The sequence below is a fragment of the Centroberyx gerrardi genome, chromosome 3 (genome assembly GCF_048128805.1).
Source record: "Centroberyx gerrardi isolate f3 chromosome 3, fCenGer3.hap1.cur.20231027, whole genome shotgun sequence".
NCBI classification, from domain to species: domain Eukaryota; kingdom Metazoa; phylum Chordata; class Actinopteri; order Beryciformes; family Berycidae; genus Centroberyx; species Centroberyx gerrardi.
Genome location: NC_135999.1, coordinates 29387294 through 29457679, shown reverse-complemented (window position 1 = coordinate 29457679; position 70386 = coordinate 29387294). Strand labels below are relative to the sequence as shown.

Here is a 70386-nt window from a genome sequence, read left to right as displayed (position 1 = left end):
TTTTTTTGAAAAGCCTTTTAAAATATTTGTCTCATGAACCGTAAGTCAGAACGATACAGAATTTGTCACGTATATTAATTGGGTATGCCTATACTTAGCTGGCGAAAAGCTAAGGGATCGGTCTAAAAATGACCAAGTTATTAACCTAAAAAGTATTAACATAAAGTTCAGCTGACTGTAAAACCATGACATAGTAATCAATCCACTTGACATTTTACAGGTTGGTCAGAAACATCATATTAAAGATGTCTGCCAAGCCACATGTTGATAGATTTAAAGAAAATACGGCCATTTGAACTTCTGTTGTGTGGTGATAATTACAAAGACTCTAATACCCACAATGCCCTGCAGGGCAATCAGGGAACTCGGTGCATTCTTTGTCGTGCTGTAGTAACCTGTTCATTGCTGCTAGTAGCTATATTTTTATTTCCTCCTCTCTGATTTCCCAGTCATTAGGACCGGACACGAGCAATAACAAGAACCATGGTGACCAAGAAAATCCGGACGGAGTACATGAAGAAATTCAGGGACCCGAAATGGGAGACGTTCTCCAAGTGTTACGAGGACTCGCTGAAATATCGTCTGACCCGGCGGGTGATGGAGCATTCCCACAAGCCCTGGATCTGGGAAGGCTGGGACAGCGGGTCTGACTCCAGCGGATGGTCCACCCCAAGGCTAACCAGGAACAGAGTTGCCCCTTTGTCTGTCCCGCCGCCGGCATCTTTAGACGCCAGGCATCAGAAGTTACTGGAGTTAAAGTCCAACCCCGAGCCGAAGCCTCCTTTTGAGGACGGAGAAACAGAGGTGGAAGCCGGGGAAGCTCCGGTCTTAGATGCTGCACCGTCCACAGGTGAGCAAACTGTCTGTAACCCTTATACAGCTGAATGTGGCTTTACTGATTTCATCTTCCCATAGAGCTTTTTCCCAAGCTTTTTCAGATCAGCGACCCCAAAAAGGGTACGCATTAAACCAAGCACCCACATTTCATCAGACTGCATCGAAAGGAACCCAATCTAAGAGGAGTTTTGTTGTTTGATATTAAATAACAGAAGTGTACAACAGTCTGTACTGTAGGTGGAGAGAGTGAAAACTAAGATTAAAGCAGTCATGCTTATAGAGTCTCTTGTGCTAACTTTTTGGGAAATAATTGAAATTATGTTATTCCTCATTTTGCTGAGACCCCCTGGAGTCATCTCAAGGACCCGTGGAGGTCCCAGCACCCCACTTTGGGAACCATTGTCCCATGGTTTGTCACAGTTGACGGGTTTTTACTTGGTCTTATATTTTCCTTAGCATTGTACAGTAATGTCAAGTTTTATTTGTGCTCCTCTGTGAGCATCGCACTTAACTGCAGGGTTAGACGCTCCAGTCCCTCAGGAGACAAAGTGCTAAAACTGTATGGACTGATGGTTCTGCTGGCCCCGATCACACAGGAGGCTTTTTCTCCTGCTCAAATGAAAGTGCAGCTGTGAGCGTTGCTAGTAACAGAGAAAGCAAGAGCTCAAAGGATGCAATTAGTATTAAATCGTTCTCATTGCTATGCAAGACAAAGTTTGACAGCAACTTGCAAGCTATCTAATTATTGCTAATCTGAAGTAACAAAGGGGATAACGTCGCTGAAAATACAAATGGAGACAAAGCGATTGCTCTACTTGCTCTTGCAGAAGAGGATGAGGAGTTCACTCTGAAACAGAGGATGTTGGTACACGATGTCCTGCTAAGGAGAACAAAGCACAGAGAGTTTTATCATCTGGTCCAAGAGCCTAGATAGTTCCTGTTTCAAGGCTGTTTTCACCTCACAGTGGAGCAGTTCAACTGACCTGTTCAACTTGTGAAACCAAGGATGGTGACATTGACATAATGTGTGGCACGGCTAAAGTTGAGACATGCTCCGCACCACATCCAAAATGCGAGGTGCATAGTTTGGAGAAGTGCGTCTACTGCGACCAAACAATTGAAATAAATGAAAAAAGGTGCAGGTATGTTGAAAAAAGCGTCCTATGTGATCACAGCCATAGGCACCTTGTATTAAAGCCTCCTCCAACTTGCATTTGTTTTCTCACTTTGCACCAGCTACACCAAACTGCAGTGTTGTCTGTTCATTTGCCGAACTTGTCTGTCTCTCTGTCATCCAAAGGAGCTCTCATAGAAAACGGTGTGACTGAAGCCAACCTGGGTTCGGTGAAGGAAGCCCCGACCACCAGCGGACCCTCGGACGACACGGCAACAGAGGACGGGCCAGTTGACAGAGTCTCCTCTGACGAGGAGCCGGTAAAACCGGAACCCAGACGACGTCACCGCCGCCGCGCCCCTCGATCCGAGCCGGGACACCGGGACAGTTCCCATGATGACAACCCAGCGCCGGCCCGCAAGCCGCCGAGAGCCAAGAGCCAGCCGCCGGCCAGCAGCAAGGAGAAGGAGAACCGGAGACCTTCCAGCCGACACGACTGGACCGAGAAGCAGACGGAGGTCAGGAGGACACCTAATGAGGTGAGTGTGTGTGTGCTTGTCGTCACTAAAGGGCTTCAAACAGACACTGTGATAAAAGCCTCTACAAAAACAACAAGAGCAAGTTAAAACAAAGGATTCATTTGGCAGGCTGCAAAAAGGCATTGAGTCTTTCGCAGTAGTCATTCTTGTGCATTCTTGTGTCTTCCATGATGTGTTTGATGTAATATCTAATGGCTGAAGAACAATTCCAAAACAAAGGAGTGCATAGGACGGATAAAGATCCTGGAAAGTGCCAAGTAAGGATGCATCAGATGGTCACTTGGCCATCAAGAACGGATGGGAAGGCCCAAGATTCATCGTGAGAAGGATGCACCAGTCTGTAGCCTGTAGTACAGAGACGGTTGGAATAAAGCCTGTGTGTTTTAGTTGATTGCGTGACAGTCCGATCGATGAACACATGTGGTCAAGTACATCTGGGCTTTCCACATGAGGCAGCTGCATCGCTGTATAAAAGGCAACGTGTGATGTCACCAAGTTTCTCCTTTTTATACCATTTCAAGGCCTCTCACCCTCCCGTACTCACACACAACATCGCCCAAAGTCAATGAGGGCTCAGTCTGCGAGTCCAGAGTCACCTAAACACCTAAAATGTAAAATGCGAAAGCAAGTACAGAATCTGGAGTCCTTCAGCTGATTAGCTCGGCCTTATTCGTGGCTTCATGCGACACCAGAGAAGCAAAGCCATGTCATTCAACACTCTCCCCGGCAAGCATTAATAATAAAACGCTGGTGTGTTTTTCGGAAACGGGTTCCTGTCTCACCGACCTGACTCCTTCCCACCCCACCCCGCCCCTCCTTCTTTTGTTTTTTCCACACAGAGCCACAGATCCGCCGCCTGCGTCCAGACCCGGCGGGAGTCGGACAAGCGGGGCTCGAACCTGGACCGCCGGCGGGCGCGGTCGGCCGACCTGGAGAAGCTGAGGCGGTCGGAGCTGACGGTGGCGGACGACCGCTGGATGACGGAGTACATGCGCTGCTTCTCCGCCCGGCTGAGGTAGAGGCAGCGCCGGAGGGCCGCAGGCAGCACGGCGCTGTCGGCCATTTTGAAACACCATAACCCCCCCCCCCACCCCCACCCCACTCCAGCACCATGTTTCCTTATTGGAGAGTGGATAGCAGAACATCGTGGTGGAGCAGGTGTCGTGGTCGTCAGTTTGTTCAGTAATAAAGTAACAAGACGACTTGGGAACGATGTTGTCTTGTTACCTCAGTGTTGTATATACAGTCAGTCATATTGAAAGGCCACACCCTGTCATATCACCGTGTTTCCCCATTGGAGAGCGGATAATAGATCAGGCATTATGACTGTCAGTTTGTTCAGACGAAGTAATGAGACGACTTGAACGATGTTGTCTTGTTACTTCAGGGTTCTGCAAGAGTGTATCGCTGCTGTCAAGGAAAAATCACCTATAGCTGCAGTTCTGGTGTTTTTCTTGAATCAAAAGTTTATATAGTCATTTATGTGTAGACTAAAGCCCTGCTCACACTGGACTGATATGACCTGGGGACATCCAGTGATTTGTGAAAATTTCAGAGATCGTCTGTGAACTTAATCCAGTGTAAATCTGACGTTTTTCATTTGTAAAGCAAAAAAAAGACTTCAGCCGTGATTTTTTTTTGTGTGCAATTTCTTCTTCTAAACACTTGATTTCTCCCTCTCATGAAAAGTGGAGGAAGTAGCCAAATTTATATGAACGCATTTTTGGAACGTTGTAGTCATGCTTTCCTAAATCAGAACGTGACGAATTGTAATCTTGACCTCATACAGTTGTATCCACGACACTGGTGATTTCAATTAATTTTATTTTGGGGGTTAATTCATTAATTACATGAGATTCCTACATAATATTTAGTAATTAATGAGAAAGTAAACACTCTTTTCTTTACTCTGCAGATGCGTGTTTTTTCCCTGACAACAGCGATCTAGTTTTCAGCCCCAGTTTTGTTATTCAGGCTAGAATTGTTTGAGATGTGAGTGCTTGAAATGGTTTTTCTTTGGCTCCGTGTTTCTGGACAGCTGCATTTGTTGTTTCACAACGAATAGTCAAACTACAGAGTGAATAACTCTTTCTAAGCTTTTTTAAAAGCTAAACTACACTACAGATCTAGATCACTATTTGAATGTATTTTGTTTCCGAGCATGAAGGTCTCAAAACACATTGCTGTGCTTTACGTTTGCTTTTCAGACAGTTAATATTTTCTTTTTGAATTCTATCACAAAGGCAGCTGCACATATTTATAACTTAGATCAAGGTGTCTGAATCAATGAGGTAGTTGGAAGGACCAAACAACGGAATATTTTTGATATTTGAGTATTTTTGGAGCTACAGATTATTCAATCTATTGCCATGGCCTGGGTTTTGATTAGGAGAGGCTTCTGCTAGGTGGCATAGTAAAAAAAAGTATAGAAAGACATGATGTATCAATAAAATCAAGTATTTTCAGTGGGTAAATAATCTAGCTTTATTTTCAACGGTGCAAATAATCTCCTCAGTCTTAATTGTATTCCAGTCAGTGAAGGTGAAAGGGAAACATTTGCATTTTGAAGTTTAGCTTGTGTTTCTTCAGGCTTGGCACATTGTGGAGTCGGATTTCGTGACTCTTAAGGACTAGCAGAAGCCTCCAGCTTCTGATATCCATTAGTTTCAGTGAGGAATACCTGCAATACTAACATGCTGCTTTTCCATTATCTGCAGTGCAAATGCAAAATTTATTTTTCAGACCAGTGTGGCTGGTGAACAAAAATAGACTATAAGTCAAAATACCAAGGTTTCCTTTTAAAGGGGAATTTTGTTAATTTCAACTTTTATGGTGTTATTTGGACAAGTAGACATTTCCCTTAAAGTTTCCAAGACTTTTTACTGTTTTAGTAGTTTTGAGATATGACTTTGTGAGATTAAGAATAATGCAACGCTATAACATTGTTGATTTACGTTGCTTGAAATGGTGGAAAGCTTTCTACTTATCAGAAATCCAGCCTAAAAATCTATTTCCTCTTTAATATTGGTATTGTTATCCAGCGATAAGATGATGGGAAAAAGGAAATGTTTATTTGTTTCAGGTTCAAAAGGTGAGGACTTATTGATAGAGGTGTCACATCCCTTTTTTTTCACATATATATTTCATAATTTAACATATAAATTCATCGCCTAATTGCATTTTCAACAGTGTTGTGTATCAGTCATGGACATTTACATTTTAAACTTCATCTTATTCCATCACATCAGACTCACTTGGCTGTGAAGAAAGTGCACTAGTCCAGGCTTCAGTATTGTAGTAAAGTGGTGGTGCAGGTAACGCTCCTTTCATCACAGTTTGTTTTTGATCTTAAGTTTCACTCGTATCACTGATAATTTCTTAGAATGACTTAATTAATGATTGTATCTGGATCGTGATGTTAATGTCGAATCTTGTGATTTAAATTGAGGGCTATCGTAATGGCGATGACGTGTTGTATTTAATATGTAAATTCTGTGACTATATTTTTTAAATTGAATGCATAGAATTCAATGAGAATGTTTTATTTATTCACATAGGCTTTACTTCTCCACTCAGAATGTGCAAAACTATTTTGGTACTCACCAGTTTGTTTCCACCGTTCACCATGCTGTGAGACGTTTGTTTTCAACACGCAGGTCCAGTCAGGCTCGACACACTCTGGTGTTACTGTCCACACAACACAACATACAGTATATTAGTACCAAGGTTTTGTGTCAATTTGTTGTTGTTGTTTATTAACACATGAAAAGTTTGATCAATAAATTACATATCCACCATTTAAAGATATTATGCTTACTCCAACAAAGTGATTGCTGAAAATTCTGAAGAAAATTTTGTGAGAATTGAATACATGTAATTTTTTGGCTTGAAAAGGCTCAAATTTAAATATCAGTATTGGCACAAAATATCAGCTATTGACAGCTTCAATCTAAAAAACTCTTCAAAAACTCCTATTGAACACTAGTTATTATGGTTTATTATTGAAGCCCTTTATTTACAAAAGCATTAGCCTACCTTTCAGAGGACCATCTTTTTGAAATATTAAGTCTTTCCAGCAAGCAGTTTGTTCTCAAAGTAGATGTAAAGAGTTTCTCTACACATATCCCTCATCTGGAGAACTCATAACTGATGAATTTCATCCAATGAAGTTGTTTCTAAAACAGCTATGAAGCGTTTTGGGTTGAAACGCTTCATATTTAGTATCTCAGAATCTGTTTGTTGGTAAGAAACACAAAATGTGTGTCGTGTCAAACCGGACGCGATGTGTTGAAAATGAGTGTAGACCGTCTCTCAGCTCACCTTGTGCAACACCAGTTATTTATTTTAACACAGAAGTGGCCGTGGCTTTAACAGTCTTCAGCATGTACAATCTAAGCCGATTCCCTGTGTGCCCCGGGGGTCTTAAAGTGTGCTGGTGGTGCGGGTCAGGGTCAGGGTTAGGGTCAGGGTTAAGGTTAGGTCACCCTCTGGAGGCAGAAAGTTGACTTTAAGGAGATTACACTGTCAGCAGCCAACAGTCGAAGGCGAGCTTTCCTTTAAAGTCCCCTGTGGTGTCGTACTGTGGAGGAACATGAAATGGAGTAATTGTGTGCTTTAAAGTGTTAATCTGAGAAATTCTTGTTTTTGTTTTGGCGCATCTACAGAACATGAATGGATAGAACAGTCATTCCCATTCAAATCAATGTTCCAGGACGGTCGGAGCGGCGGCCATTTTTATGTGAACCGTTGAGCTAGCTTCTGTATAAAGAGACTTACAGCAAGTCACTGAGCTGAGAGGTTTTACAGCAAGAACCAAAGCAGCTTCTCTGTCTCCTTGCTGCCATGGATTGCTAACATGCTAATGTTGACTAGAAGAGCTAGAGAGAGAAGTACAGTCTGTGATAAAGCTACGTTAGCCTCGTCGCTAACGTTAGCTTTCAATTGAGTTCTGACAGTTTGCTAGCAGACTCATCTGCTCAGTTCTCAAGCAAGTGTGACAGACTTTATGGCCAGACTTGTGTTGTCACCATAGCAACTAACTGTTAAAATTCTGCCATTTTATGCAGTACTAGCCAAATTATCATGGCAAACAGGAAGGACCGTTCTATCCATTCAAGTTCTGTGGGCTCATCTTTGGTGCTAAGCTGTCACTGCTGTGGTGTTTGGGCCGTGGTCAGATAGGACGCTCTTTTCTCCTGCTCAAACACAAAGCTCAGCTGTGAGCGTCGCTAGCCACAGAGAGAGCAAGAGGGCTCAAGCAGCGTTAGAGCATTCCCCTTAGAGCATTAGCATTAGCCAGCTAACCTGAATTAACAAAGGGGATAACACTGTTGAAAATAAAAATGGACCAGAGAAAGTTAGTGACTGCTCTGCTTGAGCTTGAAGAAGAGGATGAGGAGTCCATTAAAGTTAACATTACTCAACTGGGTATGTTTACTTCCCTTCTAATGTTTGCTAATTGCTGCAAATTTTTGCTAACTGCTGCTAATTTTTTCTCTGGCACTGACTTAATGCGCAGTGTGGCTGAAGATGAAGAACGTTCAACTTGGGGTGCACCAAAACGCGCCGTGGGCAAAACATGAGACGCATAAAAAAGCGTTAAAAAAAAGGTTACAAGGGGTTAAAAAAGCATCCTATATGATCACTGCACTTCCCACAGATCACCTGTCAATCAAACAGTGTGGGCGGAGCTTGGATTTTCTGTTGATGCAGTTTTAGTTTCTCTTTTCTTTGTCTGTTCAGCCATGGTGACTATCGCTGCTCATGCTAACTACCCAGTTCTTCTTCTTCTGTTGATTCCAAACAAACCGGAAATGTAAAACGCATCACTTCCTGTGCGGCAGAGGATTTTTCCCAGGAAAGAGCTACCAGACACCGGCTGTTCAGAACAGAAAGTGGAGAAGATTTATGAACTGAATATAGGTTGGATCACTGTTGTGTTAGAGCAGTCTTAGATAGAGAGTCACAAAATTAACATTTATTTATATGACAGTGTCGCATATTATTACTTTAAAGTACCGTATGATTGTTCTATGAATACTGTGATGAAACATGGAAATGGAGAAATCTTATATTTTAAAATACCGTGAGATATTTAACAGGTCTGCTGCAAAACAAGATCTCCACATTTAGAAGAAATTGTCACCTACTCTTACAAAATGATCAATAGCACAAAATGAAAACAAATTAAGTAACTGGTTTGGTAAAATGAAAACCGTTTTACAGACTGAATCCTTTATATTTTTGAAATATTAAAAGATGAACTGCAGATTTTTTTTTGTTTTTTTTTTCAAAATGGATATACAGAACATGTATACTGAAAATGAACTCTTCACTTGATGTCATGTTATAATGTAAAGGACTGTTAGATGTCACCAAAAAGCTCCTGTGCCTGTTTGAAGGCCTTGTGGAAAATCCCTTTACAGAAAAACAAACACCTGCTCATTCCAGGAAACACCTCAGGTAGAAAGAATGTGACATTAAATGCAACATAAGGTCTGTATTTAGTAGAACTGGCTTGATAATCTGTACGCTAAATGATATTTGCAAATACTTTGTGGTTTGTTTTTCCTTACTTAGGTAGTAGATGGGTCGGGTTTTGAGTGTCAGAAAGTTAGGTTTTACATTGGAATTGGAATTATAGGAAATCCCACCCATCAGATACTGCAAATAGATAAAAATCAAACGCTAAGCATTATTTGCCAACAGTATTTGATCGAAGACTGATATTATGTAATTGTAAGCAAATTAGATATTTAAGGAGTTTGGAAAATGTGCTGTTGGAGAAAGTTTTGTTTGCTTGCGCTGTCTCTTCTAAAGCTTTGAATTATTTCCTAGTGTGGGTTGGTATAAGATACCATGTGGTATGAAATATCTATCATACATTAGAATATTTAATCATGACTGTTTTATTTCCACCAACGTTTACATTTTTGGTCACTGTATTTGTATTTGAAAACATGCACAATCATATATATTTTCATCCACTATAAAGCATTGCTGTGAATAAATCAGATTTGAATAGTTATTCCTTTGTGTCTTATGTTATTTGATATTTCTATCTGTCTGTCTGTCTGTCTATGTACTGTGGATGTAAGACTTTTAATTTTATCAGTTAAGTATTTTTTGGAATACAAAAAACTTACCAAATACAGGTTGTTTACCTGCCAAAATGTCTATTCCAGGTGTGTACAAGTTTTTTTTTTTCCTTTCAAATTACTTGGATGTCATTTGTCCATATTTGCTGCTTCTTGTAACTTTCTGTGTATGTCTCATGTTTGTTGCATGCCCTATTTGTGTATATGTGTGTGTGTTTTCATACTTTGAATTATGAAACACTTTGTACTTTGCGTAAGAATAGTGCTATAGAAATAAAGGTTATTATCACTATTATACATTAGCATGGTGGAGTGGTAAAGTACAGCTCCCAATCCAAATACTTGGCTTGATGCTGCACATTATGCTCAAAACATCACTTATATTACAATTAACTTTATTTATATCTCATAGTGTGGCTTTTGTTTGGCTAGTTCTCACATATTTGGCAGGCACATATTTGGCATTTCTCTAAATGTGCCAGATTTAGCTGAAAAGGCTAGTTTTCATCCGTAGTCCCTGGCCAGATGGCATTAATATCGACCCAAAATTAAAAGCAAACAGCCTATTAAAAACAGAACCAGAGGACAATATTAAGGTAAATACACAAGATGATGTATAGCAGAGTACCTGTGACAGGACAAAGATTTAGCAGATATTAAAACACATTTTTATTGAAAGGTCAGTATTGGCAAACCGATATATCAGTGTAACGCTGCTCCTGGTGTTTCACTGAGCCTGGTCCAGGTTTGTCTGACCAGGACCAGCAGCTCCAGGGAAGCAGAGGAAACTGTTATCGGCCTGAATGTTACATCATCAGCTGTGGGCTCGGTGCCACTTCAGCAGGCATTTGGCTGCTGGAAGGATCCGTGGCTCCGGTCTGCCAAGTCAGCGTCCCACATGGCAGAATGAGTGGAAAAAGTAAAAAAAGAAAAGATTAACTTGAAGTTTATTATTCAATATTCCTGAAATGTAGATAAGCCAGTTGATAAAAGTATTATCCTCGTGTCAAGTAAGGACCTAATTTACCTACGACCCTTTACAAAGTCCCATCATTTGCTTTAAATTTTTACTATTAATCATTCTGTTATTGTCATGGTATTTAATTTTTACTATTGTATGTTTGTTTTACTATTGTATTCTGTTTCTTTTGTTTTATTCTCTAAAGCACCTTGTAAACTCTGTTTAAGAAAGGTGCTATATAAGTAAAGTTTATTATTATTTTATATTATTATTATTATTATTATTATTATTATAGGGAGATGTGGAGTGCTTGTTTGTTGTTGTTGTTGTATATAACCATATTTTTCTGATCTTTGACCTTTGGCACCAGGTGGTGTCACCTTCTGGCACCAAAGATCAGCAAATAGCAGATGGCAACAATTTCAGTATCATGTTTATTACCATTAGATGTCAGGCTTTACGCAGATTTGGGTTTAGTTACTCTTTCAGTTTTGTGAAAATCCAATTAGCGGCGTCTGCAATATTTCGCGTGATGTTCAGACAATTAAACAAACATTGTAGCGCCCCCCTGAGGCCAATCAGTGTGACTTTGAAAATGTCTGTACAGAGCAACGAAACGTGCCATTCCCTGAAGTTTCAGCAAAATCTGAACAGTGGTGTCTGAGATATTGTGCAGGACAGAGGGACTGGGGAAAATATACAGTATTGTCCCTCCCCATATTTCATCATGCGGGACAAAATCACTGAAGTCAACCAAACTCATTCGTTCTGCCTGGCTTGGATACAGGACACCCCCCCCCCCCCCCCCCCCCCACCTCCCTCTCCCTCCTCAGCCTCTCCAGTTAAGGACAAGTGTCTCCCCAGTGACAGGTTGTACTGACCAGGCTCTGCACTGCGTTCAGACGCCACTCTGACTTGCTGACAGGATACAGAAGGCATGCCAGTCTGACAGAATTCACCTTTTGCCTCAGACAAAAGGCCTTCCCAGCATGCAGCTCTCCTAACCCTGCCGTGCTGCACCGTCTATAAATACCCAGCCATGAAATACCCAACCACAGGGGCTGAGAGGGTGTGTGTGTGTGTATGTGTATGAAAGCCAGAGACCCAATGTGAAAATACTTTCTTCTTCAAAATATTCCATCATCCAGACATTTTCAGCCTCTGTTTGAAGCCACTTGGAAATGAAAGTGAGCCAGACTCGGTGCCTTGAGGAACTCCAGGTCTGGCTGTAGCGGTTCAGAGCTTCAGAAAACTCAACACAAGTGATTCTCCACCCAAACAGCCCCGCTCTGACTGAATTAAAGGGTTAACTGTGTGAGATAGGTGTGTTAGGCAACATGGCCTTGGCTTACACAGATACAGATACAAAGATCTGATATTTAAGCCCATTCAAGCCTCTGCAGCCCAGATCAGATCTTCTGTTTAAATAGAGAGAAACTACATTAAGTCTGTTTTTTTCCCTGTTTAGACAGTGATGTGTGATATGTGCCACAAAAAAGAAAAATTTGTTATTTTTTGTTCTGATCTTGTGTAAATGCACCCAGGAAGTAGCTAAAACCGTCTAAGAGACAATTCTTACTTATTTTTTAATATCATAAATACTATATTTACTGATGTTTATTTTAAGTTCATTTTTTAATTATTTTTTTGTTTTTTAATGTCAATTTTTAGTTAAAAGCGTACAGATCAGTCCCTTGCAAAGACATTTTTGTGAAAATGTTTTTTAAAACATTGAATGAAAGTATTATTTGAATTGAGGCAACGTGTACAGTGAATTGTTACAAATCAAATTTACGAGTTTTTTTTTCTTTCAGAGGAGAACTGACAGATCAATAGGACAAGATTAATTGACTGCAGCGGTGTTTGAATGAAACTGCAGCAGGGCGACAGTTTCTCCAGTGAAAGGTGCAGTCTGTCTGTCTGACTCAGTCTCACTCAGCTAAGCTGGTCGTCAGTTCAAGAGGGAAGTGAAGAGGAGAGACAGAAATAGCTGCTGTATGTCCGTCATAACCGTCTGCTGCCTCTGACCAGACGCTTTTACGTCCCCAAATCCTCCACACTGGCTGCATGTGGGATTTGCTAAATATTTGCTTGAGTGCATTTATGGCACTTGTAGGGGGAGAGTTTAAAAGCACAGTTGACACTATCCTTGTATAAAAAGGGCAAATGTGAATAGTAGTCTAGTTGTGGAATTAATTTACGAATAAAGCAAGGCACTGACACTGGAATAAAACTGAATGCCCTCATGGAATTGAAAGCTTTGGTTAAAAGTGTTCACCAAATGGCCGTTGTACTGCATGTATGTTTGTATGTTTGTATGTATGTATGTATGTATGTATGTATGTATGTATGTATGTTTAAATATCATGCTAACACTATGTAGCAGCATGGCTTTGTCTCAGCTGATTCTCCTGGCTGTATAAAAAGAAAATGAAAGAAAATGCATCTCAACTCCAAAGACATGTGCCAGAGACAGTGCAATGGTGAGAAATTATGAGATTTTTAAATACTCACAGCTCACAGCAGGACAGGGATGTTGGTTAGTTATCAAGTGTCAGCGTTTTACTACTTTCAGAGCCTTATATTGAAAGTGTAATGAGATTCTGTAGTTATTTTCTTTCAGGCTAGAAGAAGAACACATTCAACATTTACAAAAACCAAGCTGATACATTTAAAAACATTAAATATAAAACCCATCAATGAACATATCATGTTGTCTTTCTTACTTTCATCATCCATGAGGAACTTGATATTTCATCCCATAGTATGTTGAGCAGCAGAAACATGGATTCCCTTAACAGCAAATATACTGTACAGGAGACCATCAGGGATAAACTTCAGATTTGACTCAGTCCTCCTTTCAAATGTCACCGGAACTGAACATTTTAAAGATGTTTTCCAAAACATCTCCTCCTGGGGCAGCGTGGCCCCGGACCCCCCTCCACCCCCCCTCTACCTCCACCCCCCCTGTTGGTTATGTGTTCCTCACTTTCATGTTATAGAGGCAGCAGCTCCTACAGGCTCTGATTCAGTATCTGCAGTGTTTCAGTGTCCTCTAGTGGTAAAGCTTCAGTATGGCAGATAGCTGCTCCCTGTCTGCTGTCTTGGGAATTTTCACAGCAAAGTACAGAAATAGGGGAGACCAGGGCGCGTTGTCACACTTTTTACTCATTGGCATATTTCTCAGCAGTGTCTTACTACTGAGATACAATACATATTTTTCTAGCTAGATTAAGGTCTTCTCTACAAATGGCATTTTTACATTTTGAATAATTTACTGGAAGCAAAAGTTGTTACTGATGGGTTAGGGTTAGCAACTTACCCCCTGTCAGGGTGTGTTGTCACACATGATGGAGCATGTTGTCACATAGACAAGTGTGCTGTGTTTGTGCACACAATTCAATTTCCTCTTAAGTATATAATAACAATAATAACATGAAAAACATAATCTTGTATTGAAAACACCACACACCAGATAAATTAACCCGTCCCTCACACATTCTGGGATGCCCAGACAAACATAAATTCTGATACAATTTCTAACATTATGATATTAATGTACATGTAGGCTAATATATACACATTTAATTTGAAGTTTTATGATGTAAAATGGTTTCTTAGTCACTTAAAGAAAACAGTAATAATAGTAATCTGCCTCTGTGGCTGTATGTGAGTCTGGTCCAGCAGAGAGGCCACTTGCTACATGAACCAAAGGTTTGTGTGTTCAAGTACCAAAATCATATTTATTCAGAAAAGAATGAATTTAAAGCTATTTCTAACCAAAAAACTATTTGGATAGTTATGACAACACCCCCGAAATCAATGTGACAACATGCCCCACCCAGGCTTTCCTGACCAAGGTCCCTTCCCTGAGCACAGAGCTCCACTAAACCATTCAGTTTAATTATTCAGTATAATTATTCATTCATTCATTCAGTATAATAATTTTGATTCCTTTATAAGAAAAAAATGAGAAGAAAAACACCAAGATTTTCATTATTTACTTTTAGGTATCAAAATTGTTGAAGTGTTTTGACTTAGACTGTTGTATTCAACATAGTTAACCTCTTGTTAAGAAAGTAAACATTTGTGTAATTGGACTTTTGTCTCTAAAATATTTAGTTTCAGAAATAAAGCCACTGAGAAAACTTACCCATGTGACAACTTGCCCCGCTCTCCCCTACAGTTTCATTTCCTCCTCATGCAGTACTGGCCTGTATTGATAATATATACTACTGTACTTCCATGGTACTGGCCTGGATCTCCCAAAGCGACCAACTCCCAAATTTACCCTGAGGCTTTTTGGAAACACAGTCTTTGAATCTCATTGGAGTTTAGTTTGATTTTTTGTTTTGAACTTTGCAATTACAGGACAACCTGGTAATAGAGCTAAAGGAATTACGTTTTTTAGTTGTAGTTTAATTCGCACAAAGAAAATAACAACAAATCGACACAACATGCAGCTAAACAGACGGTGCAGGTGAGGAAAAAAAGCCCAGAGGGTCTTACAGTATCTCACGTAATAAACCATAAAATTAAAACAATATACGATAATAATGATAAAAACAAAACAAAACAAAACAAAACAAAACAAAACAATCACACCAAGATTAAAAGCGAGTGCCCTCAAGGAGGCATACAAAATAAGAGAAAAAGAAAAATCTAATAAACAAACAAACAAAGAAAAATTGAAATGCAAATCAGAACCATTAGTGCATGAACAATAATCACATACAGGGAAAAATTGAGTTTTATTTTGTTAAGGAGGATCTGCGGCTGCAGGAATACTCACTCCTCTAGTCAGTGAATGTGAGACTGAGGTGATTAGTCGGACTAGCCAGATGCCTTCAGAGGTAGCCACACCTGTCCGGTCAAATCCCTCAAGCTGTTAGTGTCAGTGTTGGGGAATCAGGCCAGGTGAGGTGAGTTCACCTTTAACCTGAACTCTGCTGTCAGTAAGACTGCAGGCAGGAAGCTGCTGGAGACAATGAAGCTCACAACACACACAACACACACAACACACACAACACACACAACACGAGGGAAATGACTTCTGTTGAGGAATGTCTTTAAGTGTTAAATCAAAACACTCTACAACCTTCAGTAAATGACTTTTATGAATTGCAAAAATCAATTAATAAAACATCAACAGATTTCAACCATACAAACTGTCATATGGTCTGTTGTGTGTATTGCATATGCATAAAGTGGATATGTAGGGTTCTTTACTGTGTAGGTAAAGTGTTACTTTGGAAATTATCCGTATGCCTCTGCAACAATGCCACCAAAATTAAGTCCTGTACCTTTTTGTTTTGTACTTTTTGTCAGTTTAAGTGATTCTGGTTCTGGATCCGATTGTAATGAGGGTTTCATTCCTCTGGGTTTCATTCCTCTGCTTAAAGAGACACATCACTGAAAATTTAACCTTTCATCAGCTGATTAATTGCTCGTATGCTTGATCAAGACTTTTGTAGTTTAGTTGATTGAATAAGTTGTTTTTGTGTTTTAACCATATTTTGTTATATGTATTAATTAATTCATTCACTCATTCATTCAGTCATTTATATAACAAAGTATGGTAAAAACAACTTATTCAATCAACTAAATTAAAAAACTAAATTAAACTAATGTATTCATTCATTCATTTTCCTTCACCTGTTTATTCCCATTCATAGTATCACAGGGTGTTTTATATATGCATGTTCATACTTTTTAGACTTTTTAAACATTGCTTCTGCTCTTGCATCCCTTTATGATGTAGAATATCTTGTTTTTGTTGTTGTTGGCTTTCTTTACATGACCCTGAACTGTTTTTAACCAGGTTTGTAAGACACTTTTAGTCACATTGTTTTGTCTGGTCAAACTAGATTTGATGACCATTATTCCTTGTATTATAGCATAAAGTGTGCAGTGACTGTAAGGTGGAGATGTCAAATGACCTCACTTACCTTAATCTAAAACACACATTTTTATTGCTGCTTTTGAATAAGTTTTGTGACCGCAGTTTCTTTTTTAAATTCCATTTATAGATTTTTTTATACACCTTTTCAACACTTCTGTTCTTGTGTATCCATTTATAATGTTGGTTTTCTTGTTTCTGTCTTTTTCATGACCCTGAACTGTTTTTAACCACTTGACTTCATTTAGTTTAGTTTAGTTAAGTCAAAATGAGTTTAGTGAAGGTTAGTTAAATTTAGTTGCACATATAGACTAGATAAATCCAGAGAGAGGAGGATTGTGATGGCCTGCATGTTGAGTGAATCAGGCTCCATCTGCTGGTCTAATCCAGTCCAGCTGGTCCTGTCTGCTCCCATTAGAGGAGGCTGCGGCTGGAGAAATTCCACCAAACAGAATCTGGATCAGGATCAGATCTGCAGCTTAGCCTGAGATTAGAGGCCGCTTGACCCAGAGATGCTCTCCCTCACTCTGACTCTGAAGTTGATTTCTTGAAGTGTTTAGGACCAAGACAAGAAACGTGTTGTGGGAGAGGTGAAGATACATTTTTATGCCTTTAAGGCTGCGGTTGGAGTTGGTTGGTAGTTGGTCTGGAGGAGAGAGCTGGTGAGCAGCTGATGAGACAATCAACAGCACCTGATCCCTATCATCCCTCCTGTAAATATGTCCTGGTTTTTGGTAGTTTGATAGACGATCAAGACCAGAATTGAGGGACCAGTGCACTGAAGAACCAGACAGGCTGCTGAAGAATTTGCTTCTAATGTTTCTTATAAGTTGGTATTTGTGGGGTAAAATAAAGACTTTGAGGCACTTTGATTGCACTCGTCGTCCATGTTCCTCTGTCTGTTTTGTCTGGGAAATGACTACAGAGGCGTTTAGCTGCAGATATAAAAATGTATTGAAGGTAGAACTGCTTTGGAGGCAGAAATAATTGTATTGGTTGAGTTAAATCTCAATGGGCGGAGCCAAAGTACCACAGTTTTTAGCTGTTAAACTTGAATGGCAAAGAATGAACTCTGGTCAAAATATAAATACAAATATGAATGGCAATGACTTCTGTTTTTCATTCATGCATTCCCCAGACATTCATGATGTTGGTCAGCAGCTAGCTAACTAGCTTACCTAGATAGCTTAGTAGCCTATGGATAGACTACATTTTCTTAGTAAAGATAGGCTTCATCATTTTAGCCTCCTCCTCTTTTACCATTTGCATTTTCCTCTGGGCTTCAGTCTAACATTATTTATATTTTGACCAGAGTTCCTTTAGCTAACTTGCACTCTTATAAACGGTTAAATCCATTCAGGTTTAACTCAACCAATGAGATTATTTCTGGCTCCAGCAGCTCTGCCTCTGACAAATATTTGTTTAACTAATTGTGCGTTCATGTGCTATTGGATATATCGGAAAAAATAATTTCCTACTTGGAAATTTCACATGAACGCCCTCCTATTCATACTTCAAAAAGATATGTTTTCTATCAGTCAACAGTAAGAAAACACAGACCCATGCACCTTTACTGCAAGTTAGTTACCCAGACTGCTAACATTTGTTCGTCAAATTAGCTTGTTAAGCTGCAGGATGTCTGTGTTTGTTTGCATCTATGGAGTTAGTAAACCACTTTCATGTTTTTCTTGTCAAAATGGCCGGTGAAGTTTATTGGTCTTTGCTTTGCAGTTACAGTTTGTGTTGACTCGTCTTTCATCAGACAACACACTTCACTGATGAGTTCACTCCCTGCCGCCCGATGAACAGACTACACTAACACAGAAATCCATTCAGTCTGTTTAGATGTGAAGCGTTTCAGTCCAAAATGCTGTATAGTATTTTGAAAAACTGCTACTTGATGTTTATTGCTCAAAATAAAAAAACAAAACAAAAACAACACAAAGATAATTACATCCACTAATATGCTACTATTTTGTGAGCAAAGCTCTCAAGACAGCTAATAACCAAAACAATATTCAATCATGGGATTTATCTTCATGCCAGAGATCAATTTTTCAAATGTTGGACATTTTATTTTGGAATGAAAAATCTTGTATATTTGTTAAAGAGCTTTAGTCAAGGCTTCTGAACATATACTATGATCAGTGGTGGCGATAAAAGTTAAAATAAATAAATAAATAACTTACACACTAATAGTTATACGAAGTTCAATACAAAGTACTAGCAACTTTTGGAAAAGTGACGCAAAATGCAGATCGAGTCTCTCAGGTTAAGATCTCCATCAGTCTGTTGGACAGGACTTCTCACAGCAAACCAAACCTGAGTCAAATAACATTCATAGCGTTTGTTTTAACCTACTGGGAGTACGAGAGGGGTGGAGTTTACCACATGAGGACAGTTCAGATTGTGTCAGATATGTTAGCCACAGAAAGTCTACTAAACTGATTACTTTCCTGTGGTTATTTTAACTTTTTTTGGTCTTTATTTATCCAGGGATTTATCCAAGTCGATTGGGCTCTTACTCGTTTCCAGCTCCTCCCTGCTTCACATTCACACATTCACACTGGGAACTGTACATTAGACAACAGAGGAACCTACACACTAAAAAAAAATAAGAAATCAGGGAACTGAGATAGCAAAAAGCATTCTTTAAGACGACATGGTGCAAAATACAGCTCAGAAAATGCTAAATAGTGAAAAATAGATCTTTGCACGATGGGCCATCATCAGTGCAAAGATCTGTTTTTCACCATTTTATATTGTATCATGTACAAGACATTTAAGGCTTGAATAGACATCACATAGGATTGGCTGATGAGTGCAAAATACTATACTACTATATTTTGCACTTTTTGTGCACTATTTTACACCGTGGCTTATTAAAGAACCCTTTGCTATCTTAGCTGCCCCGATTTCTTTTTGAGGCTTTTTATGGCTGAACAAATCAGTGTCGTCTAATGTTGCTGCATGATTCATCTGAACCCACACAGCTGAAGAAACAAACAGCTATTTTGGAAAGACAGGCGCCATATCAAACTATCAAACACTCATTCAGCTGCCCAGTTCAACCTCAGTCTTCTACCACTGAGCAGCTGCACTGGAGCGGTCGATGGTTCAGTGTCTTGCTCAAGGACACCTGGACAGTATTTGTTGAAGGAAGGAAGAGTGTTACTCATTCACTTTCCCCATCCACATTCTCCCAGCCGGTCAGGGGATTCAAACTGGCAACCTTCAGGTCACAAACCTGCCTGTCGAACGTCCAGGCTGCTTCCTTTCTGCTTCTCTTTGTATTCTCCTATGTGGCAAACTCCACCCATCTGGCACCTATTGTAAGCCAAAACAAACCACACCAAGTATTTGCAAACCTCATCTGATCCAGGTTTGTTTTGTACGACTGTTCACTTCAGTTCACAGCTCTGCTCTCCCATCAGACAGTTGATCTTCCTCCACCAGGTCTCCGACAGGCTCTTGATCTTGTCGGGCGTCTTCTTCCTCAGCGTCAGCCTCTGCTGCTGCTGGACGCTACTGTCTGTCTGCTGGATGCTGGCCAAGATGGCCGAATCGAAAGCGTCCTTCAGGTTCTTCTGGGTCAGAGCTGAGCATTCTGCAAAGCCCGCCGCCCCGATCTCCTGCGCCAGCCGCCAGCCCTCCTCGGTGCCCACCGGCTGCTCCTGGCTGCGCGCCAGGCGGATCAGCACCTGGACGTCCTCCTTCAGGTCCAGCTGGGTGCCCACCAGCACCAGGGGCGCGCCGGGGCAGTGCTGCTGGATCTCCGGCACCCACCTGTCGGCCAGGCTGCGGAACGAGGAGGGGCGCACCACGCTGTAGCAGAGGAGGAAGACGTCGGCGTTCTTGTAGCACAGCGGCCGGATGCGGTCCAACTCATCCTTCAAAGAGAGAGGGAGAGAGAGAGAGAGAGAGAGAGAGAGAGAGACAGAGAGAGAGAGACCAAGTTAGAATGGGAGAAAACTACTACCTCAAATACATCCAATGGAAAACACTGAGTGGGTTTTTGTGATTCCACCATACAAAAGATGAAATGTAGATTTAGATTTATTTGTGTTTGAGCAGAAGGAAGATGACACTAAATCTACTTCTCATCTTGTGATGTGAAGTCATGTCCACCAAAACCCATCGTTTATTTTCTGATGAATATCTATACCAGTGTTTCTCAACCCAGTCCTCAAATCGTCCCCTGTCCTGCAACTGTTAGCTCCAACTCTCTTGCACACCGAATTCAATAAGGAGTCATGAGAAAGGACAGGGGGTCACTGAGGACTGGGTTGAGAAACACTGATCTATACTAAAAGGGAGCTATGTAGAGAAGGATGAAGGTGTGTGTTGAATAAGAAATTGGGCAGTTTGCATGTTCGGGTCAGAGAATCAGCCAAAAGAGGGCGATGGAGCCCAGGGAGACAGACGAGACAGAGGGGAAAAACCTCTGAAACACAAACTCAGTTGACTCCTACAGGGGGCGACGTCACTCTGGGATCAGGACTGAGACTAACAGCAACAGACAGGACTTAAACCTAAAGGATTGCACTTCAGGCTGAAGCCGCCCTGCAGGGGGAAACCAGCATAAGCAACACATCTAACTGTGGCACCACTTTAGTTATTGAACACTAGTTATTGACCACTGATGACTTACATTGATCGATCCATCCTCCAGCCCCCATTTCTATTGTTATGGCAAAGCAGAAAGAGAGAGAAGGATGTAAACTTAAAATGTGGCTCAGTGGTCACACCACCAGGGTTGAGGGTTTGATTCCCGCTGGGCACACCATGCTAAAAATACATGCACTCATGGTACAGCTGGCATTATGTTATGGTAAGCAAACTGAACTACTGTATGTAAAATATCCAAAATTTGATGGAGAGGAGATGCTCACCTGGCCGGCCATGTCACACAGCTGCAGCCTCACCGGTTTTCCGTCAACCACAACCATCGCTGAGGAGATAAAAACAGCAGATATGTCACACAGGAATACCCAGAAGTCTCTCCATGTGCTAAAAGTAGCACCATGCATGAACACAATCTGCAAGCAGTGACAAAAAACTACTGGCATCTACTTGACTTACAACTTACAACTCCAGGAAAGTCATATCATTCTAATCAATTCATTTGTGCGTAAAAGCTGCGCGTAAAGGGAACTAACACACACAAAATCAGTTTAACTGTTGTCGGAAATTACCAGCAAAGTTGTCAAACGCTGTCGGAACATATTCCGTCGGGTATCCGTTGGTGGTGTAGCTGACGATGAGGCTCGTCTTGCCCACCGCTCCGTCTCCCACCAGCACGCAGTTCACCTTGCGCTCGGGCACGGAGCCGGACCGCCTGCGCTTCGAACTCAGAAGAAGGTCCCGGTTCTTCCAGCGCCGAGGCGGGATCGGGGGACAGTCGGTGCCACACACCGGGTCCGACACGCGGCGTGGCTTCTGCTTCCCAATGTCCTGAGGAAGCATCGTTCAGCCGCGGAGAGGCAGGAAAGAGTTTTGGTTCTGAATCGGTTCAGAGTCGCAGGAGACTCCCCGCGCTCTCCATCCTGTCAACCCGTGTGTTTCTACTGGTGTGTTTTTTTGTGTGGTTATTACTACAAATTGACCCGCCAGGTGATACTGACACGGGCTGCAGAGGGTTTGAGCGCGCAGGCAGACAGCCGTCGGGTTTCTCCGCTCAGCAGGAGTTCCTGATTGGCATTCTCTACATCTGCTGCGGCCGCGCTCCTAAGAGGCTTACCGCGCGCCATATGAGCTGCGTGCATGCTCCGGGGCTTTCCAAGTGAAATGAACTAAGCTCATTGGAAACTCTTATCTCACGGAGGAAAATATGCTGCCCACTTTGGCCCATTTCCATGTGTGGATGATGATAAAATCCTGAAACTTCCACACTTGTTAATACATTTAGGTTATTATTTGTTGTGTTGAATGGGATCATATAGGACCGCCAGGAGCTGCAGGGGGAAACCAGCATGATAAATACTGTAATTTCACAATTATTTTTAGATATTGCACATTGAACAAATATATGAAAGTGGTTCCATGTTGTGTATCTGTCTACTAACAGTGTAGGCAGGTATCTGCACTAAATAATATCTCAAATCTTCCCAGATGGATTTCCCTGAGACAAAATCTGTTCCTAAGATCGTCAGCACTTATCTGTAGTATTCCCATGATGCCACATGTATTTCCTGCCAATATGGTGCTTTACCATACAGCTCATTGGCTGCTGCTGTCATTTAATTATAATCACCTGTTAATTTATTACAATCACCTGTTATTTTCCCACCAAGATGGCCGTGTGCTGATGGAACAGAATACTATGAATACCTGACAGCACATATGAACATGCAAAACCTCCCTTTGCATGTGTAGGCCTATTTAGCTGTGCAGAATGTAGGCTAACAGAATGCTATGAATAGGGGAGCTTGGCATGGAAAAGTTTGGGAACCCGCTGCTGCAGCCTGATTTGTAGTGAGGATATGAAGATAATATAATAAAAATGGACGGCGTGGCTACTGACTGTTTTGTGTTCTGACTCACTGTTTCTGTGCCATGATAAACATTCAGTCAAACAGGCCATAGTCCACTTCCACTGAACATCCCTCTGCTTCCAGACTGTTTCAGGAGTCAGGACTATATGAAGTAGAGGTGCAGCAGTCGGACGCCCCCTAGTGGTCAGCAGCAGGGGGACGGATGCAGAACTGGATGCAACACATGAATCATCATTTTTCATCAGTCAGCACGTACAGCAGCATCAGTCAGATCCCGCTGCTTCCACACAGTGAGGCCGCCCGCAGCTAAAACAGATTAAAACATCAAAAGAAGAGAGGGGGCTGCAGCGAGCCGCGGAAAAATAATTCTCAAGCATATAAAATGAGTTGACAGGAAAAACACACGAATTCCCCATGTGATAACGTGTTTTCCACATGTGTACTTGTACACGCTTTATCACAAGTAATCATGTTAACATGCATAACAAACATGTCATAGCATGTGGAGAACATGTTTCATTCTTGACACCATGAATATGTTCCAAAACCACACATTTCCCATGTGCAAAGCACTTGTGTCACATATTGACCATGTGACGTGTCATCACGTGGAAATGTTCACATGGGATTATTCCACATGTGAAATTCACGTGTTTTTTTGTGTGTTTTTTTTCATGATCTTCATCAAGCAATAAATCTATAAGTAACCTTACATGTACAATACAGGGTAGTTTATAGGAATACCATATTATAATTCCACGATTAGGTAATTATAAAAGTGAAGGAATTTAATGCTAGGGTTTGACTGATATGGGTTTTAGAGGGCAGATATTTTTGTATTAGAGTTGCTGGTAGCAGATATTTTGTGCCAATATTCAATATCTATAAATTTGACATGTTTTTACCCCAAAAATGGCAAGTATCCATTGAAACCCAGACTGATGAGATTATGTTAGTGTCAGCAGCTCTTTAAGGCATGGAGACGCACAGCATCCATTCAACGTCAAGGGAAACATTTATTTATTAAGTTTATTTGGACAGGGACAACACACAACAAAACATTTCCATCTGTAGGCCTTTAAATGAAGAATTAAATTACAGAAACATTACTGAACAGTTAAATGAAATAAAATGGGCAAAGAAGCTAAAATGTCATGTCAGATTTTCCAGTCTGTCTCTGTATCTGTGGTCAGGAGGAACCTCCATCAGATCAGAGGTGGAGACACTGACTGGCCGATATCTGATATTTAATAAAAGCCCAATATCAGCCTGATATATTGGCTTAACTCTATTTTATTCTAACATTAAAGAAGACATGAGCAAAACGCCTGAAACCCGGCCAGCGTCTCTCTCCTCCGTCTGAGTGTCTTCACTTCTTGCGGAGGCCGCAGAGCGACAGCATGGCAAGGGACCAGCAGCAGTGTGTGTGTGTGTGTGTGTGTGTGTGTGTATGTGTGTGTGTGGGAGGTAGAATGTGTAGCCATGCATTGAACAGCACTGACACACCAGTGAGTGGGAGTGAAACCATACGCATAGGCAGGGAATCAGACACGACTCTGTAAAACAGAAAAAATCCCACACAGACTAACACAGCTCCATCCCTCTTTCCCTACACACTCTTCCTAAGCCGTGTGTGTGTGTGTGTGTGTGAACTATCTTTTACATCCTTAACTGTGTAAATCTGCTAAAAAAAATAATCTTTAACCAAGCGCTGACTTCGTTACTTAATAGGATTAAGGAAGAGTCAGTGAAAAACAACAGACACACATTGTGCCGCAGTGAATGGAGACATGGGGCAGAGGGTGGCACCAGACCCATAAACCCATCCCCTGTCAACACACACACACACACATACACACACACATATATAACATACAAAGCCGCTATTCTACTCATGTACAAACAACCGCCTCCACCCCCCTCCCTCTCCACCCCCCCTCTCCACATCTGATAAACTAGACACCTAATCAGGATCTTCGGGGACCCCAGGCCTCCTTTTCGAGTTTGCAGACCAGGCAAATACATTAACTCAATTTAGAGTTTGGGATTAAGGGCCCCCTCCCCCTTCTCCCCCCATCACCCCACATACACACACACACACACACACACACACACACACACACACACACTCCAAACACACACACTCTCTCTCAACCCCTCCTCTCTCCCCTCTCTGTCTTTCCTCTCTCTTTTTGATGGGATCAGCTGAGCGCTACATTCTCCTCTTCTTCCCCAGTTCCTTCCCTTGCTCTGCCCCTCCTCCCCCCCCCCCCCCTCCACCTCTCTCTCTCTCTCTCTCCCTCTCTCTCTCTCTCCCTCGGGGGACCGCTGTGCTCGGACTCTATAGTTATGGGCCGGGGCCATCTGTCACCGTGCGCATTCACGCAGCCACCAGAAGGCCACAACATGTGCAGATTTAAATGGAGAACCCAACTTTCCCAGGACACACAGGCCTGACCCCGGCAGCCGCGGCACCCCCCGCCCCCCCTTACCACCCCACACCCCGTGCCTCCCCTCCCCACCCCCTAACACCCCCCCCCCCCACCCCCCACCACCACTACTGCCACCATGCACCATGCAGCATCCCTAAACCCAGACCCCACCCAGCCACCACACCCTCCACCACCACCAAGAAATACTGTCTGCATATGAATCAGTGAATTAGAGCCCCCCCACCTCCCACCACCCGGACCAATCACCCCCCCCACACACACACATACACACACACACACACACACACACACACACACACAGCCTGCTCCCTGTGTGTATGGTAATGGCAGCGCAGCGTGCACGAGGAGCTTTTTACACACAATGATGGATTTCCACCTTACGTAGCAGCTGATGGTGAAAGGGGGGGGGGGGGGGGGGGTAGATATGGGAGTATGGGGAGAGATAGGGGATGGGGTGGGGGGGTGGGGCAGCAGAGGGTGGGAGGAGGTGGGTCAGGGCAACCCCCTGGTGTATGTGTGAGAAACAGAGAGATCAGCTGATTGGTAAAATTGATTCTGAAGGAGAGAGAGAGAGGGAAGAAGGGGAGAGTGTGTGTGTGCGTTGGGTATGAGTGTGTGTTGTAGGGTGGGGGGTGGAGGCGGTGGTAGTGGGGGGGTGGGGGGTGTAGCTGGATTGGGCTTGTCTGTGGGACCCACGGGGAGGACAATGGGAGCGGCGGGGGTGGGGCGAGTGTCACACGCTTTTGCTTTGTGGCTCGGTCAACAGGCGTGTGCCACGGTGTCGTCTCGCCTCCCTCGCCCCGCGCCCCTCGCCCTGCGCCCCTCGCCCCGCGCCCCGCACCCCTCGCCCCTCGCCTGCTGTCCAGCTCCGGCAGAGAGGCAGCAGCCATGAGAACTGAGGCCCCGGGCCCTTTAATGAGGGGCGTGCTGTTTCTTATCAAAGATGGACAAGCCATCATTAGAATCATCATTAGAACCGGCACAATGGAGCACGCCTCCCTTAGCTATGGATGGGAAAATCCTCCAACGGTGGGTGGGGTGGAGGGGAGGGGGGCGAAATCAAAACCGCCTACTGAAAAAGAAACAGAAAGGGAAAAAGTCCCACTGAATGTGTCTATTTAGTGGGATCTGCAACAGTTACGACAGCACCGCTCATCAGGTGCAACTGAGAGGTTTTGTTGCAAAAAATGAGAAGAAAAGTGACAAATGCTCTTTAGAAAGGAAATTCAGATTTTTCCTAAATAGATGTGTAGCCTTCTGGAATAGAGCTATATTGTTATAAGACATAAAAACATAAAAACGGAATAGTACACTCATAATGTGGGGCCATACTTGAGCAGGACAAATAGACTTTGGTGCTTTTATGGTCACTGACCCATTTACGGCGTCACCAGATGTTTGAGTCCAAGGGGTGAAGTCTGGGGTTGATTTCATGGGATACAAAACACCTTAAGAGCCGACAGTGCTGCTGGAAATGTGAGTAAAGAGAAATTATGAAAATCCACCTCCATGTTAACTTGGAAAGTCTGAGAAGAAATAAGTAAGTAGCCTCCAGTCTCCGTCTTTATACTCAGACACATTTTCCACTGCTTATTTTTCTTGCAAAATTCTGTTCTTATTTGCATATGTTTGTAGCGAAACTTCTTCGATCAAGTTTCCTTTTCATTTTGCACAGTGAACATGATGAACTCACACACACACACACACACACACACACACACACACACACACACACACAGAGAGATCATGATCTCTCTCTCTCATTCAACACTCCATTTTATTCAGCCTGAGGGGGCTGGAAATCAGAATCGGCCAGGTTATCGTGTCATACACCATAACCCTGCTCAGAGTTTGTCATCATTAATGTTCGGCCAAAAAATGTGTCGCTCCTCCGCGGCCTTTCTCCGGATTCTCCTCCAACTCCTTTTTAATGGTCTCCGCCGGCCTGTGGCCCTGTCCGGAGAGAGGAGAGAGAGCATTGTCATGGTGCTGAGGAGGGGAAGGTGGTGGAGGGGAGGGGGGGGGGATGGTGGTGCTGGGAGGAGGTTAGGGGGAGGTGGAGGGGGTGGAGGGGGGACCATGACGCTGCAGCAGTGGCAGCTGGCGGCCCAGCTTGCGGGGGCCATCTCCTCACAATGGAGAGCCTTCCCCCTGGGGCCGGTGATTTAGGACAGGCTCTCTGGACAGGACCGGCCCCCGGAGAGCAGGACAGGACACTGGCTTTGGAGGAACGCACCCTCCCACCTCCACCTCCCCTCCTTCCCCTGGCCCTGTCCTCTAAAGCCTCCCTGCTGGTCCACCCCCCCCCCCCCCCAACACACACCCCAACACACACTCCTGACACCCTCCCCTCCCCGCTCCATCCCATCCCTCCTCTCCTCTCCTAAGCTCTCTCCTGGGACGGGGCGGCAGGCTTCTGGACGGAGCATTCCTGAGGTGTAGCGCGCTAACGCTAGCCGGACACAAAGGGGGGAAGACAACAGGTGCGTGTGGATCCTCTGTCGTCCGGTGGCAGCTGAGAGATAGGGACGCCGGCTATTATGGCCCCATTATCGGCCGCGGCTCTACTGGTGGGCTGCTGGCCCTCCTTTCTCCCGCCCGTCTCCCTGAACAAAAACAAGGCTTTTTATCTGTAACCTGGTCCTGTACCCGCCCTGCTCCGACAAGCCTCTCTTTCATCCTCCAACCCCCCAGCTCGCACCTGCCACCCCCGGGCCCAGCCGCTCCAAACTCCAAACCGGCCCAACGGCCACTTATCCCGGGACCAAATTCAATTGAATCGAACCCTGTCGCTCCTCTAATGTCTCTCTAAAGTCTCTCTGTGTCTCACTCAAGCACAAGAAAAACCTGAGCCCTCTTGTTTAATACGGCCGCCACTTCACCCAGCCATAGAAAATCTCTACACAGCCACCTATGCACTCCAACTCCCCCCCCCCCCCCCCCCCACCCCCCATCTCTCTGAAATATGGTATGTCTCAAATGAGCAGTCATACAACAGATTGTTTGGTGCGGCCACTTGATATAACTGGTGACAATGCCTCTAACAGAGCGAGTGTCCTGGGGGGATTGGGAGTATTTGGTTACTGCATCCCTGATCTCTCCCCATTGTGGCCGGCTCCGGGTCCCAGGGAAGGTTGAAAGAGGGAGGGGGGTGGGAGGTGTGGGGGGGCATGTGCGCATATGTGGGCCCACAACGCAGGTGCCTACATCTGTTCATTTCTGGGCAGATGCTCATGGTGTGTAGAGATAGAGAGCGAGAGATAGAGCGAGTGAGAGAGGGAAAGAAAGGGAGGGAGAGGGAGAGACTTCCTCCATTCGCAGAGTCTCTCCAGTCATTCATGGGGAAAATGGCTGTTTGAGACTAGATTGCAGAAAATCTGAATTAAGAGTGAGAATTGGAGAGATGAGCATGAGTCCAACAGAAAGATTCATCTAATTTGAAAAATTCCCAACAAATTTTTACCCAAACAAATTTCTTTTCTTTTTTTTCCCTCAGGTTTTTTTTTAAGACCTAATCATAAAACAACTTTTGGTCTCCCCACATTTTTGTTACATACAAGTAGTATCATGAAAAATTATATTTGTAATTTATAATCTATGGTTGGTCACCAAAGTGATTTTTCAGCCTGCTAGATGAATTAACAGGATACAAATAACTTCAAACTTCATCACATACTATTTTTTTTACTAACTCCAATCATATTTAAGTAATGTTTAGTTTGTATTGGTGTGTTTATCTTAATAACACAATCATTATAATATTCCCATAAGATTCCTATAGGGCCTTAGTGAGTCTGTGGAACACAATAGTATTTATAGTGAGTGTTATGGTATTTTTTTTTTTATCTCCTATGGTATTATTATAATATTCTTATGATATTCCTATAGGGATTGTGAGTATAAAGTGTGGTATTCAAAAGAGAGTCTGTAGTGACCTTATGATGCTTTGAAGTTTTATTTTAAATCTCCAACGGTGTCTTTATAATATTCCTATAATAATCCTGTAGGATGTAGAAGCAGTTAATGGCTTTGCTGTGATATTTGTATAGTATTCCTATAGGATCACTATGCAGCGGGCTGGATCTCGTCGATACAAACATCAAACAATCCAACACACACTATTTGTTGTGGGTAAACGTGTCGTGCAAAGTATCAGTTGTTGAATTATCGATTTTATTCATAGGGACCCGCATATGTTGCGGTGCGTCACCCCGGGGTGCGTGGCAGATGTGTTGTGGTAAACATTGGCACGCGACTCGCCACATACAGCTCCCTCCCCCTCCCAGGTCCCCAGTGTCTCTCTCCCTCTCTCTCACACACACACACACACACACACACACACACACACACACACACCCACCCACCCACACACACACACTTATTACGCACACACTTGCAGGCGCGTCTCTGGGCCCCCCACGTAATTACTGCGGCACTCTTCCCTTAAACTTAAGCTCAGCACGTCTCCAGCAACAGCAACATATGCAAATGAGACAGCAGCCCGGACCGGGGAGCCGTGGGGAGTTTTGGGGAGCCGTGGGGAGTTTTGGGGAGCCTCGAGGAGCCGTGGGGAGCCGCGGATCTGCCGGTGGCCCCTCTTCCAGCAGCTGGCCACAGTAATCTGATCTGGACACAAAGAGTCCTGTTGCTCTCTGGGTTGCAGCAGGTAAAACAGGCGAGAGGGACATGAAGAAAAAAGTCCAGTTCCAGTCCTAAATCATGCGTCACCTCAGGAAAAAGTACTTTAGTAATCCTATAGTACATTTATATAAGGATACTATACAAATATCACAGGAAAACTATAGCCTTTATAACATCCAACTGGGGTATATTTTAGTGATACCATAGGAGATTAAGTAGAACAAAGCCTCTGTAAACTCACTATTGAATGCCACAGACACACTTAAGTGTCTCCAAAGGTTTATTGTAGGAATATTACAGTGGTTTATCTTAAGGGTAAACACTGTGTTTTACTCCTGGACAGATGTGCATCAGTCAGTGTGCGTAAAAGCATTTCTCCCCTCAGAAAAGATGCTGATTCAAGCAGAAATGTCCTTTTAGTATACATTTTAGGATGGGCGGCCCCTATGGGAATAACACCCCCCACCCCACACACACACACACACACACACACACACACACACACACACACCAGCCCCTAACCCTGGCAGCGTCAGTGCCTTGCTCTACCCGCTGAGGGAGCGGAACCACCGACCCTCCTGGCAGCATCACTGCCGGGCTGAACTCACTGAGCTCCAACCGGGAGGCGTGTGTCCAGAGAGGTGTGGCAGTATGTCCAGCGTCGATGAGTTATATAAAAAAGAAAAGAAGTCCATTGATCACCCGGTAACACCCCCCCCCCCCCCCCTCCTCCTCCTCCTCACCACCACCACCCCTCCTTCCTCTTCCCCAATCACCACTTCATATGATCGATATCGTGTGATGCGCGCCGTGTTTACGTTCCCACGAGTGACCATGTGGTGTCTCCTCTTCGGGGACCCCAAAAAAACCAAAAAAAAACTCCTGGCTTCCCCCTCGCCATATGGCCCCGGAGGGCCCATACCGTTACAGGTCCTTTAACATGCTTCCAGTTGAGTGTAGACGGAGCCCGGTGGACAGAGGCGCATAGAGACTTGCGCTTCAGGCCGGGAGGGGAGGGGGGGGGAAATAAACGTCGTTTTCTGGAAGGGGTGGGGGGGGTGGGGGGTTAGTTAGTGGCAGATGGCTTGTAAGGGTCTGTCCGCGTCTGAAGGCGTGTCGTGGTCCTTCAGTGAAGATCCCCCCTCCCCTCCCCTCCCCTCCTGCATTCACAATCAATGGAAATTAAAGCGCAGAGAATGGATGAATAGTCAGACCCCGAGTCACCCTTTTTTGTTTGGCGCAGCTACTGGTGGGCAGGAGTTAAACTACAGCAGCCCCCTACAGTAGCGCTTCAGTTAAACAGTCAGAGACAGAGCAGCTTCACTCTGTCCCACCAGGGAACAGTTTACAGTCTCAGGTTCAGTCTGAGGTTTGATTTCCATCCCAGTTTGGTCTCAGTTAGTCCTCCAATGGCCTCTGCTGGTTTTAGTTGAGTTTTTGTTTTCATAAATGTTCAATTGTGGTTTAGCTTTTATTTAGTTTTAGTTTTACGTTTTACTTTTTTAGTGGTCGTGCCTGTGAGTGTGTTGGTGGCTGTTTGGTGTACAAACAGCGCACAGTAGGCAATACACTGAGTATTGATAATGTATTGATAATGTATTGATAGTTGATCAGGTTCTGTTCCAGAGCACAGGACTTTTTCTCCACCTCACTCACAGTCTGGCAGCTGACAAAAGACTAGAACTGAAAAGAAATCAGGTTCATTTTGACTTGATTTTAGTTTTGGAGGCAGACTGTTTAGGCTACTTTCTGTTTAGCTTCAGTTCTTTCTTTAGGTTTGATTTTTTATTTTTTTTATTTCAGCTTAGTTAAGTCTTGGGAAGCTGGGTTCTTTACCTTGGTGTTACCCATCTTAAAGGTTCTCCATGGCACTGAGCTGGTTCTACATAGAACCTTTATGGTGCTGTAAAGAACCTTTTAAGAAAGTATGAAATGTCCCATCAGAACCAAACTGAGTTCTTTACTCTGATTTGACACTTTTGTTTTAAGAAGAACCCTCCCTGCTCTGTGTGGAAAGTGCTGCTTTTCTGAAAATAGAATTGATTTTGTGTTTTGATGCATTGTGGGGCTGGAGGTCACGGTTTAGCGTCTTATTTAGCACTGGGTAGAAGAACAGAGAGGGAAAGAAAAGGGATGGGTGAAGGTTTATTAATGGAAGGAGCTGTGATTGTTGTCTCTATTGATTGGAGGTAATCAGTAACTACAGACAGAGCGAGCATGTCATGTGAAATAAGAAGGGAAGGTGATTTGGATGAGAAAGGGGAAGAATGTCACTTTCTTTAGGGGGGGGGGGGGGGGGCGTCCCTCTGTCGGTTACTGAGGCAAAGTAAATGGGACTGACAGACGGACAGCAGTCGGTGTGTTGGTGTCGTCGGTACAGGAAGGACAACAGGTAACACACACACACACACACACAGCCTGACGTGCATATCTGAACACAGTGACGCAATGTGTGTGTGGACGGTAACTATGGAGCTCGAGCCGGCCATTATCCAGGAGAAAATCACACTTATAATGAACGACCTAATTAAGAAACGCAACCCCCCCCACCCCCCAATACACACACACACACACACAAAAGTGGGACTTGAATAATGGCCCAAGTCGGACTTTTTTCTTCCCTTTTCCTCCTGGAGAAGAGAAGTTGTTAAATATTCAAAGAACGAGGGGGAAGAAGGCAAATATAGGCGATATTTGTCCGGTTATGTTTTGTTCTGAGGCGTGTGTGTGTGTGTGTGTGTGTGTGTGTGTGTGTGTGTGAGGGGCGGGTGGTGCAAAGTGTGTCTGTGTGTGTGGAGGGAGAAGAGAGGAGGAGGGTTGGAGGGGGGGGCATTGTGCTGCAGGACGGGCGCGCGCACTCAGCTCAGGGGAAGCGCGCGCACTGTTATTGAGGAGAGAGCAGGTGCTGCCCGAATTACCATACAGCTGAGAGAGAGAGAGAGGGAGAGAGAGAGAGAGAGAGAGAGAGAGCAAACTTATTCCTTCACCACACAATAACAAAAGTGCCCCCTCATGTTGGCCACGCGAGCGACTCGGGTGCGCGCGCCCCCCAACGCACGCACGGACACACACACACACACGCTTTCACACACACGTTTTCTTCGCCTGGAGAATGAGGAGAGGGGAGCAAATGGAAAAGCAGCAGTCCATACAAACGCAGTTTTCCCCCCTATCGTTTACCTCACCGCACAACTGTGCCAAGGAATGTTTTCTTTAGTCGAGTCTTTTCACTTGATTCAAAGCATTAAATTCTTCCCACAACCAGAAATACCAAAAAATGAGAGAGAGAGGTGGAGAGGAGGAGGAGGAGAAGGAGGAGGGGGGAGGAGGGGTGAAGCCAATGCAAGAAGCCACACAATTAACTGAGTCAGGGTTTGACCAAGAAACAGCAGCACACCACTTTTTTTTTTTTTGGAGAACTTTTGAATCAGCTTCACTCTGTTCTGGCACTTTTCCCAACATCTTAACACACAAAAACACAAGTTTCCTTCCAGCGGGGAAACAACTGGAGGGATCACATGTCTCCTATGTCGTTAACATCCAGTCTAGGAACAGGAAAATATGGGATGTACAGGCTTTACAAAACACACCACTTGGAATTCTGGTTGTTGCGGATCAATACAAAATCAACATTAATAAAACACTGAACCCACATGGGTCAGTCATTGCTTGTTTGAGGAGTTTATTTAGGATTTGGCTGAAATAGTTTCACATAACATAATTTTCTAGTTAAACATCATCAGTAATGCAGTGGTAAATAAACCGTTACCTCTAAACAACAAACAAAATCAACAAAAATCTATCTAATCTTACTGACAATGTCATCAATTTAGGCTTTTTCTCTTCCAACTATCCTGGTAACCTGCATCATTTTGATGCTATTTACTATGATGCATACTGTGAATTTCATATTAAGATTTTTGTCAGTCTAAAAAGCTTGGTATCAACCACCAACATCAACAAATAATCAATTATATTTTCAAAAAAGCATCAATTTATTCTTTTCCTACATCTTCCTGTAACTAATACCGGTCTGATCCCGCTGACTGTGAAGCAGACTCCCAGCTGCTTTCCTCTCCACCTGTAGGAGTCACACATTTCCCGACAGCTTGTTTTCAAAAGTTCATTTCTTATTTGGCCGAAATAGTTTCACACAACTCCATTTTGGGCTCAGATACACACACTGTCCTGCGCGCTGGGGCTGTGGAGGCTACTGGGGTACTGGGGTGGGATCCCATTGTGGAGACCCGGGCCAGATTGGGGGGGTGGGGGGTCATTTGCATGTTATTACCATAGCATGTGTCAGGCCGTATAAAACAGGCTGCAGGCGGCCTTGGCTGGAGACAGACGCACAGTTCACAGTGAGGAAAGACATTGGAAGGAAGAAGGAAGCATGTTGGACCAGTGACAAATCTGTCCTGGTTAGACCAAGACGTAACACAAAAAGCGACTTCCTAAATTTGTCACCTTCTTCAAAAGGAACCGAAACCAACGACTTTTCTACACGCTCACCACTGGATTATCGCATTCTAACGGAATTGGAGGACTTTTATTTTTATTTCCCACCGCACTCGCACAAGTTCACACGTTTTGTCTCTTTTTTTTTTCTTTAAAGTTGGGGATTTATCCTTTTGTTCCTCGGGACATGAATGAAAACGGCGTGGCTGCCACCAGCAGTTGATGAGAAGAAAAACGTGCTCAATGCATCTTCCTCAGCGCTGCGGACGGGATTGAACGGAGGCATCCTGAGGACAAGCTGAGCCCCGAGACTTTTTTATTTTACTATTTATTTATTATTTATTATGTATTTATTTAATATGGGGCGCGTCATCTTTCTGACTCTTGCCGTCATGTCCATGTTGCTGTGCCAGGTAAGATGCATGCTGAATCTCCATCTCTTCCAAACAATGAACTATCAGCACCCCCCCCCCCCCCCCTCCTGTGTTCATAGTGTTTGCTAATAAAGTGTTTTCCTCGACAGGGGTTTTGTTCGGGAGTTTTTGAACTGAAGTTGCAGGAGTTCCTAAACAAGAAAGGAGTACAGGGCAACAAAAACTGCTGTAAGGGAGGACTGGCCTCGTCCTTCCAGCAGCAGTGCGAATGTAAAACCTTCTTCAGGATCTGTTTGAAGCACTACCAGCCCAACGCCTCCCCGGAGCCACCGTGCAACTACGGCGGCGCTGTGACGCCCGTTCTCGGGTCCAACTCCTTCCAGGTTCCCGAAGTCATCCCGGAGAGTTCATTCACCAACCCGATTAAGATTAACTTCGGTTTCACATGGCCGGTAAGTACTGTGGCTTTGCTTCGAGTCATTCATGCCCAGTTCAGACCGTAATAGCGAAATCGCGCCGTTTTTGGTAAATCCGTGCGTAATCCGTGCGTAAAAACGCGCAGTGGAACGTTTTCTGACCACAATGCGGGGCTCAGAGTGCATACAGCTTGTCGGTGTTTTGTTTCCCGGATCAGGTTAGGCAGTTTGAAACAGCATTCACCACAGAGAGTGTATGGGACAATCGCCTCGGGCCTTTGCTTAATGTTATCGCCACATCTCCGCTGGCCACCTGTCTCATGAAGCCATTTGTGTTCCCAGGGGACCTTCTCGCTGATCATTGAGGCATTACACACCGACTCCAAAGACGACCTCTCCACAGGTAGGAAACATACACACTGCCCGTTCAACGGTACACTATTTTACTACAAATTTAGCCAATATCCACAAACTCACACCTCATCTCTCCCCTCCACACACTTTAGAGAACCCAGACCGCGTTATCAGCACCATGACCACCCAGCGGCATCTGACGGTGGGAGAGGAATGGTCCCAGGACCTGCACACCGGCGGGAGGACGGAGCTGAAGTACTCGTACCGTTTTGTCTGCGACGAGCACTACTACGGGGACGGATGCTCGGTGTTCTGCCGGCCGAGAGACGACGCCTTCGGCCACTTCACCTGTGGAGAGCGGGGGGAGATAGTGTGCGACGCCGGGTGGAAAGGCCAGTACTGCACTGAACGTGAGTGAAAAACATTATTGTTTATTACATTTAGGTGGGGGTGGGAACTAAAAATATATGAGAACTCTAATAGTGAATTCTAGGATACTATGCGTATATTACAGCAAATCCTTAAAGGAATATAGGGTTTACAGTTATACTATGGTATATAAAATCACATGAAGTACGACAAAGTCACTATAAGCTCACTATTCACACTATAAGATCCTATAGGAATATTATAGGAATCTTGTTTATTGAGGATGATGCAAAGTGTTTTTGTAGCTCGTCTAGAAAAAGTTATTTTCTATGTTGGACCTGATCAGATCCAGTGGCTGCCGTTGGAAAGCAACTTGTGCGTAAACACCACACGCGCGCACACACACACACGCACACGCCCCCCCCTCCCCTCACACACGACCACTTGATTTATTCTAAGGAAAGTTTTTGGGAATAATCTCACGCGTGCCATAAATTTACATGCTACCTTCCGATTCGTTACTCTCGGAGAGGGCTGGGCGCTGATTGGCTGAGGCGGGGGAGGTATTGTTTGAAGTGGGCAGCTGCCGGCAGAGAGGAGACAATGGAGCAGCTGTCGCGCACTGGCAACACACTCGCCAGCTGTCCACTCTTATCTGCCCCAATCCGAGACATTAAGGGGAGTTGTGTGTGTGTGTGTGTGTGTGCGCGCGCGTGTGTGTGTGTGCACAGAATGAATAAAAGAGTTTTGACCCACAGCGAAGAAGAAAAAAAGAGGGTGTGGGGTGAGGAGGGGGGATGCTCTGTGTGTGTGTGTGTGTGTGTGTGTGTGTGTGTGTGTGTGTGTGCTCTCTCTCTCACACACACACACACTCACACACACCCTCCTTTGTCTCTGCACTATGTTAAGCAGAAAACTCTTCCACGGTGATAAGGAGATTGAGTTTTAGGTAACAGCTAATGGGTTTAGGAGCCCCTCCCTTTATTTTAATGAATTTGTTGGGATTTAAGTGCTAAGTTTTTTTCTTTCCCCCAAAGCCAAACTAAACAAAGAACATATGCTTTAGCTGTTTTGTGCTTCCATGTTTCTTAAAAGTGTTTTTTCTCTCTCTCTCTCTGTGCAGCAATCTGCCTGCCGGGGTGTGACGACGAGCACGGCTTCTGCGAGAAACCCGGAGAGTGCAAGTAAGTTTACCAGTCTGACCTCCGCCCCCCTCCGAACAAGAGAGGCATTAATTAATTAGTGGGACATATGAGGTAATGTGAGTGGACTGACCGGTGTTCCCTAATTGGACAACAACAGGTGCAGAGTGGGATTCAAAGGCCGCTACTGTGATGAGTGCATTCGTTACCCGGGCTGCCTGCATGGGACCTGCCAGCAGCCGTGGCAGTGCAACTGTCAGGAGGGCTGGGGGGGGCTGTTCTGCAACCAAGGTGAGGAGAGGGAGATGTGGGAGGTGGGGGGTGAGGGGGTGGAGAGAGACAGAAAGGAAACACTGCAAAAAAAACATCCATCTTAATGAGTTATTGAGTCTCAAATTCAGCCTTAAAAACCTTATTTTTCTTAAACCAAGACAACAATTCTGGAAATGAGTGTCAGTATGTTGAAACCAGTCAGAATATGAGAGTTCTACAAAATTCTTGAAACAAGTTGGTTTGCATTGGAAACAATTGAAGTTATTTAACCCCATTTGGCAGATTTTTTTTCACTTATTTTAAGAAAATTAAGATTTTAGGACTCAATAATGGACTAAATGACTTGTTAAGATGGAGGTTTTTTGCAGTGAAGGAGAGAGAGAAGATGGAGAGGGGATGGGATGTCCTGTTGGGAAAGTGTACCTGCAAAGTTCTGGGTTTGAATCCAGCCTGGGATCTTTGTTACGTTATCCTCCCTTTTGTCTCTCCATTCTTTCCTGTCTCTCTCCACTGTAAACTGTTTAATAAAGTAAAATAAATATATATGTAAAAAAGGTAGATAGAAAAGATAAAGATGGGAGAGAGAATAATGAGATAGAAGTGGGGTCAAAAAAGATGGAGGTAGAGAGATATACAGATGCAAACACACAAGAGCATTGACACTGGTAAAAAAAAAACCCAGATGAATTCGGCGCATGTGTCGAGATAAACATCGAGGACAGGAGGTGGAGAGAAAAAAAAAACACAGTAGAAGAAGAGAAAGAGCAGTGTGCAGGAAGACAAAAAGACTTTCTCTCGCCGCTGCTGTTGTTCTGCCATGTGTTCTGCTGCGGCTAATCCACATGTGCCGCTGTGTCTTTCCAGATCTCAACTACTGCACTCACCACAAGCCCTGCATGAATGGAGCCACTTGTAGCAACACTGGGCAGGGGAGCTACACCTGTTCCTGCCGGCCCGGCTTCACTGGGGCCAGCTGTGAGCTCGAGGTCAACGAATGCGCTGGAAACCCCTGCCGCAACGGGGGAAGCTGCACTGTAAGTATCTTTTTTTCCTTCTTTGTCAGACTTATGGCAAGAACGGGCATCCTGGTGACTCAGTTGGATAAAGAGCGTTCCGTTACACAGCGGCGTCCCGGGTTCAAATCCGGTCCTGGGACGTTTGCGGCATGTTAGTCCCTCCTCTCTCCCCAACTTTCCTGTTTCTCTCCACTGTAAACTATCCAATGAAGCTGAAAAGCCCCCCAAATTATCTTTAAAAAACATATATTACAAGAACAATATACAGTGGAATTAAAGAAATCCATATACACTACCAGTCAAAGGTTTGGACAAACCACATTTTTCTTTATTTTTACTATTTTCCACATTTTAGAATAATAGTAAAGACATCAAAACAATGAAATAACACAAATAGAATTATTTCAGTGACCAAAAAAGTGTTAAACAAATCAAAACTATCTTATATTTTAGATTCTTTAAAGTAGCCGCCCTTTGCCTTGATGGAAAGGTAAAGGCTTTGGAAAGAAATTCATACATAGGATCAACTTCACTATTTATATTTGTCTAAGAAACAAATTTCAATCATTTAAGCAGAAGCCTTTAGATCAAAATGGCTTTAAGATGATGAAAAACATAGTACATTCAATCAGGTGCGTCCAGACTTTTGACTGGTGGTGTAATAAAGGTACAGTTTGTAGCAGCTGTAATTTCCATCAGGATTGAGGACAATAAACAGCATTAATGCAAAGCCCTGACACCAGGATTCTGATGTTAAGTCTGTTCTATTTTTTTCCCCACAGGATTTGGAAAACACATATACCTGCACTTGCCCTCGTGGTTTCTATGGCAACAACTGCGAGCTGAGCGCCATGACGTGCGCCGACGGGCCCTGCTTCAACGGCGGCCGCTGTGCTGATAACCCCGACGGAGGATACTACTGCCAGTGCCCCACAGGGTACGCTGGGTTCAACTGCGAGAAGAAGATTGACCACTGCACCTCCAGCCCCTGCTCCAACGGTAAGAAAGACAATCCTGTAGATTTGTCTTCTGTCTGGTAGATGTGCAGCATCCTCTTCAGTTTGAAGACTAAGGTCTGTCCCCCCGTCTTATGGGCCACATATTGATGCCAGGCTTCTTCTCTGCTCGCAGGTGCGCGCTGTGTGGACCTTGTGAACTCGTACTTGTGTCAGTGTCCGGACGGTTTCACGGGCATGAACTGCGACCACACCGGGGACGAGTGCTCGGCGTTCCCCTGCCAGAACGGAGGCACGTGCCAGGAAGGTCCGAACGGCTACACCTGCACCTGCCCACCGGGATACACCGGCCGCAACTGCAGTTCTCCCATCAGCCGCTGCGAACACAACCCCTGCCACAACGGCGCCACCTGCCACGAGCGGAACAACCGCTACGTCTGCGCGTGCGTTCCTGGCTACGGAGGCAGAAACTGTCAGTTCTTACTCCCGGAGCACGCAGCGATCCGCGGGACAGAAGTTCCCTGGATGGCCGTCGGCTCCGGTGTGGCGCTGGTGCTGCTGCTGCTGGCCGGATGCGCCGTACTGGTCGGATGTTTCCGTTCTAAGGCCCAGCGCGGCGGGCAAGGAGACGCCGGCGGTGAGGGAGAAACCATAAATAACCTGACCAACAACTGTCACCGCAGTGACAGGGACCTTGCGGTCAGTGTGGTTCCCACGCCGGGCGTCAAGAACATCAACAAGAAGATGGACTTCTGCAGCGACCCTGATGAAGGATCTTCACCAGGCAGGAGCAGCTACAAGAGCCGCCCTCTGCCCGCGGACTACAACCTCGTACACGAGGTCAACTACGAGCAGGCGGCTAAAGAGGCCATGCTGGAGGCAGCCTGCGAGGACAAGTGCCAATCCCTGGACTCGTTCGAGTTTGAGGAGAAACGCAGCAAACGTTTAAAAAGGTAAATGTTTCTGAATGAAAAAAATCAGCATTCTTTCAAACAAAATGTAACGTTGCATTTTGAGCGTTACGTGCCACGTGGCTAACATCTGGTTTTCTTCTTCTTTCTTCCCAAAGCGATGCATCAGAAAAGAAAGCTCCAGAAATGTCTGCATGTGCGGACACCAAGTACAAATCTGTGTTTGTGATGTCAGAGGAAAAGGACGAATGTATAATTGCAACTGAGGTGAGTTTCGAATGCTTTGCTTCACTTTGTTTCACTTGACATCACTGTAAGCACGGCTTCTGTCCCGGGACATTTGGCACACAAACACTAACGGCTGGTTTCCTTTGTCTGTTTGTGTCTCTGCAGGTGTAACGAGCCACCAATGGGCTGCCCGTTGCTCATTTGCTCTATGGGAGAGTTTTTATACTCCTTCAAATGCTGCTCTAACCCTAGGGGGAGGTGTCCCGCCTTGAGACTGCTGCTGATACTGAGACGTTTAACTGATATTCAGAGTGAGCTGGTTCTCTACTGGAAACTAAGCGCAGGCAGCGGCGGCCTGTGGGATAAGAACTGGCGGGGCAAAAAAAACGTTTTACCTTTCAAAGTAAAACCGTCACTTGGCTTTCTGTTCTGGCTTTTATTGGGTTGGGGGGTAAAAAAAAAAAAAAGGTTTTGTAACAAGATCGAAAACTGGACACTGTCACGCGGCGATGACGTGCGACGTTACGATTTCAGCCAGTGTAAATGGAAACGCTGAGGTATTTTTTTTGCAACATTTGCACCCGGGCCTTTTCTCTAACCCACACGCCGTTGCTGAGCGCAGGAACTGCATCAAACGGTGGATGTTTGGCCATACTGGCCTGTTCTTCACGAGGCTGTTCACATGGGCTGTGCACCCAAAACTAGACCTGTGAAGACTGTATGTATACTTGATCACTGTGTTAACTGAAGTGCGTTTTTTCCCGAAGCCCTCCAAACCATTTATGACATAGTATTGTTTTTTTGGACATGAAAACTTTGTCTTAATTAAAAAAAAAAAATTTGTTCGTTTTGATACAGATTGTCCTTTTGTAAAAAAAAGAAAAAAGAAAAGAAACAAGAAAAAAGTTATGATTTAAAATTATGATTTAATTTAAGTTAATTTAATGATTTTGTGTTATTTTTATTTTGTATTGTATATTTGTGATGTTTGTTATGATTATTTAAGTTGCTTTTTTAATGATGATATTTGCAAAGGCACTTCAGGTCAATGGGACTTTTTTTTAAGAAATGTTATTTAAGAGGGATTGTACAAATTGTTATTATGTTACTGTCTCCTTTACTGTTTTTGAATGAAGGAATTAGCCAAGACTATTTTTCCAAATAAATATTATTAAACGTGAAATTTAATTGCGTGCAACTTTGTTTTGTCCATCTGCAGGCACTCTGAAACACTTCTTTAGGGGTCTGTGAGCAAAGTTAATCAGTAACATCTGTTGTCTTCCCCTGGCGACCCCATAGTGGGCTTTTCTATGCCGACACTGTTGGCTACTGCCAGAAGTTGAAAGTGTCTCCCTGGAGACGGGAGAGGGGGCCTATTCATAAAAAACAATGTCCCTACGCTAGATTTACCACTCCTATTTCTTCTGCTAAAGAACAAGTCAGGTAATTCATGCCTCTAAAATTCAGATAAATGTAAAGTGACGCCTACTGAACGTCCAACACTCTGCAGCATCTCCGGAGTTTTTCAGCCTTCCTCTTTACACCAAAAACAACTTCCCTCCGGTGGCTGAGCGGTTTCCTTTTTACTGCAGTAAAGTTTTGTCGTGTCTGAATTCACTAACTGCTTCATGTAAAAAAAAGAAAAAACAACAAACTTTACATTTGCCAGTTTACATTTTACCGTTTTCTAACAATTGCCTCTTAAAAATGTCCTTCAGTTTTCTTTTTTAATTGCAAAACAAAGACGGCGATTGTATTTAGACACAAATAACTGTAAATCATCAGCCCGGCCTCTGAAGGGGTTTATAACCTCACGGCATCATGGGAACAGACTTCAGCAGACAATGATGGAATTGACAATGGGGCACACAAAAGGCCACCCTTGGGAGAGCCTGCGTGTCCCTCGGCATGCTGGGAGAAAGAGAGTAACAGGAACAGATGTTGTTGAGTAACAGATGCCTTCTGGCCAGAGTTCAGCCACTACCAGCCAGGCCTTCAAAGGCTGGAGCTGCACAGAAAAGATTATCTATGGGCCTTTAAGAAAAGAGAGCTTTTGTGTCGTCTTTGTGATAAATTTGTTAGGATTTTGCGGAATTGTGATAAGAGAATACCTAGATATTGATTACTTAAAATGCTCAAAACAGACTTTTCTGTTGTCAGATGAGTGTCAACAAAGAACCTACAGTGTCGCTGTGTGTCAGACAAAAAACATGTAAAAAAAAAAAAAAAAAAAGTACATTTTTGAGGAATAAGGAAAGAAAAAGCTTATTTTCTCATTGACACTAATGCATTTTGTGTTAAAAGAATAAACAATTGGGTTTTAACAGCTTTTGAGAACCAAAGGGAAAACATGTAACTTTTCATTTCAAGAAAGAAAACAAAAAACAAAATTGCAGTTATGTATTTTTCACCTGTAACAGCAGCATTGTGACATCACCACTTCCCCTCTAGTGAAAAATTCAGATGGAGGACAACCAGCTGGCTTGGAGCCATAGAAGACTTTATTTGGAGAAAGAAATCTTTGAAATCACTTGTTTTAAAATTCAATTAATTCATTGAGTACGACATCTAAGTTTTCATAAAAAGTTAAATCATGCCTTTAGTCTTTTTATACATAAAAGATGTGGTTTACGATGACAAGTGCTTTTTATAAAATGACTTTTTTTTCTTCTGACATATTTAACCTCTGTTAAAGAAATATTAATGTAAAAAAAGAACAATTATCACCTTCCCTCCCCGAAAAAAAACAACAGAAAACAAAAAGGCATTACACAGTACGTTACAATGCGCTGACATGGCTTCAAAGCACACATATTACAGTACTGTACAAGGGTCCGCCTCAGACAAAATGCACCAAAACCACTTCCACTGCTGAGGATAGATCAAACCTCTGAAACAGCCCAATACTGCTTATTTACCAAAGGTAGACCAGAGCATGGTGTTGGCAATTGGCAAATGAGGTAAATATTTCCCAAAAAGCTTTTAAAGTTTGGTGTTCCACAAAATGTATATTTAGCGCAGAGCCTAACAGTGAGTTGGCAGAGTCTCCGTCCAGCTACACTTAAAAACAATTTCGTCTTTTTCATCTGCAGCGCTGATGAAACAGACAACTACTCCGTATGCAAATTAGGTCGTAATCTTAAGAGACCAATGCGGCACATTGCGAGGCCTGCTCCGTGTAAACAAGCAGTTTTTCCACATTTAAATGGGACATTTTATGTCAATATTTATAGTGACATCCAGACAGAAAGGATTTTAATCTCAGACTCTGCGGGACTCACTGCTTCAGATGAAAAAGTCTCGACTAAAGTGATATTTTACTCAAATCATCTCACTTCTCACTTTGCCTTTCACATCAAGTCAAACCTCTCAGTCTCAAAAAATGTCTCACTTGTTAGGGAAGTCAACTGATGTATTAACGCCAATTAGAAGGCTCTTAAAAAGCTTAAGTACACTATTGAATACCATATAATGCTTGGACTGATGAACATTAAGAAAAATTAGCAAAAAACAGGGATAATTAAAGTATTTTTAAGATCACCTCTCAGGTGTGAAATAAGAAAACAAATATCTTAGGCCAAATACTTTCAGGGAGAACAACATCTAGGTCTAAGTAACATGATGTGCAAACTTAATTGTGCATAGAGATCAAATTGTAATAAATATTAATGTGATAATTAACATTATCACGAGTTTGACTTTGTCAAAACTTGTTGGGGTGATTGTACATTTTCATGATTCATTTAGTTTGACTAAAATAATAAAAAAGTTTATTAGAGCGCTGCGAGAAAAGCTTTTATCTTTTAGCAACAAACATTTCCCATTTATTGACCAGAGCCCAAAAAGACAAATACAACCAAACATACACTCAATAAAAATCCTGATAAAAATCACTGATTTGTCATGATTATTCAACCAAGTTTAACTCGGTTTGAATGGCTCTTTCACTTTAAAAAGTTCTTTCAAATGTTTTGCCTTATTTCTGCGTCAAAGAATCACATGAGCGACAAATAACAAACCTAGCATTATAGCGATGTACAGGAACTTTACATAGATTTACTTTAGTAAGGTTTCAAAAAGTAAACGGATCTATCTTCGCTTTAGTTTTTCACTGTTTCTTCTTTTGATGTAGCTTAAAATATGTGAAGCATAATGCCTGTCTTTGGACCACCGAGGTAATTGTAGGTGTGTGTGTGTGTGTGTGAGTGTAAAACATGCTGAAATGTTTCCCAAACATTTCAAATGAGAAAGTAGTGTCTCTGACTGTGAGCCGCAGCTCATCCTGGTTCGAGGTATATGATCCTGGGCCGTCCGGTGGCGCCTGTGGGAAATGTTACAAAGCTGTCTGATAGATGATGGTGAATTTCATTCACTCCGCTGTGCATCACGCCTCCTCCTGCCCCCCCCCACCCCCCCTCCTCTCTACAGTACTCTAATTCTGCTTAGACTACTCTCCCTCTTCATCGCCTCGTTCGTCGACACCCTTCTTTGTCCCTCTGCTTCGCCCCTGATCAGGGTGGGGGGTCGATTCACGCTCAGTTCAATCAATTCAGGAAGTGCATTTATTCAAAAACTAGATTCTTGTATTCTATCTATACAGAAACAGAGAATGAAGTCTCTGTCATTACATGAAGTGCAGATAGTGCTTTGTATTTCAATGCTGTTGTATGGATGTTCTTAATATGTTCCTCTCAAGTGTTGTCGTCATTTCGGAGCTTTCAGATTCTATCTGGATCCATTTTTTTCCCACCTTTGGCGAAAACTAATGGGATTTTTGGATCCTGTCTGCCAATATTTCTGTTCTTAAAATGGGTGAAATAATGTAAGTAGAAATGACATATGACAAAGTTATTACATATTTGCAGATGTTGTGTTATCTGGCTTCACAAAGCCACAAAATGCTGGAAAGCTAAGCTAAGTCTTGCTAGCGATTTTATATTTTTTTCATTGCAGCTTCAAAATCATCAGAATCACCTCAACACAGAAATGCATAATAGAGGAAACCCCAAAAGCAAAAACAGTCAATATAAGCGCTGGATGTAGTTAAAGGCATTAACATCATTTTACACCCCTATTCATTCTAACAGGGATCCGGAATCCCTTATTTGGGTGGGAAGATGATGTCACACTTAAGAGGATGATATGACTCCTGTGTTTTGTGCTGTTTTCTGTATTGTTGTATATTTATGTTTATGTATTTGATTTCATGCACTCGGCTGCAAGGAGACTTTCCCCTCCAACATGATAACATCGAATTGAATTGATTCAGAATTAAGTGAATTAACAGTGAATCGAACCCCCTGATCCCCCCCCCCCTCCCCCTCCAATTTCCCCCACCTGTATCTCCTTACCCCCCTCCCCTCCCTTCCCCACCCACCCCCTCCCTCCCTCCCTCCACCTAGAATCGCTGCAGCTCTCCTCACCCGATCCCAAGCCCGCTCCTGACTCCGAACCTCTTTGGTGACTCTCTGGTCTCGTTGCAGCAGGGTTCCTACACATTCTACACTTCAAAACTCCAGACTGCTTTTTCCAAAACATAAATTTCTTGGCCAGATTCAGGTGGGCGTTCAACATGGTATATGATCGCTAAATAGACCATATCGCTCTGAAGCTGAGGATTATTCTTCACAGCTACAAATATCACAACACAAGACATGACAGTGGGTCTGCAACTACATAAAATGTCTCTATGTATTTTTCCTGTTTTTTTTGTCCAAATCCAAAATGCATCAAGGCCTGGAAATTGATATTAATTTCCATACTTGCAGACTTTGAAGGCCCTGTGTAGGAACCCTGGTGAAAGGTGCAGCCAAATCAAACCGGTGGGAACCTGTAAGCCCCGTTCCCACCACACCAAACCTTTTGGACGTCGGCACAAAGGATCAACAAGGCTGTTAGGACCAAATAAAGGAAAGGGCGCACCGATCTCTCTCTCCCTCTCTCTCTCTCTCTCTAGGTGGAGGAAGCTCCGTGGCTGGACATGTTGGCCATACCGCCGACCATGCCAGCCGTGCCGGCCATACCTGAGGGCCCTCCCAGAGCCGGAGGGCTGTGCTTGGTAGGTGAGGTCATGTCGGCGCCGCGCCCCTGCGCCTGGCCCTGGGGGGCGTGGTGGGCGTGCTGCAGGGCGTGGCGCTCCAGCAGGGTGCGGTGGGTGAAGGCCCGGTGGCACACGGTGCACTGGAAGGTGCGCTCGGCGCGGTGGGTGCGCATGTGCACGTTCAGCGAGCTCTTCTGGGTGAAGCGCTTGCCGCACACAGAGCACTGGAAGGCCCTGACGCCGGTGTGCACCACCATGTGTTTGAGGAGGTAGTCGCGCAGGGAGAAGGAGCGCCAACAGATGGAGCACTGGTGAGGTTTCTGACCTGCAGGGGCACACACACACACACACACACACACATACACAAGCAGAGCAGAAAGCACTTAGCGTTGTCAGTGTTTCTGAATAATTTTCTTTTTCACAGAGTGGAAAGTAGGATCGACCGATGTGAGTTTATGAAGGCCGATACTAACATTTTTGTGTTTAAGTTACCAATAGCTGATACTCAATCATTTAAAATGTTTCCATTTTCATGCCCAAAAATTTGAAGTATCCAGGGGGGGACTGCGGTAGAGTTTCTTACCGGAGTGGATGAACATGTGCTTGCTGTAGTTCTTCCTGGAACGTAACGATTTGCCACAGTGCGTGCAGTCGAACGAGGTCTCAGATCCCTGGGAGGAAGGGGAGGGGCCGGCCGAGCAGGAGGAGGTGGAGGGGGCCGGGGCGGGGGTCATCGGTGCCGGGGGCGGAGCCTGTTGACTGGGCTCTGACCCCGCCATGCTGTCAATCCCACCCATGGGCCCGCTCACAAAGAACGGCGCTGGCTGTGACTGGCTCACTGGGTACTGGAACAGAAGCTGGGGGGGGGAAGATGCAGACTTTAATCCTCATGCAATGCTTCTAAGATTCATTTTAATCCATTTCTGCTTTGTTGGAGAGTGACAGGAGATATGGAGTATAGAGAGGTGATGCCATGCAACACTGGTCAGAAACCAGATTCAAAACCATGACCGTTGCTAATATTTGGAGTTGGAAATCATGTCTATTTTTTCAGATTTTTCTAAAATTTGTACTTTTTTCTTGTGAAATACTACATAGTTTCAGCCTCTCTGCCTCCTCTGATAATTAATCAAATGAAACAATTTGAAAAGTGAAAATAATTTTTTGGTTGAGCCCCTGTGTGCTGGGGGGGTCGCAAGTAAGGATGGGACGATCTGCTTATCTCAGGAAACGCGATATGGGGTTTGTGATTCGATACAACCACGATATGATATAATAATGGCTTTCAATGACAATTAAGTCTAACTGCAGAATTATGTTTATTTTTGAGCCATAAATCTTTCTGGTGATGGCATGTAAACAACAATTTAAAAATGCCATTACAAAGTGACAATAATATAATTTGGATGGAGAGCTTGTGAAACTGTGATGGTCAAGCGTCTCATTTGTGATTACTACAGCAGAATAAAATGGAGCTGATATCACCATTCATTTTTCTGCCCCGCGATTCGTATTGTCACATTTTTGTATTGCGACGTACTGAATTTCGTTATATCGTTCCATCCCTAGTAAGTAGGCATCGCTTCGTTTTAAGGGGTCACAAGCCAAAAAGGTTGAGAACCGCTGCCATATCCCACTGTGGTGTTAGGCTGATAATTTCGTGATTCAGAAGAAGCTATTTGCTGCCATTCATTCATGTCCAGTATGAAAAACAACTTCCACAGAGCGAGAGAATCCATCCAATCCAGAAGCCAAACTTTCTGTTTTCTCCTCATTTCACTGAGCTGAGTCGAGTGTTTTCATCTCAGCGCTGCGTTACGGTCCGCTCTGCCTCCCGTCAGTCAGCTGACACCACAGGAAGAAATAATGGAAGTCTCCTCCACCAGGACACAATCCCTCAGAAAACATGTCGCCTCTAAAACTTCACTGTCACATACCATTTCTTCTTATTTGAGGTGTCTTTTGTTATCCGGGACAGCAGTTAATTTCAAGCTAGGTTTGTGACCGCAAAGTTTGTATTTTAAAAAAACGTCGAAAAATCTAATTACAAACTAAAAGGGGGGAATGTAAAATAGATGTCAACAGAAATAAACGGCCTAGAACTCTAAATGACACCAGCGTTCTCCTTTAACGCCCCTTTAAATAATAATTCATGCATAATAAACTGAATGCCGGTTTACTAGAACGTGTTCAATCAGAAAATCCAAGTTTCAAAGAAAATGTACGCAGTAATAACAGCACCCACCTGGTTGTTGATGGATTGAGTGGTTGGAGGCGGAGTCAGGGGCTTGTTGACTCTTCCTCTGGGGTTAAAGGTCATGGTCTGAGGAGGCTCGCTCTGGGGCCAGAAGCTCTCCGAGAACACGCCCTGTTCATCATAGAAATCCTGGAAGACACACACACACACACAAATATGAAGAAAGTTCCCACTCACATATACTGTATGGCTTCGCGGCTCAGAGTCAAAGGTTCGATTCCCCCGACAACAACAGATGTGACACCGAACCCTCACCTGCTCCATGGGTGTCGCTCTTAGCTGCTCCTGTGCTTCAACTCTTCTGATGAAATGTGTGTGTGTGTGTGTGTGTGTGTGTGAAACTCCTGACTACGCTGCGTCTAATAGGCCGACTGAATCCTTTTTTTTGTGACCGACGTTTCGGACTTCGATCCATTTCAAGACAAGCCTTTCTGTGGTTTTGCGGTATCGTCTTTGATAATATGGATGTCACACGTTCGGGGGTTCGATACGCTGAGAGAAGAGAGCGCAGTGTGTATGTGTGTGTGTGTGTGTGTCATATCGCTCTCCATCTGGATTCAGGTGTAGATAGGGGCGGGACCCTTTTCGCTCCTAATTTTTCTTTGCATTTACAATCTACTTTCACTCCAATCCTATACGCCCTCGATTGCATCTTATGTGAGCGTTTAGAAGAGATGAAGTGGTACAGTGCGGTTCAACCAGTCAAGCCGCATTACTGTCAGCAGCCATCTGTACAATCTGTGGGGAGATATTTAAGAAGAAGTGGCTGCGTGGGTAGAGCTTACGCCTAATGTAAGGGAGGGAATGTAATGAAGCACGGCTGCCAACAAGGAAGGAGGAGAACTTTTACATTTGCTAGGCACAGAGGCTGATGGGAGTCCATGGCTAAGTATTCATCAGAATTCGTTTTAGTATCAGAATCAGTTGAATTGGCCATGTAAATCTGCACATACAAGGATTTGGTGGGTTTCTCCCATGGGTCACCCTAAACATAAAATACATGCAAAAAAGTATTATCTAAAAAATGTTAAAGTAGGAATTAAGGGAATAGGCCTCTTTTTTTAGATGGCTAAGTTTTATATACGTAGAATATAAGAGGTCTAAATAGTGTAGAAAAAATTTAAATAGAGATTTAAGAAATAGGTCTTTTCCACTGAAGGGAAGCTATGGAAGTTGGTAATAGAACAAAAGAGAATAAACAGAAATATATACAGATCTAGAGAATACTGCACTGGGTTCCAGAGTATAAATGGGTTGGCACTGTTTTGGCTTTCAGAGGTCAGAGGTCAGCTACAGAACAGCAGCTGGTAGGGAGTCAGTGCCTTGCTCACGGACACTTCGGCAGGGCGGAGGCTCGTGTGTTGGGGCTCGAACTCGAAAGACGGTCTCTCTCGCCTTAAGACTCATTTTCACAGACTTGCTTTTATGTAACATTTTCTTATGCTGTTTTTGTTTTGTTTAATCTGCTTTTATTATCATTTCCTTTATGCCGTTGTTCACTTTTATCAGTGTAATTTCCTAACATCTGTTGTTTCTTACTGCTGTAAAGCACTTTGTAACCCCCGCTTCTGATAAGTGCTATACAGACAAAGTTTGTAGTCAGCGACAGTCAGACGTTACCAGCATCTGTCTGGTGGTAATTTCACATCCTACCTGCCAGTGTGCCAGGCATGGAGTCACTAAACATTTTACACCCAGCACACAGGGCTTCATAATTAATCTTACATAATCGTATATATCACAATTTTATGATTCCACAATTAACAACGATGTAATTCTGCAATATTTAAGTGTCTGTTATCGTCAATTCCCTTGAAAGCCTCAGTGTGGTATATCAAGTGCTCCCATTCCACCTGGCCAATCACAACCTTTAAATGTGCAATGCGCATCATGTGACCAAAATGAAAGTTCAGATGGAGAAGAAAACAGGGAAACCTTACAAAGAGCATCTGTGGGAAAACGTAGCAGCGAGCAAAGAGGAAACGAATGAATCAGTCTGTTGTTAGAGAGGAAAATCCTTCTCCTGAGTCTGAACAGGGAAACGTTATTTTACTTCCTAAAAGTGGATCATCGCCTGTCATTTGGAGATACTTTGGTTTTAAACCAGATATTCAAGATATTCAAGAAAACGTGAACATGAGATGACGACAAACAAGTACAGACTCTGTACAGTTTGCCTTTGGGTCGTAGCTGCACCCCAAAGTAATAAAGTCGTTATTATTAGAATAATAATATTAAGGCAGTAAAAGTGAAAACAAGACTTTTTTTAGCTGCTGCCACTTTGAGAATTACTGCATTGAAAAAAAGCGAAAATATATGTTAAGGTGCACAGGGGCGATAAAATAATTGTGATCAGAAAATTTTGCAAAATGATCGAGATTATCATTTTTGCCATAATCATGCAGCCCTATCAGCATACAGTGTAGCGTACAATGAAGCGTGTATGAGAAGTTGATTTTGAAACAGAAACAGCTTCTCACCATGTCATGTGAAACACAAAGCCAAACAGAGGAACTCCCCAGAGATCAAAGCATCAGACTAATTCATGCATTGTGGGCTAAACTGACGATAACACGATTCGCTCTGCATGGAAACATTATTCTTAAAGCTCCTAAATTGAGTGGATTACTCCCTTTTCCTATCGTGACTTACTATGCAGCACTTTGGAGAAAACTGACAGGCTAAGCTGAATCCTTTTGACTGTGTGGCAGATGTTCCTTGTGTAGTCTGCAGGGTACAGTAGGCTGCGGCATAAATCCGCTCCACTATTTTTTCTCTCTCTCTCTCTACTCACTTCAGGACTCGTGACAGAGACACGGGCTAAACTGAGCAGAAATTAAACAAAACGATAACTGAATAATTCTCAAAATGTAAAGTTTCCCTCCAGAACACTTCTGAAAAATATAATATTTCCTTGAAATCCTGACTCAACATTTTAAAAACTACAATGTGTTCTATACTTTTCTGTAAGCAACGGTTGATAAATCACTAAAACCTTCAACAGGGTTTTCAGTAGTGAGCTTTACATCCATGACAGCAATCAGTCTGTCTAAGCAGGTTTTTCCATTTTTCTTCATACATTCAATTCAGCATGTAACTTCTTTTATGACTGACTGATGTTATTTCAGTCAGTCCCTCTCATTGGCTCTGATGGCTGCAGCGCTTTATGCCCACCTGTCCGAAGCCTGCCATGGATTCCTGGGAGCCCTCCTGCTCTCCGTCTCGTCTCCCGTCCTCCAAGGCGTAGACGGCCCCATCTGTGTCCTGCACGCCTTCGTCTTTCACCACCACTCCCTCTCCTCCCAGCACCTAGGAACAAAGGTCCAATTTAATTTCAGGGAGTGTAGAAAATGATGCTTACAACAGTAAAGTAAACAGCAGATATATAAGAGCAGTGGAGCAATCAAACGGTCTCGGCCCTTCGCCCAGACGCTAATAAGTTTAATGACCTACAGCCGGTATGCAGAAGTCCATAGAATATCAACTGGGCAATTACAGACTGAGTTTAGACGACAGCTTCTCTTCAATTGTGTCAAGTGCAGAAACATCTCAGCGATATACGCCAATGCAGTGAGGGAGAAGGGAAAGCAGAAAAAGAAAGAAAAGCAAACCGTTGCAGCTCTGCATGCCTGAAAGCTGTAACCATGGCAACCCTTCCCCTTATCCCCCTACCTGGAGTCTTAGCGGCTGCCTCTGCTTGCGGCTGTGTCCCGCCCCCCTGTCTCGGTCTCCATCTCTTCCCCGCTCTCGTCCGTCCATGTCCTCCTCCTCGCTGTACCTGTCCATCCCCACCAGGTCATCAGAGAGGTCGGTGGCGTTTCCGCGGAGGCTGTCCCTGCCGATGCTGTCGACGCTGCCCACTCCGGAGCTGCAGCCCGCCGACAGGTTCCCTGTGCTACTGGTGCTGGCTCCGTTGGCGGTCTGCGCTAACAGGTCTCGGAGCTTGTACCTGACGTCCTGAGTGCAGCTGGAGCTCTGCTTCATGAGCACCGAGCCGGCCGCAGCGCCGAGCCCGTCGGCCCCGCACATGGAGCCGGGACCCATGTCGCCCAGCGCCATCAGGCCCACGGGGTTGGCTTGCTCCATGGGGCCGGGGCCGCTCTCACTAACACTGACGTTGGCACTCCCCAACCCCCCGCCCATGTTACTAGCCCCGCAGTCCGCCATGAAGTTAGAGAAGTTTGGATAACCCCCACCTGCAGAACCACCAGAACAGCTTCCTCCGCTGCCGCCACCGCTATCCCTCCCTTTGCCCCCTCCGCGCTCCTCCTGCTTGGGGAGAACTCCTCCGAGCATCCCCCCTTGTGCGGCGGCTGCAGCAGCCGCCGCCCCGGCGGCCGCCTTCCTCTGAGAGATGATCTGGGTGCACTCATCAATGACCGTCTTGATCTGCAGGATACTGGCGGCGGTGAGGATGCAGAGGGCCTGCGACTGCAGCACCACCAGGGAGCCGCTGTACATGAAATCCACAAGCTGTTTCACGGTTTCGGCGGGGACCAGCGGCGGCACCGAGATTTCAGAGTGTCCCAGCAACAGTTTGTCCTGGAAGAAGGGGCTGCCGGCCGCCAGCACGCAGGCGTGGGCGCGCAGCGAGGCGTCATGTATCCGCACGGTCACGTCGCAGAAGAGGCCCTCGCGCCGCTGCGTGCGCAGGGCTTCCAGCACCGACTGGCTGGAGTTGTGGAGGTGGATGTAGTGCACGGTCTCCGTGCCGGGCGCCATGACGGGAGGGGCGCTGGGGATGGGGTGGGAGTGGGGGTGGGGGAGGGGGGGTAGGTGTCTGGGGTTTTGCGTCAGCTTGAGGGATAAGGAGGACAGGGAGGGAAACGGGTACAGTGCATGGGCCACGGTGGGGCCGCCTCCCTTCAAACAGTCATGAGTCTGATGGGCTTCAAGCTGCTTCTCTACTGTTTTCAACTGTTCAAGGAGCTGCCTTTGTTGTCCTGAGAGGGAGGGACTTCAAGAGGTGCTTTTCTACCAACTTCACTGACTCAGATAAACCCTGTTGAAATCAATCACAACAGGATATGATAAATGCTAAATATGCAGTTGCACAAAGTGTTTTTATTTTATATATTGATTAATTCAATTTATTTTGATGCCAAATCATACAGCTGTAGCTAGGGGGTGACAGAAGTGACAGCTGACCAGCTGCTAATTAGTCATCAAACCAATAATCAAATCAATCGCGTGCGTCATCTGGAACACCTGTTTTGGACAAATGACAGCACGTGCCGTGCGCGAGTCCGATAGCTACTAGTTAGGTCATATTATTTGGGTATTCTGCACAGTAGGTGGCCGGTCATGCAACTCCAATGATTCTTTGACTGTAAGTTGAGCTAAACAGACCCACGACGAGGAAGACAGTAGTAACTGCAGAATTAAAACGCCCTGTTAATCACAAATGCAACTGTCAGTTCGAGTTAAAGGATGGCTAACTAGCTAACGTTAGCTGTAGCAACAAGCGAACAGGTTAACGCTGACAAGCTAACGTTAGCTGTTGACATTAGCCCCTTCACTCCCGCACAGAAATCTACACGAAATGCACAAATTTTCTCGTGCATACAAACCGCCGTGGTTAAATGAAATCAAACTTCAACTGTTAAATATTAGATGACATCTGGCAGCCTGGCTAGCTAAACATAAAAGCAGCTATCGAAGCTCGCCTCCACGCTACAATACAAAGCTAACCTAGATTACTAGCTAGCTAGCGCATATAGCCAAAGGCAGAACTACTAAAGTTAGCCTGCCTGCTAACTGGCTAACACCCTTTTTTTGCACAAAGCGTCTTCGACCAAACTAGCTTACAGTTACAGTGTATTTGCATCTTGTTTTAACTTGAAAACGTACCTGCAATATGCAGTGACAATTCGGTGGTTGTTAATTTCGGAGATGGATGCAGCAGGAAGCCCTCTATAACGCACCACAACCTAGTGAGAGCTGGAGACAAACACACACATACACGTACACACACATACACACATACACACATACACACACAAACACACAGTATGACTACGATCACGCCAGAGTGTTGGAGGTTGTCCTAAATCATCTTAAATCATCCACAATTGCGAGTGTACTTGCAGTACTTAATACATAAATACATACAATACATACATGCACACGCATAAACTGCATACGCGCGCGCGCACACCTCAAAAAGTATGACTACAGTCACACATACCTGCACACAAGGCAGCATGACCGTCATCAAACATAAATGCATACAAATACACACACACACCACACTTAAGGAAGCATGACTATAAACATACACAAACATGAATGAATACACACACACAGGCAGACTAAACTTGGATTGAATGGTATTGGTTAAACCCTAATTCGATTAGATGAAACTTTAATGATCCCCATAGGGAAACTGGCAAAGAAGAGGATATAGGTAAAACTACAACAGACAGAATGTACTGAGCATAATAAAACAATTAATTACAGGAACAATGTATTGAAGATAAACATACAACATCATCATAATAAAATTTCTATTAGCTTGAACAAATCTTCTCTATATCGGCTGTTGACAGTTTCATAGATGAGCAAATGTTTGCAGGTGATCTGGAAATTTACAGTTCATAGAGGGTGTGCAAACAAAATATTTTATAGGCTAAAAGAGCATTGTACAGTGAGACGTCCTGTCTGCACTGTAGCATTGCTCCTGGTGGATAACTTCCATGTGGTTTGCAGGACCGGTGGCCTGAGGACAGAGAGAGGACCGGCTCGGCTCGTGTCCGCCAGGATGCAGACAGGAAATGTGCAATGGAGAAGCAAAGGTAAGGCGAGGGAAGGACGAGACATAAACGCTTCAGTAAACAACAGTAAACATGTCGTCCCCTGGGCCAGTCAGGAACAGACATGTCACCGTGTTTTGAGCTGCAACTGTAGTTCTCCCCTTGGGCCGATCAGTGTCGTTTTGAATGGTGGAATGCAGCAGTGAGATGCATCATTTCCCCAGGTTTTGTCAAAATCCAAACAGCAGTGTCTGAGATATTGTGCTTGACAAATGGATGAGCAAACAAATGATTTAGCCCTCCACCTCCCCTTGGGCTGATCAGTGTAATTTTGAAAATGTGAGAACACAGTGGTGAGATGCATCATTCCCCCAGGTTTCATCAAAATCCAAACAGTGGCGTCCGAGGTACTGTGCGTGACAGATGGACTGGGGCGATCCATAGTCCCTCCCCTGATTTCATCGTGGGCCACAGTTATTTATATGTTAAAGGATAAGTTTGGCGATTTTTCGACTTATATGTAATTTGTTTCTTACATCCCTGTAGTATTTGGACCCACAGACAATATTGGCTCCAGAGTCAGTTGTTGGTGAGTCCAAACGGGGTTTATAAAATATCTCCAAAAAAGTCGTTTGGGGCTCCACAGGGGAAGAGATGGAAAAGTTGCTAAGTACATACATTCAAATTAGCTCTGATTTCATGACACAATTTTGCCATTATGCACACTTTGTCTAATCAGGAAATCACAGAACTATTTTTCTCTGCCGCAGCACAGACCGCTGTGGGGTGAAAGGCGGTTCCTGGCGGAGTGATCTAGTTCTGGACGGTCAGGTCAGATTGTAAACAGTAGAGTTCACTAGAAGATGATCCACTGAGTGGAAACGGTGCGGCGCCGCTGCTTTCCGGGCCGCGGAGAGAAATATGCCGCTCTCCGTATCGTTTTCACAAACGGCTTTTTTGGAGATATTTTGACAAACAGTTTGGTCTCATTGTTAGCAGCAAGAGGCAACGGAGCTGCTTCAACTGACAGCTGATTCTGGAGCCAATATTGTCTGTGGGTCCAAGTAACTACAGTTAGCCTATATAAGAGACAAATTATATATAGGTCCAAAATCTCTGAACTTATCCTTTACAGCTGCACTCGGAAATGTTGTACATTTGTTTGATTTTGATATGAGAATAGGAGAAAATAAAAGTGTTGTTAATTTTTTGTCAGTTACTGTTAAATAGTTGTACATTACAATAAGGAGAATTGGAGTCACTTTTCATTTAATTGTGACTTTAATCTTGTAAAAGGGTTCACAGTTTGACCACCAGGTGTCTACTACCACTATTCACTCTCAGGAATATATGAAGGAATTAAGAAATATTAAATTAAATATTAAGAATAATTTATAGTTTATCAAAAGGTTGTAAAGAGTATCAACAGGTTGAATACATCCCCACGTCTCCTAAATGACCCAAACATTTTCCCAACAAGGTTTTTTCTTGGAAGTTTTTCCTTGTATGCACTGAGGGTCTAAAGCTGGTGGAGCCGGTTAGGCTGTGTAGAACAGGTAGGCTGTTATGTCTTGATGAAATCTGTTTTTGTGTGTCTCTTCCTGATGTTTGTTATATATCATTCTGTTCTATGGTTGATTGTTGATCAGTTAGATCTAGTTAGGCTCTTTCTCTGTTTAGTCCTTTGAGTCATGCTGTGATAAAGAGCTGCAGAAATAAACAAACTTGAACTTGAACTTGAACTCGAATATTTTAAAGTTGGAAGAGTCTCCAGCTGAGTGTGTGGAGATAGTCAGAGTCCATATTTGGAGTGGAGGGAATTTCATTCCACCAATTTCAGTAACTAACTTGAAGTCAGAGTCATCCTGTTGATTTTCTCCTAGAGAGAAGAATGGGAAGAAACCTCAGAAGTCGTATCTGAGTCTCAGCTTCACCAACATGTTTCTGGGAGCTGGGAGCACAGAGAGGAGGTCAGTAACACACACACACACACACACACACACGAAAAACACATGAACACAAAGTCTTACTGAGCCCGGAAACTATATCTTCTGGTAACAAAGTATTAACTTCTGTGCAGTACATGATATTGGTTGTGCATGATATACAAAAATCAGAGGTGTGACCAAGTCAACTTTGCTTGAGTCCCAAGTCAGTCTCAAGTCTTGAGGCACAAGTCTCAAGTCAAGTCCCAAGTCTAAATGTAGAACAGCAAGTCAAGTCAGAGTCCAGTATCAATTTAATATCTTAAAGAAAACTAAATATCTAGGACTTTTCAATGCAATATGGTTTTAATAGGATAAAAACTTGGTAAGAGCATCATGAGTTTGATTTCTATAATCAGTTTCAACTTCAATAAATTCAATCATTCCATACAAATTCAGAAAACAGAATTTAAATTCAGTCGTCTGCTGGAACAAATCTCATCACTTTCAATCTAAGTCATTTACACAAACACAAGATCTCAAGTCAAGACTTTAGAAACCTTTTCAAGTCATCAAAGTACAAGTCAGAGTCAAGTCCCAAGTCACCAGAGCCACAACAAGTCTCATGCAATTAAAACTGTGACTCGAGTCTGATGTGACTCGAGTCCCCACCTCTAGTGTGAATAGATATAAAACATGCTCACACAACTTATGCGAGACTATAAGGTGTGTCTAGCCTGGGGCAAAAGAAGGATGCACGGTTAAAAGGTAATGAGTCTCTTCTCTTGTATCAGACAAGTTTCCCGCATTTCCTATACTGAAGCTGTCTGCCCGTTATTAAATTCTGGTCTGCAGGTTCAGGCTCGCCTCTCCTCGTCTTCGACAGTTCAAGAAAGAGACCACAGGATTTACTGCACAACAAAATATAATTTAATGAATTCACTTTTCACTGTTTTGATCACAAATCTATATTGATGTAAAAAAAAAAAAAAAAGAAAAGGATCCAGTACTCTCCTTTGTCTCAATGTAAGGCATGCAGTCTCCATACAGCTTTGGACATTGAAAAGCTACAGGTCGTTACAGTAGGACACACTGACACTCAGCCACAAATACACACAAAAGCGCTCTTAGTGTCCACTCGTTTCTCGTGGCCCAATAAACATTTATTCCTTGTACGTACAATGTGTAGAGGTGGGATTCAACACAACACCTAAAGTATAAGTAGTTCACAAACAGCAACAAGATAGGCTAACACTTCCGCTGGGGCCGTTCCACCCGCTCAGCTCCTCAGGAGTAAATGGTGTGGTGCTGCTGGGTTACTTCATGATGTGAGTTACACTGACATGTACACAAAAAGGGGTTAGTAGCCTAGCACATGGTGTGAGCGTGTGGTACATAAAATGAGGATGTTTTTAACAGCCGTGACTCTGGCATTCAACCCTATGCGTGAGCCCTTTTCGAACTGGTTTCCTAAACCAGCGGAGCCTGTAGAAGTGAGGGGATTCCTTACATTTAAATGCTGCTTTTGTAACTCTGATATAAAAAGTACAGAGAATTTTTTTGTGTCTGTGGTGCAAAAATCCTAAATGACCTCTGGGATTCAAAGTGGCCTTAGCTATATAAATACAATTACATACTCGCCTCCATATAAAAATAAAATTAGCAATACACAAATATTGCACACCTAAAGAGTTTAGATTTATCAGATTATTGACAACAAGCTATTGAGGAAAATGTACAAACATTGAAATAATAAACCCTCCGCTGCAGTATAAATAAATATTCAGATATTCAGTTAATTCCCTAAGCATGTAGCGTGTCTCTCTGGCTGTCGGGGGGCCAGGTGGGGCGGAGGTGGAGTCACGGCTGCCAAGGGGAGATGGAGGTGGAGGTGTGTGGGGGGGGGTGGCAGTGCGGTGGGTGAAGGTTCGAGGTGGAGCAGCAGGTCGTTTTGGAGGCCTGAAGTGGGCGGAGCTCCTCAGTGCTGCTGCGCCTCCCTCTGGCGGCAGCCCACAGCGGTGATGAGGGCGGCCCCCTTGCCGCTGCCGTCCTCCGACAGCAGGAAGTTGACGTCACATTTGGGGGCAAGATCCTTCACTGTCTGGTGGAAGATCCTGGAGAAGCTGTGGGAGGAGGGCGACAGGAAACCGAGGTCAGGAGACGCTTCGCTACTGAACTCCATGGAGACAACACTTGGAAGGGAGAGAGATGTTTGCCAGTACAAACATCTGATGTAACTCTTCCCTTGTGCAATAAAACGAGGATGAGCAGCTATGCAGAAATGAGGCTCGGATGTTAAAGCGATGGATGAGCAATCATCCGTCTGCAGGATTTCATTCCAATCAAAGTCTACAGCAGCTGATTTCACTGATTAGCAAAACATCAACCAGAGAGGGGGAACTCATCAGTGAAATCACCAGATCTAATGCTGCCAAGTGCCGAAAGCCCTTGCCATCTAAGCCTAACCCTAGAGAACAGCATAGTGAACTACAACGACCATAATTCATTGCACCTATGATGCAGCTCATCTGTCTCCTCCTGTCTTCTGTCTGTGCCGACACAAACTGAATGGAGAGACAGTCTGAAACAAAGCCTCGATAATCAGATGGAAGTATAGCAGTCAGCTAATGTTGCAACGCCATTAGCTTATACTGGATTGAGAGACTTAAGTGGCTGGAAAAAGGAGTTACAGGGCTCGGGTTACTGGGCCGCTGAATTAAACTGACAACAGTTGCAGTTATTGCCTCTGTAAAGCCGTGGGGATCAGTGGCTCTTATGAAGCGCCTCCTTTAGGGTTCTCTTCAGATTTGAAATGTCCGCACAGTACAGGCAGATCCCCCCTCCCCTTCTTACACAGCAAAAAGTCTCCATCTTAAGTCATTTTAGTCTATTATTGAGCCGTAAAACTGTAATTTTCTAAAAATAAGTGAAAGAATCTACCAGTGGGTTGAGATAATTTCACTTGTTTCCAATGCAAATTCAAGAATTTAGTAGAAAGTGTTGTTTTCTTGATAGTAGTGCCTTATTCTGACTTGTTTCAACATGCTGACACTCATTTCTAGGAAATTCCTGAAACAAGTGAAACTGTATTGGAAACAAGTGGAGTTATCTCTCCTCACTGGCAGAATTTTTCTCTTGTTTTAAGAAAAGTTTGAAGGCTGAATGTGAGACTAAATGACTCGTTAAGATGGACATTATTTGCAGCGTATCCCATCCCTTACTGTGGGTGGAGCTTGTAGAGCGTGCCGTCGACCCCCACGGTGATGTCCAGGCGGTCCAGCCCTCGGTTCTCACGGATCTTGTCGACCACGGCCGCCATTCCGGCTCCGCAGATCTGAGCCGCGCGGTGGGACACGGTGCCGCACACCTGCTTGACGATGATACTGTCATCACAGGTGCTGTCCAGACCCAGCTGCTGCAGGATCGCCCTGACCTGCAGCAGGGCCAGACGATCGCTGTGGAGTGGGGGAGAGGGGGGGAGAGGGAGAGGGGGTCAAAGGTCAGCCAACAGCAGGAGAGTCACTGGATACCTTACAGCTGTTCCAAGAGGCTAAGGTGGGCTTAAAGGTTGTATAAACTGAGTCGACTGGTTGCGTTCCCCTCCTCCTCCTTTTCCTAGGTGTGTTTTCCCACTAGATGCTACTTTGATAGGAATAGTGTAGTTTGGAATATTTATGAGCATGTTTTTATGCAATTTAGGTTCTTTTGTTTAAGGAAAAATCCACCCTTGGATACTCAATATATCAATTTGTGATGTTCAGTGCATTCAAGTTATTTTGTGATGGATTGTTGTAATTTACTTTTTTGGGGAACCCACTTTCCCTCAACCTGCCTCGCCTTCTTGTACTTCAGTTAGTGATCTCCTGTGTTTCCCTTAATGACCAAAACATGACATGTCTCTCTGCTGCATTGCATTCTGGTCTCTCTTCTGCTCCTGTGGTGGAGAAATTTTTCTCTCTCCTCTTCTACGATGGATTTCTCCCTGTATGATTGTTGAACGTCTCTTGGTGCAAAATGGCGGCTCTAGAAAGAAGCCCTCGCTCTTTGATTCTGAGGGACTGACACCAAAACCTGTTTTACATCCTGAAACATTTTCTCATATCAAACTCCATTGTAGCTGCACAAAAAATGGACCCAGCAGGTTAAATCACCAATAGCTGTTTCTTAACAGTGTTAAAATGTTTTAGGATGGATTTTTCCTTAAATATGACAGAATAGTTTGTAACACATGCTTGCCCATAGAGAAACAGCTAGTAATTTTGATGTGGCAATAACTACTACTACTACTACTGATTCAACAGTGATGAGTCAACAGTAATAAGAGTGAAACGAAGCCCTCACCTCTCTATCTGGGACAGGAACTTGGTCTCGAAGATGCCCCTGGTCTTCAGCGTCTCGGAGATTTGTCCCCGGAACAGGAAACCACGCTTGGTCAGGTCGATCAAAATGTTCCTGACGATCTCTCCCAGGTACATGCCGCTGCACATCTTCTCATATCTGACATGTAGAAGGAAGAGAAGAGTCTCAGTTAGCACTAAGATCACTAAGCACTTATTAAAAAACACATCACCATTTCCACAGTAACTAATGGAATGTTCACTATAAAAGATTGTGATTAAATCAGAATCAATCAGAGTTTCAGTGTCCCATGATGGTCTGAATGCTGTTTCAGAGGCTTTTGCATCCTGATGTGAAGAAAACTCTGAATCCTTGTAATTTTTTGGCATGAGAATTGGCCCAAAATGTTGGCTATTGACAGCTTCAAATTAAAAATATCCATATTGGTATCAGTCTTCAAAAACCCATATCTGCTATTTGAGTGAGCTTTGATTTCAACAGTGTAAATGAACTGAATTTAAGTATTTAACTGCTCAGTTTTGGATGGTGGACAGTGAGGACAGTGGCTGATGAGACTATCAGTACGACAAACACTTACTAATATATTTTTTCTTAAGTGTAGAATCTGTATATGGACAACATGTAGCGGTTGAAGTTCCCTTAAAATTCGTAAACTTCACCTTTGTTTCCCCTCGTTGAGTGAGTTCTCGTCCACGGCCCGGTCGTACTGAGTCCTGATGTCGTCCAGGCAGCCGTTGTCTCCGAATGCCCCCCACTCCATGTTGACGCACATGCGGCCCTGGTTTCCCTCCACGGTCTCGATGTTCTTCATCTCCTCCATGTAGCAGGCGTTGCTGCCCGTCCCTGAGAGCAAGAACACGGCGACCCACGAATTTTAGAATACCTTGAACTATAACAGGCATTACAATATTGGAAATCATCGCATGTATTAGCATTATGGCTGGTATTTTCAGGATTTCAGGTTTTTGAACATGCAACTCCCATTCATTTCTTTTTTATTTAAAGGTAATTTTTTTATTAGACAGTCAAAGGGTGCAGAGGCAACTCACCTGCGATCAGCCCCACCTCACAGGTGGGCTCCTCATACGCACAGGTCATCATCGTCCCCACTGTGTCGTTCACTATGGCAACCACATCCAGCTCAAACTCCTATACACACAAACAACACAACACAAATTAGTCGTAGTGTAGAGTAGAATTAAATTACATATTTGTTGCAGTAAAACAAACACGTACCCTTACTGTCACATAAATAAATCTCACCCTTCACCCTCGAAGAATCATGCGTTATGTTGCAATCCAGTAAATGAATGCATTTACATGCATGAGGAGATTTAGCAACTTTTTGTGAGAAGTTTATCATATTACATTTTAATCATTAGAGCTGGTAAAGCTAGGTAGTTCTTTGTTAAAATGTCTCTGCAGAACTTTCTCTTTTACCAAAAATAATCATATCATATCAAAATCAGCAATACTGGCAATATTGTTAATATGTCACATTACTTATCCAGCTGTCCACTCAACATTTCAGTAATGTTTAGTCCAAATGTTTAATTCTAACTACAGTTGTTACTGAATGGCTGTTTTGATTGAGGGATAATATCCGACCTGGCAACTTTTCAAATGGCACACCAAGCACAATGCAGTTCACTCACCCTGACAGACTAGACAGCAGACAGTTCAATAGACAGACTGATTCAGATTGCCACACAACTCAAAAGCATTGCCCAACACACAAAAATATCATAGTCATTAAAATCCTCGGCTGAAATTGAGAGTGCACAGTTCACACAACAGTCACACTCCTCCACAAGAGTCTGAAAGTACATTTTCCAGTTTTTCTGACATGCCATTACAACCATAACCACACGCCTCTGCAGCCCGGCGCCGCTTTACCTGAAGGTTAATAATTCACATTCGCTTAATACTTACTGGATCCTCCATCTAAAAGGGCGAAATCAATAAAAGAAACTCAAAAGTGATGACTTATGAATAATGGGAACTCATAGAATACAAAAATGACACGGGAGTGATAAGAACAGATAATGTGCATATTTATGATGATGAGTGACACGGTCAGTGCTGGCTTGCTACCATGGGTGCTATCCAACCATAGGCTTACAGAGTGGGGGCGGGGTTAAAATGTCTTCATGTTCAGTCTAAAATCGTGCTCAGGGTATGATTTTGGTTTTGGTTCTACATTCTTCAAATTTTTGTCCTTGTCCTTGTTTTCCCTTTGGATACTTTATCAAAATAAAAACAGTAATTCTACACATTAGGGCGATACTTCCTTATGTTTTAAGGGAAATTTGGCCACATTATACTGTTTTCTTTTTCATTTTCTCTACCAGTGGCAGTAATGTTCTTACTGTAGTAGCGCACTGCTGCTGAATGAACACAGAAGTGACACTAGTGTTTTTAAGAGACATTGTCATATGTAGTGTTTGGAGTGTTATGTGTTGGCAGTGATGGATAAACTCTAGTGGCAGATACAGTGTTGTCTACAGCTCTAGTAATGACACAGTTACTAATGCGGTTCGATGTATTTCCTGTCTCCAGTTACCTCTTTCCTCTTGATTCCTTCCCGCAGAAGCTCCACCACATCCTCCCCCTCACAGTCAGTGGCTTTGAAGCCTTTGGTCCAGTTTACCAGGGTTCCCTGTAGAGCACATGACACCGTGTTCGGATCACAGAAAACATTTGATAGTCGCCTAAAGGTTAGAGAAGCAACCATTCTGACTGGAAGGTCGCCGTCTGAATCCCTGAACACGAAGGGAAAATCTGGGAATGGAAATTGAATGAGTAATGCTCTGTTTAGTCCCAGACACCCAGTGGCCAACAGTAGAAGACAGTGGTTATACTGGGAAGCTCCCAGTGTGAACCTGTGGAACTGTATGACTGTGAAGCAGGGTGGGGCTGGAGAAGGGCGTGGCACTCAGCAAGCCCTCCTTTAAAAACTGAGCTGTGTATTTTGTCTTTAGACGGTGAGATGTTAGTCATGATGCTTAGAAGGTCAGTCCCAACTGCTCAGTGACCAACAGCACAGACTGCTAAAACTGTGGTAGTACTGGCTAGTTCCCATGTGAGTGAATGCGTTTACCCGCTCTCCATGGCCATTGCTGCAAATAGGAATGTGTTGTTTTAGGCTACCAGGGTCAATTAGTATTTGGAGGTAAAGTAGAATATGTTTTAGCCTTGTTTGAAGGACCAGATTGGGGGATTTACTCCAAATTCCTCCTCCTAAATTGACTTTCAGTGGCCTTCTTGTTACTTCCCGCCCGCACTAGCTGGTAGGGATCCACGTCTGGGTCTTAGTCAGTTTATCTGGCTAATTACAAATTAAGAATTCAGTAATTCTCATTCCTTATTCTGTAATGAGGTAATTGATGGAGAACGTACTGCGTCCAGGCTGGTCTGATGGCAGGGGAAGGAGAAGGTGAATCCCAGAGGCAGACGGGCGCTCTTCATTCCCATGTAGTCCAGGAAGTCGGAGATGCAGTGCACAATGTGGTCGAAGAGCTGGGAATCACAGAGACAGAGACTTGAATTTAGTGGTTTTGAACATGGGGAGATAATTGTTAGGTGTGTACTTTATATGGTGAGACAAAAACATTTATATTTGAACATTTGGTTTTGGAAATTTGGATTCATTTGGAGGGTTTAAAGTCCCCATGAAATGAACTCCCACTGAGGAGGGAAAAACAAAAACAAAACTGAAAATCCACATTGCTGTTAACTAAGGTTCACTGGTTTGGTTTTACCTCTTCTCCTGTGCCCTGCATGACTTCTATGGGGATGGCGTAGATTTTGTTGTGCATCTCCACTGTTCGCCTCTTCCCGCTGCGGATCTTGACCAGAAGCACACGGAAGTTTGTCCCTCCGAGGTCCAGAGCGAGGAAGTCCCCGTTCTCTGTGTCAGGAGAAAGGCCTCGTTAGCTGAAGAACCAACAAAACTTTGAAGAGTTTGATTGTAGAAGAAATAATGCTCCTCGATGCTCAATGCATACTATTTAAAGTATGTTTACATTGTCTAAAATGCTGGAAGGAAGGGATTCAAGATGACTAATAACAACTACAATAATAATTAGTTTTACTTTCATGCAAAAAATCATTTTGTCAGACTAGGTGCCAGGTTTTCAAATGGTGCATGTCACATTTTGGCATTCAACTCAACATTCAACATTTATGTTTGAACTGCTCGAGGACCATGACCTTAATATGTTTGCTGCCAACATTAGGGCGGGATAGCTGCTGACAGTTTAACATAAAATTACCTCTGCATGTTGATGCCTGAGGATTATTTAGCAGCAATGTGGAGGAACCTGATTCGCCACCTTTGATCTTATAATGCAACTGTGCTTCTGGACGGCTGCCAGGTAGACAATCTCTGCCTCATGTATGGAAATTGAGATGCAAACTGGGGAACCTGTTAATTATAATGAACCTCACCTAAAGGTACAAGCTGAATTATTGTGTCACAGCAACTGTAACTTACAGTACTGTCGGCCTTCCACTACCATTCCTGTGGTGTTTTTTTTTAATGGAAATTAGCATAATACATAATTTATTGCAGTTTACACCAAATAAAAACAAATGTACCATTTTACAGTTAAATATTCTAAAGCAGGAGTGAAAGGCCCAGGTCAGGGATTTCCTCCTACTCCTCCTCCCCCACATATATAATAGTAGTTATAGTTATAGTTATAGTAGCTTTTGTATATATATATATATATTTGTAATTCCGTGTTCTTTTACCTACCTCATTGTGTGTGTTTTTATAAGTTATGTGTGTTTTTTATAATTTATGTAAATTGCTGCTGCAACACTGGAATTTCCCTTCGGGGATAAATAAAGTACTCTATCTATCTATCTATCTATCTATCTATCTATCTATCTATCTATCTATCTATTTTTAAAGTCCCCCATGAAATGAACTCCCATTAGTTTTACCTCTTGGAAAACACAGTATCTTTCATGGTGACCTCATGCTGCATTAGTAGGCGTAATTATAAATTTCTAACCAATAAAACCATCAGATTTTTGAACAATCCCGCCCCTCCCATCAAATAATATTGCCTTTTGGGCAATGGCATTTTGGCAATGCCATTTCATGGGGTCTTTAAATAAGATTAAAATCACTGGAAAATACATCAACATATACATTTAAGAGATAAAAACAAATAGAAAGACAGCAGTGATCAACATCAAGAGGACTCAATCAAGAAATCATCTTTTCATCACTCCTCCCTTCCCTCCATCTGCCTCCCCCCCCTCCTGTCACCTGTTCCATCTGGTGTGCTCCGGACGAAGGTGGGCAACATTTTGACCGTGGCGTCCTTGTGGGTGTCCTTCGCCAGGCCTTTTTCGATCTCCGTCCGCATCCTCTTCTTCACCTCCAACAACTGGCCCTTGCTCAGCCGGAACTCTGCCAGCGTCTGCTCAATCTGGCGCGCCTGGTCTGCCAGGCGGTACGCCACGGCCGTCACCATGGCAGCGCCTTTAGAACTCCCACTCTCCGACAGCAGGAAGCGGACGTCGGAGTCCGGCACCAGGCGGCGCACTGTCTTGTGGAGACGGCGGGCGTATCTGTTCAGAGGGGAGACAGCATTCTGAGTCCAGAAAATGTCCTTATTGAGAAAGGCTTAATCTCTAAAGTGTAATCCAACACACCAAGGCCGCTGCGGAACTGGACATAGAGGAAGACATTTTTGGATAAAGTCAGGAGTCAAGTATTTCACTTATACATACCTCCTCTCTGACGGTTCATCCAATTCAAAGTATTACACTGCCTTCATTACTCTAATGATAAGTTAACTAAGATAGACCCTGCCTTGAGTGCCCTAGTTGTCATCACACTCTGGTCTCCTTGGACCACTGGGGGAACATAAAGGTGGATTCAGGGTCGGGTAGGCTATTATACAGTAATGGTGGGATTACACATCATTGACAATGCTTCTTTCTATATAAAAGTTTATAAAAAAAGCAAGATGTAGGGAAGTGCCAAGATGTTGACACTTGCAATGGCAGCTGAGTCTCAAATATTTTAAACAGTGTGGGTCAGAAATAGCTTGTTTTGTGTCACAAAATCCATGCACTCGCCGAAATGTAAGGCACTTTATATAGAAGCGTCCGCCGCGTGGCGTGTGTTATGGTGGATGAGATTTTGCATTATAGCTCGCAATATTAAGCATTTTTTTGCTTGCAAGGGTGGAAGTAACTAATTACATTTACTCAGGCTACTGTAATTGAGTAGCTTTTTTGTGTACTTGTACTTTTTTGAGTATTTTTTTAAAGTCAGTAATTTTACTTTTACTTACTTAAGTATTGTACTTAGCTACATTTTAAGTCATGTCCGTTACAGAGGACAAATTTTGTTTCTCTCCATAATCAACAGAAACTGGACATTCGTAAATTGACATTGTGGAGCCAGTTCCAGTCAACAGTCAGTCATCAAAGAAGAGAAGAGTAGTCTGACTTTACTTTGTGCACTTTATTTTGTAATTTGTAATTTTTCCAATGAAAAGAATCTAGTTTGAACTCTGTCCTCTCGTCCTTTTAGAATCACATGGAAAAGATCACAGCTAACAATGTTCTCTTTTCCTAAAAGTAACTCAGTAACTTTTACTCGGAGGACATTTTAAATTAGCTACTTTTACTTAGTTGAGTAGATTTATACACCGATGTTTTTACTTCTTCTTAAGTAAAATTGTAGCAATGTAACAGTACTTCTACTTGACTAGGATGTTGTAGTACTCTTTCCACCCCTGCTTGCTCGCTTGTCACTTGTTGTCAAACTTTTTTTCCTTCAATGAACGTCTTATTTGGTGAAATACTCACTGCGGATGCATCTTGTAGAGCGACCCGTCGATGCCCACAGTGGTGCGAAGGCGTGCGACTCCCTTGTTCTCCTTTAGGCGGGCGAGGATCCCGCCCAGTGTTGCGGCGATCAGGTTTGCTGAGCGGAAGGAAACGATGGTGCACACGTGCTGCACGGCGAGGCAGTCCTCGTCCGAAGGCTCCACGCCGAGCCTCGTCAGGATCTCCATGCACTTCTTCAGACCCTCCTTGCTCCTGAAACGGGAAGTGTTTCTCAGTATATTACAGAATGTATTCCCGCTGTTGCAGAAAGGCAGTTTACCTACAATTTTGGTGTTTTTTCTTGAGTTTAAAGTTTACATGGTCATTTATATGTTAAAATATTTTTTTATTATTTTAACAGGGTTATAAACAGAAGTTCTAAACAAAACAAAACAAAAAACAGTAGAAATTTAAAAGTGGAACGGTCATTTATATGTTGAGTGAGTTTCATGACCCTTGAACTCTTGAAATCTTTAAAACCCCATTCTATAATTTCAAAACTTAATGAAGCTGAAAACGGGTATTCAGTATATACAGTATATATAGAATCCTATGCATACTTTATGCAAACTTATGGTTTTGTGAGACAACAGCATCATACATTACATAGAACATTATGCACATTTTTCTCTTGTGTATTATACAGTACCAGTAAGTTTTCCCCACTCAAGTCAAGTCCAGTTTATTTCTGCAGCCCTTTATCACGGCATGGTTCAAAGGACTTGACAGAGAATAAGCCTAACTAGATCTAACTGATCAACAATCAACCATAGAACAGAATGATATAGAACAAACATCAGGGAGAGCACAAGACACACAAAAGTAGATTTTAGCAAGATAACAGCCTACCTAATCTACATATCCTAACCTACCGACTCCACCAGCATACAAGGAAAAACTTCCACTCACTTTTCGATGGCTGAAACATGCTTTGTTTCGATCTTTCCTTTGGTCAGCAGCTCGGGGGTGATCCGCCCCTCAAACAGCAGGCCTTCTTTGGCCATCTTGACCAGGATGAGCCGCACCAGCTCTCCCATGTACATCCCACTGGCCATCTTCTCAAACCTGACCACACACAAACACAGCATTACCTGCGTTATCTAATGTTATTTAAAAGTACTGCAATTTTTTTTGCAGTATCAATTATTCTGTAAGACTAGATGACACTTTTCTCAAATGGTGACTATTTGTTCATGATTAGATTAAACCAGTTGAAGCTTCTGTGTAGCCCCTTGTTACTTTAAGGTAAGATGAGATGAGATGAGATATGATAAGATTGCACTTTATTGATCCCCTGGGGGAAATTCAGGTGCCACAGCAGCAATTGGCGGAACAATGCCAAGGAAGTCAAGTACAGGAAAGGTAATAAAAAAGAGGAAATAAAATAAAATAATACGGGAAAGGCAATGTACATAAATATAAAACTATATTTCCAATTATTTTCCATAGTTTAAGCAGCCTTGTGAATCCCTGAACTCCCACATGTGAATGTGAAGCAGGTCTTTGCTGAGAAAGACCATGCTTGCTTAGTAAAACCCTTCTGTGGATAAATAAAGTATAGAATAGAAAAAAGCTCTCACAGCTGCCTCCCTGGGTTGATGGAGCCCCTGTCGATCTCGCGGTCGAACTCTGTGCGAAGGTCCTCCAGCGAGCCGTCGTCCCC

General features: G+C 43.6%; 5 protein-coding genes across 5 annotated transcripts in view; 2 read left to right on the top strand and 3 right to left on the bottom strand.

The window, feature by feature from the left end:
• The first annotated feature begins 483 nt into the window (after nucleotides 1-483).
• On the top strand, nucleotides 484-3509 carry ccsapa (centriole, cilia and spindle-associated protein a). Its single transcript, XM_071909025.2, has 3 exons — nucleotides 484-850; nucleotides 2138-2490; nucleotides 3330-3509. The coding sequence occupies exons 1-3, from the start codon at nucleotides 484-486 to the stop codon at nucleotides 3507-3509; spliced, it is 900 nt and encodes a 299-aa protein (XP_071765126.2).
• Nucleotides 3510-19848: 16339 nt separating this feature from the next.
• LOC139919296 (rho-related GTP-binding protein RhoU) lies at nucleotides 19849-21957 on the bottom strand. Its single transcript, XM_071908987.2, has 4 exons — nucleotides 21643-21957; nucleotides 21340-21398; nucleotides 21099-21128; nucleotides 19849-20337 (listed from the first exon to the last, which is right to left on the bottom strand). The coding sequence occupies exons 1-4, from the start codon at nucleotides 21911-21913 to the stop codon at nucleotides 19849-19851; spliced, it is 849 nt and encodes a 282-aa protein (XP_071765088.1). The 5' UTR covers nucleotides 21914-21957.
• A 12861-nt stretch (nucleotides 21958-34818) lies between these two features.
• dla (deltaA) lies at nucleotides 34819-40747 on the top strand. The gene is made up of 11 exons (XM_071908997.2): nucleotides 34819-34906; nucleotides 35017-35319; nucleotides 35626-35686; nucleotides 35790-36047; nucleotides 37130-37190; nucleotides 37309-37439; nucleotides 38286-38455; nucleotides 39220-39436; nucleotides 39569-40346; nucleotides 40463-40571; nucleotides 40698-40747. Exons 1-11 carry the CDS (start codon nucleotides 34838-34840, stop codon nucleotides 40701-40703), a joined length of 2163 nt encoding a protein of 720 aa, XP_071765098.2. The 5' UTR covers nucleotides 34819-34837; the 3' UTR covers nucleotides 40704-40747.
• A 5189-nt stretch (nucleotides 40748-45936) lies between these two features.
• Nucleotides 45937-54769, bottom strand: zbtb45 (zinc finger and BTB domain containing 45). Its single transcript, XM_071909018.2, has 6 exons — nucleotides 54680-54769; nucleotides 52502-53831; nucleotides 52004-52138; nucleotides 48818-48958; nucleotides 47156-47429; nucleotides 45937-46897 (listed from the first exon to the last, which is right to left on the bottom strand). The coding sequence occupies exons 2-6, from the start codon at nucleotides 53549-53551 to the stop codon at nucleotides 46485-46487; spliced, it is 2013 nt and encodes a 670-aa protein (XP_071765119.1). The 5' UTR covers nucleotides 53552-53831; nucleotides 54680-54769; the 3' UTR covers nucleotides 45937-46484.
• A 3644-nt stretch (nucleotides 54770-58413) lies between these two features.
• Nucleotides 58414-70386, bottom strand: part of LOC139919308 (hexokinase-1-like) — a 24295-nt gene continuing 12322 nt past the window's right edge. The window contains exons 7-18 of the mRNA XM_071909006.2: nucleotides 70304-70386; nucleotides 69633-69788; nucleotides 68703-68936; nucleotides 67147-67451; nucleotides 65627-65775; nucleotides 65265-65384; nucleotides 64429-64524; nucleotides 62915-63014; nucleotides 62525-62708; nucleotides 61848-62003; nucleotides 60728-60961; nucleotides 58414-59629 (exon numbers count right to left, since the gene is read on the bottom strand). The exon at nucleotides 70304-70386 is cut by the window's right edge and continues 101 nt beyond it. Of these exons, the coding sequence (XP_071765107.1) occupies nucleotides 59485-59629; nucleotides 60728-60961; nucleotides 61848-62003; nucleotides 62525-62708; nucleotides 62915-63014; nucleotides 64429-64524; nucleotides 65265-65384; nucleotides 65627-65775; nucleotides 67147-67451; nucleotides 68703-68936; nucleotides 69633-69788; nucleotides 70304-70386 (1962 nt within the window). The 3' untranslated portion in view covers nucleotides 58414-59484. The remainder of the gene's footprint in view (nucleotides 59630-60727; nucleotides 60962-61847; nucleotides 62004-62524; nucleotides 62709-62914; nucleotides 63015-64428; nucleotides 64525-65264; nucleotides 65385-65626; nucleotides 65776-67146; nucleotides 67452-68702; nucleotides 68937-69632; nucleotides 69789-70303) is intronic.

What these genes read in the sequence shown, in the direction of transcription:
- ccsapa (XM_071909025.2), top strand. Translation starts at nt 484, where the DNA reads ATGGTGACCAAGAAAATCCGGACGGAGTACATGAAGAAATTCAGGGAC. An exon ending in AGATGCTGCACCGTCCACAG is followed by an intron (nt 851 to 2,137) that starts GTGAGCAAACTG and finishes TGTCATCCAAAG; the next exon opens with GAGCTCTCATAGAAAACGGT. An exon ending in TCAGGAGGACACCTAATGAG is followed by an intron (nt 2,491 to 3,329) that starts GTGAGTGTGTGT and finishes TTTTCCACACAG; the next exon opens with AGCCACAGATCCGCCGCCTG.
- dla (XM_071908997.2), top strand. Translation starts at nt 34,838, where the DNA reads ATGTATTTATTTAATATGGGGCGCGTCATCTTTCTGACTCTTGCCGTC. An exon ending in TGTCCATGTTGCTGTGCCAG is followed by an intron (nt 34,907 to 35,016) that starts GTAAGATGCATG and finishes TTTCCTCGACAG; the next exon opens with GGGTTTTGTTCGGGAGTTTT. An exon ending in GCAACGGGGGAAGCTGCACT is followed by an intron (nt 38,456 to 39,219) that starts GTAAGTATCTTT and finishes TTTTCCCCACAG; the next exon opens with GATTTGGAAAACACATATAC.
- zbtb45 (XM_071909018.2), bottom strand. Translation starts at nt 53,551, where the DNA reads ATGGCGCCCGGCACGGAGACCGTGCACTACATCCACCTCCACAACTCC. An exon ending in GGCAGCCGCTAAGACTCCAG is followed by an intron (nt 52,139 to 52,501) that starts GTAGGGGGATAA and finishes CTTTGTTCCTAG; the next exon opens with GTGCTGGGAGGAGAGGGAGT. An exon ending in CTCAATCCATCAACAACCAG is followed by an intron (nt 47,430 to 48,817) that starts GTGGGTGCTGTT and finishes TCCCCCCCCCAG; the next exon opens with CTTCTGTTCCAGTACCCAGT.
- LOC139919296 (XM_071908987.2), bottom strand. Translation starts at nt 21,913, where the DNA reads ATGCTTCCTCAGGACATTGGGAAGCAGAAGCCACGCCGCGTGTCGGAC. An exon ending in AGCGTTTGACAACTTTGCTG is followed by an intron (nt 21,399 to 21,642) that starts GTAATTTCCGAC and finishes TTATCTCCTCAG; the next exon opens with CGATGGTTGTGGTTGACGGA. An exon ending in TGGAGGATGGATCGATCAAT is followed by an intron (nt 20,338 to 21,098) that starts GTAAGTCATCAG and finishes CTCTCTTTGAAG; the next exon opens with GATGAGTTGGACCGCATCCG.